Source organism: Apus apus, chromosome 23 (assembly GCF_020740795.1).
Source record: "Apus apus isolate bApuApu2 chromosome 23, bApuApu2.pri.cur, whole genome shotgun sequence".
In the NCBI taxonomy this organism is placed as follows: Eukaryota; Metazoa; Chordata; class Aves; order Apodiformes; family Apodidae; genus Apus; species Apus apus.
The window spans coordinates 10,936-80,062 of record NC_067304.1 but is presented as its reverse complement, the minus strand read 5'-3'; the positions used below and the strand labels follow the sequence as shown (position 1 = coordinate 80,062).

Sequence of the window (69,127 nt, the reverse complement as noted above, 5' to 3'; positions counted from 1 at the left end):
GGCACAGATGGTGGGAATGGCCAGGAATACAAAGCCCTGCACTGACCCGTGAGGTAACCTGCTGCTCTCTGTGTGCAGGATGGAGACCCTGGCAGAGATGTCAGCACTGGAAGAGAAGCACAGGAAAGAGCATGTCAGGCTGCTGAAGCGGCAGCGGGTCTTTGAAAGCATGAAGAGTCTGAGGAGCTTCATGGAGACCAAACGCAGAGACCGCTCACAACTGGAGAAAGAGGCGCAAAAGAGAAGAGGTATCAGACAAGTGAAAGCACCTGCAGCTGGGACCACAGAGCAGGAGTCTGCTGGGCTGGCAAGGGGGCTGCTTAGGGCACTGCACCCCAAAGGCCGGACATCTCCCCTGCCTGCAGGCTCCTTCACCCCAGCCTTTGCTCCAGAGGAGAAAAGGCTGAGCAGTGATAACCCAGTGAGGCCACCCAAAGCCCTGTGTCTTGGGGTGCCCTGCAGAGCGGGAGGGATGTGGAGGCAGGGAGTTGCCACCATGGTCAGCCAGGGCTCTTTTCATCATCCCGGGGAGGGATCCCACTGTGTTTGCCCCATCCCATGCAGACAGTGAGAGCTTTGCTTCATTTTGGAGCGAAATAAAGAGACTTCCAGCCTCCCCTACCCCCCAAGCACCCCACCAAACCCCACAGCACCCATGGGGGAAGGCTCTGCAAAGGGCAGCCTGTGGGGACATGCACAAGCCAGGCTCTCTGCTTCTTCCTCAGCCTTCAAGGCAGCCCAGCAGGAGAGACTAAGCCGGGGGGAGAGCTGGGAGAGCCGGGAGGCGGTTCACAGGTACCTGCTGGAGCTCTCGGAGAACGGGAACATAGAAGAAGAGCTGAATCGCTGCGTGGAAAAGCTGGAGAAGGAGTTTTCCTGCCTGAGCTATTCCACTGAGCTGAACGAGAACGTGGAGAAGTTGCAGCTGAGGATCGAGGCTCTCCAGGTCTGTTCCAGGCTCTCCACGTCTCCCCTTTCTCAGCTGGTGCTTTTGGGCTGGGCTGGGCTGGGATTTTCCTCTCCCATGTGTCCAGCATGACTGCCGACAGCAGAGCCCAGCTCTGGGCCTGCCACACGGGTGGGATGAGGGGAATGCAAAGGGGCAGCAAAGAACAGAACTCCAGGAGACAGAGAGCCGTGTTCTCGGAGCCAAAAGTGTCTCACTGCTGCCACCGTGTACCCAGCAGAAATACTGCCGTGTCCAAGAGGGCCCAGAGCTGCCTCGGCCGTCTGTGGGGCTGGCTGGAAGAAGAATGGCTGCCTGTTGTGGGGCCGTCACCTGCCCTCCTGGCCAGGGGATGGTGGTCCCCAGAGGGGTCAAGTGGGATGTCCCTGCTCCCAGGGCAGAGGAGGGATGGTCCCCAGCCTCTGTTGGGCATGCCTGGTGGGCATTCAGCCAGAACCCCCTCCACGTGCTTGTGTTTACACAGGAAGAAATTGCAGCTATCACAAGGGAGCAGGACACTGCAAAGAGCAGCAGCCTTCAAGTCCTGCAGGAGCTGGAGGTATGGTGGCCGGGGCTTCCCTCAGCAAGGGCAGCAGTGCCCTGTCCTTCCTGGCATGTGTCCTAGGGGAGTCTGGTCCAGTCAAGGCTGCTCTGGCCCAGGGCTGGAGAGGAGTGGGTCAGAAGCTTTGGCATCTGGTGACTGCAGGGCTCCTGCCAGCCCTGGTCCTGCAGCGCCTGGGGCCTCGTCTGTGCACGGGGAGCTTGGGAACCCCTTCTCTAGAGCCTTTCCCCTGCAGGGATGGGAGATTCCCACAGCCTCTGCTGGGATGTCTCCGGTGTCCAGACTGGAGCTGACCAGCACTGGGGGTGGCAGGGGGCTGGTGTGACAGCCGGCAAAATCTTTGTCGATAGGCAAGTCTAAAGGAAACGACCGAGGAAGCCAACATGTGTGAACAGCAATGCAACATGAGCAGCAAAGTCCTGGGCCAGCTCAAGTCTCGCTTGGAGGTTCTGCTCCAGGAGACCAGACGTGACTGCCCCATGATCCTGCTGGAGCTTGGAGGAACAGGGGAGGTCACAGACGAGAACCTGCTGCAGTGTTTCGGTGGGTCAGGGCTGCCCATCTTTCCCCCCATTACGGCCCCACCCTTGTACATCCACCACCCACTTGCGCTGCGTTTTGACAGAGCTGCCGTTTTCCCCAGCCCCGTCATGCGGGGGTGTCCCTCGTGAGACTTTGGGGTCCCAAATTTCCAGACAATTCAGACCTGGCCATATAAATGTGCCAGTGGAGCCCCAAGCCCTCACGTTGCCTCTGGGGGTGGGGACCATCAGCCCTGGGGAGACAGGCTGCCTGGGGGAGATCAGTGGATCCCTGTGGAGCAAAGAGCCCCAGGGGGTGGATTTGGGCAGGAGCCCTGAGTGACCCTGACACTCCCCGCTGCCCAGGTCTCCTGGAGAAGACAATCATCGAGCTCCTGCTGCAGGACTCCAGGGTGCTCTACGCATCAACTGTGGACACAGACTCGGAAGAGCCGGTGTCCATCCCGCTGCTGGCCGGCCTGGCGCTGCTGCAGAGGGTGGTTCCCGTCCGGCTCTGCCCGCCCGCCCTGGCCCTGGAAGGCCCCGACGACCTCCTGGAGGCCTGTGAGTGCGGGAGGGGAGGAGGGCGGGGCCGTGTCCCCGCCGCCAGCCAATCTGCAGCTCCCGCGGGGGGCCTGGCCAATCCCCTGCTGCCACCCCATCCTCCCCAGCCAATCCCGACCAGCCTGCCCCGCCCTAGCGGGTAGATAAGGCCCGGGTGCCGTGGGTGACGGGCGGCCGTTTTGTTGCGCAGTGGACGTGCCGCTGGACTACGAGGAGATGCGGCAGCTGGTCCTCCGGAGCCAGCAGGGGCAGGGCAGCGCCAAGCTGTGAGAGCCTGCTGGGATCGCGGCAGCTGGAGGCGGTTCATTCTTGAGGTCTTTCCTCCTCGGCACCCATCTCCCTTCTCCCCCCACCGGATATCAAAAAATAGTTTTGGTGTATTTATAACACCTTTGCTGTGTCCCTTTTCTAGCCAGGGAAGCTTGTGCGGGGGGAGGCTTGTGATTTCCGGGAGAGATGGCTGAGGGAAGTGGACTGTTGGAGCTGGGTTTTACGAGCAAGGACCTGCCTTTGGGGAAGAGTCTGTCTGCGTCCTCTTATCTCCTTCCTCCTGCCAGATCTCAGGTGTGCTGAGACCCCAAGTCCTTTTCTTTGCTGTCCTCCCCAACTCTGCTCTGGCCCCACCACGGCAAGAAGTTGTCCTGAATATTGTGTCCCTGTTGGCAGGAGGAATCCGGCACACCTGGTGGGAGCAGTTCAGACAAGGAAGAAAGGGGTGGGGGAAAGAGGTTGAGCAGCCATCCCTGCCAACTAGAGTAGAACTAAATAAAGCAATTAAGCAAAATTCAAGTCATTCCATCTCCCGTGTCTGGATGGAGCCTGACACCTTCTGCAGGCTTCAAATGGTCGCTGGGTGATACTTTGGCACAGCTTCACCCACTGCTGACATCTGCTGAGGTGGGAACAGTTGCTGTGCATCGTGGTGCTATCGCCATTGCAAACCCCAAGGCACCTCCTGCAGCCCGGGCACCACGTGGCTGCAAAGATGAGCTGGAGATCGTGTTCCCAACCCTGCACCGTGGCTGCTCCATGTTGGGGTCCTGGAGGGATGTGGGGAGGAGGGGGTACCTGTGCTTGCCTGCTGGTCCCTGCTAAGCTGGGGAACACAGACAGCTCTTTGCTGGTTCTGGCCTGGTGGGACCAGATGGCTTCTAGCCACAGCCCAGTGCAAAACGGGCTGTTTGTGGTTGGGAGCTGGGCTGGGCAACGGTGGGACAGAGGGGCTGGAGAGCACGCAAGGGTGACGTGCAGTCCCTGTCCGTGGAAAGGGGGATTCCACTAAACCATCTCTAAAGGAGCCTTCCAACCCAAACCCTTCTATGATTCCATGAAACATGTATGTTGTCAGAATGTACATACAACTCCTAGTCATGCAAGTCTAAAAAAACCTACAAGGATTCTTTACTCAAAAGGAGGGGCTATTAAATGTGCCTTTTGGTATAAAAGGAAAAGCTTTCAAAACTACCAGCTCAGTTATTCACAAAAATGACACTAATCAAGCTGAACTCTACCTCACACAGGAACCAAGGCAGGGAAAAATCTCGACCGTTTTGAAGCTTCAGCAACATAAACATGGAATCGCCATGTTTGATCCTAGAGGATTCCAGTTTCCCAAATATTAGCTAAGGAACTATTACTTACCACCATGAGAGCAGAATATTTTCTCATCCACAACAGCTGCAATTGGTGAACAGTGAAAACAGTCTGTGAAGGTTTTCCACAGCTTAATATTCTATCTCCTCTATTTGGAAAGGGTTGCAGGAAATGAGAGAGTTCCTGCTGAGCTCCAAGCAAAGAATGAGTGACAAATCCCAATACTTCCCTCAGTCTGAGCGTGGCTTCCTTCCCCTGTCATGTCAGATGGTATTTCACCTTGAGGCCCTTATCAGTTGCCTTCATCTAGTGTGTTGGCAGCTCTTCACAGATAAGCAGGGTCAGGTTTGAAAATTGAGCTCATCGTAACATACCTAGGAAACAAGACTGAAAATGTACTGGTCTTGGCAACGAAAAATTCACAGGGTAAGTAACACAACTTCAACCTACATAAGTGGACAACAGCCCAAGCTGAAATATGTTACTGAAAATCTTTCCTATGCTGCAGCCTCTGCAGAGGTTCTTAAGGAGCAAGTAAGTAGTGAGTGAAGGCTACTCTGGACAACACCATGTGAGGCTAGGATGGAGGTAGCTGTTCTGAAAGCTGACATCCTGGTTGGCACACTGAAAGCGGCAAAAAGACTAAATCCTCAAACTTTCCTATTTAGGCACCCACAGATTTCTATTCCCAGTAAAGCCTGTTGTATAGCTGTCAAAGAGATATTCTCTCTCACTTGCTTTAAATGGAGAAAGAGGATCATCCAGCTATTAAAAACAGTTGAGCCAAAGAGTATGGATAAAAGTGTGCTGACAACAGGGAGGACTGTGTCTGACAAATGCAGTTCTCTGATTTTTCCTTTTTTCTAAGTACACCTTTGATGGGGTCTGAGGGTTGCTTGCTGTTGGCCTCATACAGTGAGCAGAGTGTGTGATTCTCACAGATGTTAATCTGAAGTGTGGTCAGATTTCACTTCTGGATGAGTTGGGATTCTCTGACAAGGTTTCTGATAGACAAGAACACTTGTTAACCTCCAACCATATAATTTCCCGTAGTTTGTGTAGCAGTAGCTTAATGCTGGTTGTTTCCTGCTGTGTTGCAGCAGGTTCAAATACTGGGCAATAGAAGCTCTGCATTTGGAAGAGGAGGGTTAGATTCCTGTCCCTGCTGTGGATTCAAGTCAGTTTAATCCTGTGTGTGTTGCCCGGTCAGTGAAGTGGAGGAATTTCTTACCTGGGTATTTCTAATTAGTGTTAGTACCTGTTGCTTGGAAGCTCTCTCCAGTGTGGAAGTGTGTTAAAAGATAAAAAGTAGCCTAGCATAGGCACTTAGCAGTTTCTTTTCAATTCTGAGTTTGAAGTGATGTGATCAAGAGTTGGTAAGTGCCTGTAGTGAAGTAGAATTTTTTTTTACATCAGCCACTTTCAAGTTATTTATTCTCTTTGTGTCTGTAGTGCAAAACTGGATGTGAACCTGTCACCAGGAACTGCTAAATTGAGATTAAAAACAACCTGTAGTATTTTTGGAAGTGTCTCTAGGATTGCAGACATCTTAATGTAAAATATGGTAAAACTGAGAGACTTATTTAAAAAGCCAAAAAGTGAACTGACCTGCTGATAGACTGTTTTCTTGAAAACATCTTCTGCACAAGCACTTGGGTCTCTAGCAGATCAGTTGACAGTGATTCAACTGCTTTGCTTAATGTAATACTGAAGGAAAATGAGATGTTTGGGTCACTGAAATTTCTGAGGTTTTTAATATTCTCCTGTTTTTGAATACTTTCCCAACTATCCATCCATTTCATATTGACCTAGAATAAGGTAATATCCCTCAACTGTATAACAGCATTTGCCTTTGCTAAAGGATTGTGTGGCACCAAACTGGTTGGGAAAAGGTAGTGAAGGGATGTTGTGTAGCAGGCTGCTGCACTCGACCTGCTTCTGGTCGTCTGACTGTTGTATGAGATCCCACAGTTCTGGAGCCGTTTGTCCTTCACCTAGAAAGGTGTGGAAGTGACCCTGGAAGCCAAGGGGTGTTTTCACTCCTGGCAGCTGCAGCTGTGCTTAGTACTGTCTCGTTCTGCTTGCACCGAAATGACAGGGGTGCCGTTAAGTTCTTGCTCCCTTTTGCCGCCTTTCCCCCTCTGCTGGGTGGCTGTCGCACTGCACGCGCCCCTGCTTACCGTGCGCCTTCATTTTAGAGTTGGTGTCTGCTGGTGCTTCCCAGCAGTTTGCCTTCTTGTCTGGAAAGCAACGTTAATTATAATAGTTGGACCCTCTGTTCAAGTCTGTATCTCTGCAGACATCATCCAGGCTCCCGGGAGGAATCTTCTCCATTGTCTTTTGCATCTGGTGGGGAGCTTTTTTCCCCAGAACTTCTCGTACTTGCACAGTGGAGAAAATTGTACCTATTAGAAGACTGAACATTGAAATTCAAGATACTGAAAAATTATTCTTAAGAACAGGAGCATCTCAGCCAAAAAAAAACGGGTGGGAATAACATGACTCTGACAGTAGTGCAGCACTATGTTGAGACAAGATGTCAATAAAATACTGGTTTAAACGCACTGGCTTTTTCCTCAGCCAATTAATCTTTGGCTTGTTCTGCTGTCAGTTTCAGGCTGTCATTCCTGAGAGGTTATCTCGTGCATCCAAAGAACAAACGTGCATGCACTGTACTATCGAGCTGCTCTTTAGGCTTATGACCAAGCTGCCAATTAGCATCGTACTGTTTTATCTCTACAAGCTGCTTCATTTTGGTCCACAGCAGAGAAAAGAAGCTGTAAACACAGCACGTTTTTCATAGTATATTATTTTTTGCATTTCTTACTGGGACTAAGAAGCTTGAAGACTCAATTATAAACCTTTTAAGAAGTCATTCAGACTGAACATCCTTTGTTCCCTTGCCAGCTCTTTCATTGTGGATGAGAAAATCCTTGCACTAAAAATACACATTTCTCAAACCAACATGCCCTCCTGCATATTTGATTCTTCTAAAGCAAAAAATACTTTTCCCAGATTTTCAGGATATATAGGTCAATGTCAGAAGAAACTGAACACACTTGTTTTTCCTATGCTGATTCCATGTTGGATGAAAGTGGTCAAAATGTCACCGTCAGGCAGTGTGCATAGGAATTGAAGCAAACTGCCCTGTTCTTTTGTCCTTCTGGGGTCTGTGCAAGTGAGTTTGTGAACTGCAACAAAGCATCGGTTTGTCAAGGTTTTCTACAAGCAGATGTCTAAAACTTCATTAAGATTGTGCTGGTTCAATGAAAATGTCTTGGAGAAATGTAGGAAACTTGTCTCTGGCACCTTCAGCAAAAACAAATGCATATGCTTTATTCATGAGCTGTAGTGACTCAGTGGATTGCACACTCTGTATAATATTTTATAGTTTTTGATTTATGGATGTGGGGTACAGGGTTTGGTTTTAGCAATTTCTAACAAGACCGAATCATGGAAAGTTAGATTTTTTTGGCTTCTCTGAAAACTAAATACAAGTAAAGTAAATTTAAGATTTAAGAGTAAATGTAAACTTTATGACTAGGAAAAATGGGAACATATATAGCTCAGCCAGCTGATTATTCTGCAAATTTCTGTTTGTTATTGCTCCTGGATATTTGGCATTTTGAATAATTTGTTCATGGATGTTGCGATCTGCAACCTATTGTATCTCCTTGTCAGAGTGAATTTAACTTATCGGGATCTGCCGAGAGGTCTGTACGCAGCGCTCGCCTCTCACAGAGAAGCAGTGAACTTCGGCACTGACTTCTCGGGTGAGACACTTGTTCAATGCTCACTAGTGTTTCCAATAACAGCAGCCAATCCCCAATTTAGAATTTACGAATACACGGTTTATTGAGGGGGAAAAATAAAACAATTTGGGGCAGAAGACTCAAAGAGGGTAATTGAAAGACATAAATCTGTAAAATATCTTTAAAACACCAAATATCAAGAACTTACATATGCTCTAATACTTATAGGTGAATCATAAAATTAATTTGCTGATCAAATGTGAATGTATGTAATTGAGTGTTAAGCTGCAATGTTTGTTAAATGTTTGTAGTTATGTTCTGTTATATAATGGTTAATGTTGGAAGTTATACCTTGTTATGTAATGCTAAATACCGACAGCCATATCAGGTAGATAGAACTATACATTATATAACCTTGGTGCATAAAATCATAAGTTGTATAACATTCTGACTGACTGCGCAAGTCCCGGAGAGTAGCGGCAACAATGCAGAGGATGGAATTTTCCAAGAGAGGAGTGGACCCCCCCCCCAAAACGGCGGGAAAAGGATGGAAGTTTCCGAGAAAGGGGTGGACCTCCGGAACGGTGGGAAAAAGAACTGTATAAAAAGAACCCCGCACGGAGCCGCTTGTGCACCGTTGGCAGAGCACAGACTCCCCGGCCGCCCAGCGCTGTTTATCTCGGCCGCCCAGTGCTGTTTGCTCATTTATCTCAAATAAATAAATACATTTCTAAATTCATTTTCTGGCTGATTATTGCTGATTACAATTCGGTGCCGTGACTCGGATACAGGCACTTTGGCCAGAGTTCCTGCCCCCGGGAGGGCTCCCCCATCTTCGGATGGTCTCGGGGTCTGGAGCGGTCGAGCCAAATCCTGTATCCCGAACTGTGAGATAGGTTAGCAAAGAATTAAAGGATCAGTATACTGCAATGTCTCCATAATTTTTGTGCACGAAGATCGGGACGAGGATTCAGGGAAGAGTGGTAAGTGAATTCCGTTCAGTTGGGGAGACGTTCCCGGAAGTGCGAATGAGTGAGACGTCCTATTAGGACGAAGCGAGTGCGGACCTTCTAGTAGTGCGGTTCTCATAGCCCGCGAGGGTGTGAGCCACGAACGAGGGGAAACGATTGGTGTGTGAAAGAAGGCACTTCCCGAAGATCAGTCCTAGAAAGACTGATAAGAAGATACCCGATAGGAAGATCAGTCGGAGGATGGGACAGAAGTCAAGTAGAACTGATAGGAAGATCAGTTTCAAGGGAGGGTTGCCAGCTATCCCTCCAGATAGCCCTTCAGGGCTAATAATAAAACATTGGGAAGATTGGCCCTCTGGGAAAGGAAGGAGTAGAGAGAAAATGGTGCATTTTTGTATGGTAGTGTGGGGTGGAAGGCAGATTAGCAAATATCATCTGTATTGGCCAGTATTTGGATTCTTTGAGGATTGGATATGCCAGGCTTTGAATATTTATGTTAACAGCAAGGAACCTCATAGCCTGGAAGAAAGCGAGTATGCAAGTTTGTGGATTCCATCAGATACTAGAACTTTTTTGTATACCCTGCGGGGGGAAAGGGTACAAAGAAAAAGAGTAAGGAATTGGAGGAATCACTACTAATGTCACCCCCTCCTTATCTTCTTCCCCCTCCTGTACCGATCCCCAGTTGTCCTGTCTCAAAGGCTTCAGAAGTCACCCCCTCTTCTCCTCAGGAGCATGACTCCTTACCCTCGTCACCTCCCATTCACCATCTCAGTGGAGAAAATAGGAGGGTTACTAGGAGCCAAATCAGGGAGCAGGAAAGATCAGAAAATCACCTCTTTCCTTTGAGAGAAATTGCAATGGGAGGTCCGCAGCCAGGGGTAGGATTTGTGTCAATACCTCTAAATTCAGGGGATGTAAGAGAATTTAAAAAGGGAATGGGAAACCTATTAGAAGACCCTCTGGGAGTGTCTGAGAGAGCAGATCAATTCCTTGGCCCCAATACGTATACTTGGGATGAAATACATTTTGAGACTATTGTTTACAGCTGAGGAAAGGGAGATGATTAGGAGAGCAGGAATGAGAAATTGGGATCAAAGACAACAACAGGGACCCAGTGCAGATAATAAATGGCCTTTACAACGGCCCAATTGGGACAATCAAAATCCAGCACATCGAACTAACATGGAAGATTTAAAAGATATGATTATCCAGGGCATCCGGGAATCAGTTCCAAGAGGTCAGAATATCAATAAAGCCTTCAATGAACATCAGAAGAAAGACGAAACTCCCACAGAGTGGCTAGAAAGGCTAAGAAAAAGTTTGCAGCTTTACTCAGGATTAGATCCTGATACACCTGTGGGACAGGCTCTATTAAAAACACAATTTGTAGCCAAGTCTTGGGCAGACATTCAAAATAAATTGGAAAAAAATGAGGATTGGCAAGAAAAGGGTTTGGATGACTTATTGCGAGAAGCTCACAAAATGTATGTGAGGCGGGAGGAAGAAAGTCAAAGGAGACAGGGAAGAATATTGGTAGCAGCAGTAAGAGAAGGGCATAAGGAAGGGAACATGAAAGGCGAAAGAATTCACAGGGACTGGGAGAAAGATATCAAGAGACTCAACATGGACCTGAAATGTTGAGACATGTATTAAAGAATGTGGAATGCTTCTATTGCCATAGGAAGGGACACCTGAAAAGGAATTGTGGGAAACGTTTGCAGGATGAACAAGTTTTTAAAGAGGATTAGCGGGGTCAGGGGCTCTATTTGCTGGGGACCTCGCGAAGTTCAGAGCCCTTGATAAAATTGAAATTGGGTCCCCAGTGACAGGAATTTGAGTTCTCAGTGGACTCTGGAGCAGAAAAATCAACAGTACAACAAATACCTTGGGGGTGTTCTTCATCCCCAGAAACTACACAAGTTATTGGAGCTGAAGGAGAACCCTTTAAAGTGCCCGTCATAAAAGGAGTAGAGATAGAAACACCTACAAAATTTGCAGTAGGGACCTTCCTGCTAGTCCCTGAGGCAGAGTATAATTTATTGGGAAGGGATTTGATGGTAGATTTAGGAGTCAATTTGGAAATTAAGGAACAGCAGTTACAAGTAAAACTATGTGTTCTTACTGTTGAGGATAAAGCAAAAATAAACCCTGAAGTGTGGTATACTCCAGATTCTGTAGGAAAATTAGATATAAAACCTCTTGAGGTTTCAATGAGAGACCCTGAAGACCCAATAAGGGTGAAAAAATATCCCATCTCTCATGAGGGTTGAAGAGGATTACAGCCTGTAATTAGGCGATTATTAGCAGAAGGCATATTGGAACCGTGTATGTCCCAACATAATACCCCAATACTATCAGTAAAGAAATCAGATGGCTCATATTGGCTAGTACAGAACCTACGGGAAGTGAGCAGAAGAACGGTTACTTGATTCCCGGTTGTAGCAAATCCATGCACTCTCTTGAACAAGCTCTCTCCTGACTATAAATGGTATAGTGTAATAGACTTAAAGGATGCCTTTTGGGCTTGTCCATTGAAAGAAAATTGTAGGGATTATTTTGCTTTTGAGTGGGAAGATCCAGAAACAAACCGTAAACAACAATTAAGGAGGACCGTCCTACCTCAGGGATTTACTGCAGCCGGCAAGGGAGCTTAAAATTGTTTTCTTTGCTTGCTTCTGTTCAGGTTCAGGATGGCGTTAGTCCTGACCCGACCCGATCAGGAGCCACCAAACGGTGGGGCGCCCCTCCTAGATCAAGTCAGAATTCAGGAACTAAGACCCTCCCAGACGAGCCCCCAGTTGTGATAAATGACTCGTTCCCAAGTGGGACCTTTGTTCAAATTAGTAATTTATTAAGCGAACGGAAGCAAGCAAACAGCGCTGGGCGCGCCGGGAGTCTCCGCTCCACCAAGACGCTCCAAACAGTTCCAGCTCTCAGTTTTCATCTTTTTGACTAATACATATGCATTACTATTTCGAGAAAAGGGTCGGCTTACGTTAATTATTTCCAAGAATCTGCTTTATAACATTCTCATGGTTAACAACAAAGCCAGTTTATGCTAAAAAATAGCTTTAAGATGTTTGCCCAATTTCTGCTACGTAATACAAAAATCACATGCAATGCAAGCAGAAGATACAAATTTTTGTTACACTATACAAAAACAGGCAGCACAAGCAAAGATACTATACACAAAGAATTATTCTTCACCCTGTGACTCTAACATTGTTCCATTTTAACACGAATCAGGGGAACACATCTCACAGGAGAGGACGTGCAGTTCCCCGCAGGGCAGGGCAGGGCAGGGCCGTCTCCTCGTCCCCGCCGGGGCAGGGCAGGCAGGGCAGGACGCTCCTTCCCCCGCCAGAGGAAGGCGCCTGGTGCTGCGGGGGCGCTCGCGCCGCGGCCGTTGGGCCGGTTGGGCGGGATGGGGCGCGTGAGGCGGGCGGCGCGTGGGCCGCGCTGGGCAGGGGGCGAAGATGGCGGGGGGGCCGGGACCGCGCTGGTGCGGAGCCAGCCCTGGGCCTGTGCTCCCCGGGGCCCGGGTGGCTCCGGGAGCCGAGGGCACAAGGGCGCCATGGAGCGGGGCCGTCCCTGCGCGGGGATCTTCCCTCGCGTCCTTCCTCGGGGGTCAGGAGTGGCTGCGGGAACGGCCTCCGTCAGGCCCTGCTGCTGTGCTGGGGCTCTTCGTGCACTGAGGGGAGGAGCCCAGGCCCGAGCGTTCCCTGCTGAGGGCCAGTGCCCCTGGAGATGGGGTGGTCAGCAGTGACCCTCTTGAGACCCCTTCCCCGCGGCATCCAGGCCCCACTGCCTGCTCGCTCTGCAGAGCAGCACCACCAGCTTGGGGCCCTGCAGGGCACGTGGATCAGGCCAGCACAGACACAGTTCCCTGGGGAAAACCTGGGGAAAAAAAGAGGCATGGACGTCCTGGTAGGGGAGCAAGGGAGCAATTCTCTCGTTCCAAAGGGTAATGAATGACTCAGACTTCTTCCTGCCTACTGCAGCTTGGGACAGGCTGCCCTTTCACTGGGGCAGCAGAACAGCCAGAGGCGTCCCAGGGCCAGGAATCTCGTGCTGGGGAGAGGGGCTGGCAGAGCAGGGCTGCCAGCAGCTGGCAATAAGGATCTCTTGGAGACAAGGCCAGCAGGCGCAGGGTGGCTCTGTGTCCTCATACTAGGGCTGGTCCTCAGCTCTGGGGCTGATCTCTCAGCTCCCCAGGATCTGCTGTGGCTTTCAGAGGGGCCGGGGCCATGGTGCGAGTGCCCAGAGCTTTGCAGCACCCTGTGGTGGGCACTGCCATGGGGCCAGCCCAGACTGGGCGGCTCTGGATGGGGGAGAGGGCAGGAGAGGTGGAGAGGGCTGGGGAGAGCCTGGGCTGGGTAGAAAGTGTCTGGGAGAGGAGAAGAGCCGTGTAGAGCTCAGCTGTTGGAGCGTGCATGGTGAAGGCACCTAGCGGGGTGCTGACGGTGCAGAGCCAGGTGACACAGTGAAGGAAAGAAGGCACCAAAGGTGCAGAAGAGAGAGGCCCGGGGATCTGTGCCATGTTCCCCGGGGCAATTTTCCCTGAGCACCTCACACACCAGCCATTTCCACCTCTGGCCATGCACCCCAGCCCTGAGGAGGAACTTTTGCTGCGTGGGCCCCCTCATCCTCCTTTATACATATATACATTTATAGAGTCTGGTCTCCTGCCGAGGTGTGGAAACCTCATGCTGGTCTGGTACCCCTCCAAAACCAAAGGTTATGCAGAACAACCTGATGGGAGCACTAAATTCAATGGAGAAACGAAGGGAGGGTAACGCTGGGGGGTCTAGGACAGCTCTGGTCTAGGACAGCTGTGCGCCGGGACAGCGGCACAGCCCCATGTCACCTGCCAACCCGAGAGACGTCCTGGCAGAGAGATGTCCTAGGCCCGCTGGTTCCAGCCCTCAAATGCCGCGGGAGTTTAGTCCTCAGGTCAGTTCAGTCTGATCAGCTCAGAGCAGTTCAGCTCAGCTCAGAGCAGTGAGACTCAATTCAGACCAGTTAAACACAGCCCAGATGAGTTAATCTCATTTCAGAGGTGAGGGCACAGACGGACAGGCACATGGATCAGAATCTGCAAAAACCTTTTTGAAGCAGGATTTGTTCAGGGGAGGAGCGGGAAAGAGAAAACCTGCCTGGTGCTCCTTCCTCATAACATTTTGACAGCCAAAAGTTCTGATAATATTGTCACAAAGCCCACGCAGGAATTTCTCTCTCCAACAATTTGGATAGAGCTCCAATCCAAACCTCTGCAGAGAGCTGTCTATTTTTGAGGCCTGTGTCTCCCTCTTGACCACCCAACCTACCTCTTCTGCAGCCTGCTTGGAGCTCAGACCAGCTCTGTCCCTGTGTGCTGGCGGAGCCCGGGGCAGGCAAGCCAGCTGGTACTCGTAGTTCAGCAGCACCAGCGCCGAGTCTGCTGTGAAGCATCTGTAGTTCCCAGAAGTTGGGCTGCTGGAAGGAGAGCTGGAATCGGAACTTCCTGAAATGATTGATTCATTAAAGAGTCACATACAGACCAAGTGCCTTCAGCCGCTCCTTGTATGGCATCCCCCCTAAACCCTTCACCAAGGGTTCCTTACAACCCCAGGGCATTGTTGCCTCCTCACCCACCCCCACACAGCCTGGGAGGTATCCTGGTGCCTCCTGCACTCAACATTCCACACCCCCACCTCACACTACTCCCCGGAAGAGCCATCAGCATCCTGTGACCCAACAGATCATGCAGGGAATGACCAGTCTCCAGAGGCTGGTGAAGCATTAAGTCAGAGGCACTGCCTGCATGTGGGAAATCCAAGGTGGGATGTAGCTGTCAAAGCCCTTACTGTGTTTTGTCAAGGGGGATAGCCAGGCCCTGGCCCCATCCCTTGGGGTCCCATCAGGGATGAGTGACTGTGCATTTCTTTCCAGAATGGGTATTCCCATGATAATGACAGGGAGAGCACTCAGGTTCCCCAGGAGCACAGAACTGAGCAGACATAACTTCCATAGAATCATAGAAAGTTTAGGGTGGGAAGGGTGATGAGCTCTCTCCTCAGCTGCCTGTTCTTCCAACTGAACATCCGCAGTTCCCTCTGATGCTCCTCACATGACTTGTTCTCTAGACCCTTCAGCCGCTTGGTTGCTCTCCTCTGAACTTGCTCCAGCTCCTCAATGTCCTTCTTATAGTGAGAGGCCCAGGACTGTCAACCAGCTCCCCCAGGGCCTTTTCTGCTGGGCAGCTTTCCCAGGCCAGTAGAGTTGTGTGGGGTTTTGTGACCGAAATGCAGGACCCTGCACTTGGCCTTTTTGAACCTCATACAATTGGCTTTGGCCCATCAGCCCAGCTTGTCCAGGTCCCTCTGCAGTGCCTTCCTACTCTTGAGCAGATCTACACTCCCACCCAATACGGTGTTGTCTGCAAACTGACTGAGAGTGCACTCAATCCCCTCATCCAGATCATTGATAAAGATATTGAACAAGACTGGCCCCAAAACTGAGCCTGAGGGACACCACTGGTCACTGGCCCCAACTAGATTTAACTCCATTTACCACAACTCTCTGGCCATCCAGCCAGTTTTTTATCCGCTGAAGAGAACACTGCCATGATTTCCCTGCTTCTCCACGAGATGCTGTGGGAGACAGTGTCAAAGGCCTCACCAAACTCTAGGTAGACAACATGCACAGCCTTCCCCTCATCCGATAGGTAGGTCACATGGTCATAGAATGTGATCAACTTAGTAAAGCGAGACCGCCCTTTCCTAAGCCCATGCTGGCTGGCCCTGATCCCATGGCTGCCCTGCACTTGCCCTGTGAGCTCATTCCCCTTCTGAGTCTTCATTCATTCTATCCAAGGGCAGGTGACAAGTGCCCATTCTTTCCTGTTGCCTCCACAGATGTTTCCAGAGAGATGACTAGATGCCATCAGTCCCATCATACATGATGCAGCCAGAGGATGCAGTGTGGAGCTGATGCACCATCTCCACATCCAGTGGACACCAAGAAGAGAGCCTTGAGAGGAAAATGTTTGATGCAATAGAGCCCAATGGTACCATGACCATATCCTCAAATGCAGGGAGAATAAACAAAGAGAAAAGACCCCTTAAAGGACCAATTCCTTAAACATATTTTTACAAGGAACACTTTAGAAAGAGCCCATCCTCCAGACACTGTACCCAGGAGATTTTTTATTTTTTTTTTATTGGAGGGTCACTACTGGACTGTTCACATCTAAAACAGTGTTGTGCAAGAGTCAGACACAACAGAATCAAACCTCTAGAGAGGCAGAATCAACCCAGAAAAAAAATAAAATGTAAAAGCATGATTCTCACAAGTAAAGGTGCAGACTCCTGGCCCAAGATAAGCCCTGGGAAACTCGCAGAGGGGGTGAGACAGATTATTGTCAGTGAAACAGGGGCCACTAGGTCAGTTTCAAAAAGGTCACCTTGAGCTCCTTGTTCCTCAGGCTGTAGATGAGGGGGTTCACTGCTGGAGGCACCACTGAGTATGAAATTGCCAAAATGAGATCTAGGGATGGGGAAGAGATGGAGGAGGGCTTCAGGTGGGCAAACATGGCAGTGCTGACAAACAGGGAGATGGCGGCCAGGTGTGGGAGGCAGGTGGAAAAGGCTTTGTGCCTTCCCTGCTGAGAGGGGATCCTCAGCACGGCCCTGAAGATCTGCACATAGGACACCACAAGGAAAACAAAACACCCAAATGCTAAACAGGCACTAACCACAAGAAGCCAAACTTCCCTGAGGTAGGAGTGTGAGCAGGAGAGCTTGAGGATTGGGGGTGTTTCACAGAAGAACTGGTCCAGAGCATTGCCCTGGCAGAGGGGCAGTGAAAATGTATTGGCTGTGTGCAGCAGAGCATAGAGAAACCCAGTGGCCCAGGCAGCTGCTGCCATGTGGACACAAGCTCTGCTGCCCAGGAGGGGTCCGTAGTGCAGGGGTCTGCAGATGGCCACATACCGGTCATAGGACATGATGGTCAGAAGACAATACTCCCCGACAATGAAGAAGAGAAAGAAAAAGACCTGTGCAGCACATCCTGTGTAGGAGATGGCCCTGGTGTCCCAGAGGGAATTGGCCATGGCTTTGGGGAGAGTCATGGAGATGCAGCCCAGGTCGAGGAGGGAGAGGCTGAGGAGGAAGAAGTACATGGGGGTGTGGAGGTGGTGGTCACAGGCGATGGTGGTGATGATGAGGCCGTTGCCCAGGATGGCAGCCAGGTAGACGCCCAGGAAAAGCCAGAAGTACAGGAGCTGCAGCTCCCGCCTGTCTGCAAATGTCAGCAGGAGAAACTGCGTGATGGAGCTGCTGTTGGACATTTTCTTGCTGTAGGCATGGATTACTATCCAAGGAAGGAAAGAGAATGACAAATGACGTGAGACTAGATTGAGGAACATCAAAGCCATTTCCTATACACCCTCTTCTTTCTACACACCCTCTCTTTTCCTTTTTTTGGAGCCCTTTCTGGGTCCCTGGTCAGTGCTGGTCAAGTGAGCAGCAGTTTCTGGCTGCCAACAGGTCAGCCCTGCTCTGCAGTGGTGGATCCATGGAAACAGTGGGGGCAGGGGTCATTGCCGGTGTCCAGCTTTGTCAGAGGAAACTGCTCCTAATGGAGAATGTCTGGTCAGTGCTGAGGATCTGGGATGGCAGAAGCAGTTTGAGACTTGGGGTTTTACAGCTTCCCCCATTACACCTGGACAATGTTGCTGGATGTGAGAAACCCTCAGCACTGCTGCTGTGCTCAGGGAGAACAGAGAGAGTCCTGTTTGTGGCTCAGTGCAGGGTGAGGGGAGCTGCTCTGTCCTTTTGACTTGCTCCCAGCCACCCAGACTTGTGCCTCTCTGAAGTAGCAGTTGACCACACTCACATATTACCCTGAAAAGCCTCCAGGCACTGCTGAGGGCAGAGGGATTCAGCTCAGACATCTACAGATCTCACTTTTTCCTAAGGTCTCAGCACTCCTCACCCAGGACTCACGTAGCTCATTTCACCAACCAATCAGCATTTTCCCTATCATAGCACCTCTGTGCTTTTCCATGGGGCTTTCAGAGAACACAAAGCTGCTCTAGGACAGGTTTGTGTCCTGGAGCAAAGCTCACAGCTTGGAAAAAAACAAACAACAAAACAAAAGTCTACAAGAAAATGGCCAAGGGTCCTAATAATGACATTTGATTAAGGGGAATTCTGCTCAATCCCCAGCCCCACAGACTGCATTGCCCCCAGTCCCACAGGTGAAAGCTGGAACCTGCTCACATAGACACAGCAGCATGAATGGATCCACAAGCTCAGAGTGTGACATGTTGCTGAAACTTCCCCTCCCCAGAGAGCCTGACAGCAAGAATGAGATGACAATGACTATGACACAGATGGAGGAGAAACAAGCCAAAGGTCTGGCTGAGAAGGGCCAGGACAGAGGTAGCAGGCCCTCAGGACAGTTGAGCGGCTGAAGGCACTTGAGAAGGCTCCTATCAGACCTGCTGATCACTCAGAATTCTAGTTCAGGATTTCTTAAAATGCAGATGTCGCAAGCCGGTACCGGGGGGCTCCCGGCTGTCAGGATACTTTTGCGACTCCCCCTCCCGATGTGGAGGGGCTTGTGAATGAGCCCGAGGGTCACACGCGGCGCTGCCTCTCACGGAGGAACGGCCGCCGTGGGACCGTATTTCCGGGTGGTAGCTAGAGAGCACCCCCACCCCACCACGCTCAGAGATTGCCTCTAAAGCCAAGATTTACTCCACAAGCTAATAGGCTTATTAAGGGTTAACACAAACCGAGGGATGATGTTCGGGGACAATGCAGGTGTGAATGGCTACCAGGGATATCGATATGTGTGTAGTGAGAAAGTGTCCTTTAGGGAGGCAATGCAAAGGTGCTTTTAAGGGAGAGGATTAAGGACCAAAGGGAGGAGGGAGGAGGGAAGGAAACCCGACGCCGGTCCTCCTGAAGAGGTCGCGCTGTGTGTGCAAGTATGAGGAAAGGAATGTGCGTGTGTGTGAGGTGATGTTACCCTCCGGCGGCTTGTCCAGCGTCGGTCGGTGGCCGGAGGGCAGGACGGCAGGTCCGTGGTGTCGGAGGGGCAGCCTCTCGGCAGCGGGTGCAGCGCCCGTTGGTTTCCCCTCCAGGGCAGCAACACGGGGAGGGGGCTCCGGCCCCGACCCCAGGGCTCGGGACCCCGGCACGCTCAGCGCTGAGGCTCAGGCTGGACCCGGGGCAGGCAGGCAGGCAGGGTCCCAGCACCAGTGTCCGCAGCAGGGGGGTGTCCCAGGCAGAAAGCGTCCGAACGGGCCTCAGGGAGGAGGGAAGGGCCCACCTGCTGCCCTCGCCCCTTTGATACCCCCTGACCCACTGGTCCAGTCAGTGTCACTGCCCAGAGCCAATGAGCGTCCATGAGCCCCACGTTAGGGCGGTGACTGCCAGGGGCACAGGGTGGCTTGTTGTCCATCCTTTCTGTCCCGGGCCACATCTGTTGTTTTGGGTTCAGTTGTCCTTGAGAAGCAAGTCTGTTTTAGTTCGTTAGCTGGGGATAATCAGGAGAGGCCTTCGCTGGCTTAAAAGACATTTTGTTTAGACTTATGTGGGGAAGAAAAGAACAGTTTCCCACAGCAGACCTCCATTTCCTTTTATCCTTTTCTCTCCCCCCACTTCTTGATACAGGAAACTGAAAAGACAGACTTAGGAAAGCGCCTCATCTTTATAGAAATCCCTGCCAAGATCTTCTCCTTGAGAAATATTTTCAAGGGGATTTGGAGCTTTAAGCAGCCAGGACCTTGCTGGCAGTCACTCCTTCCACACACAGTTTCTCCACACAGCACCATGGTGAAATCCCAGGAAGCTGAGAGCTGACCCTGGTGGGCAGCAGAGACCCTGCCCCAGCACACTGCACCTGGAGTGCAGGGACCCTGCTCTGAAGGACAGTGCTTGGAACCCCTGCCCACACACTTGCCTGCACAGCTATTCAAAATTGCCCAATAAGAGCTGTGTGTCGGTGTCCCCACACTTTTCTTAAAGATCGCATAAGATGTGGTTGTGACAGCTTAGGGAGATGTCTCCAGGAACTGCACCCACATTGCCCTGCACTCAGAGACTCACCGTGTCAAGGGCTGCACAGATTTCTCCTCCACTGAACTCTCACTCACCCCCCAATTCTGGCCACCTTTAAGCTCTCTCTGCCTCATTCATCTCCCTCAGATCCCCTGGCAGTGTCCTTCTCCCTGCTGCGCTGGGCAGAGGAACTGCTCCTGGGCAGAGCTGTCTCTCTGCAGCACTGCCCACTTCCCAGCAGCTCCCTCCATCCCAGGAGCCCAGCTTAGCATCTTAACGAGCCCTCTGGTGGGTTTGGTGCTGAGTCCAAGAATCTCAGATAAAGAGAGGAAGCTGATGAAACCTCTCAACAAGTCCAAGTCTGAGTCCAACTCCAAAGTTTCTGGCAATGTTAATGGGTCCCACTGAGGGACGTGACTGAGGAAGTGTCCCCAGGGTGTGGGTAGAGCAGGAAAGGGGAGGCAGTGATGGCAGGTGGGGAAAAGGAAGGTGCTGAGTAACCCAGGGTGAGTTTCATGACTGTAAAGGTCCCAGCCCTGATCCCCTTCACAAAAGGTGCCAGCCCTGACCCCCAGCTCCTGGGAAGGGAGATCGTGTCCCTCCTTCATCTCTCAGGGCTCTCCCTGGGGCACTGGGATGTGGAGATGTATAATGCCAAGGGCAGGACTATGGCTCAACACCGCCCTGGCTCCTGCACATGGACAAGAAGTCTCTGAGACCCTCATGCTGGAAGGTTTAGTTGTCTCCCCAGGGGCACCAGTGGCAGAGACAGCAGCCATGAACAAAGTCATGTAGAGGTTGGCTATGTCAGGGGGGTTTCTGCTTTTCCACATTCCTCTCTCATCTCCACCACAGCCTTTCCTACAATGTCCCATCCTCTGTGCCTGTTGCCCTGAAGGCTGTAGGCCTCCACCCAGCCACCTCACCTTGCTGTCACCTCATTTTACTGATATCTTTGCCTCCCACGTTGAAGAAGTGTGGCCAGCAGGGCCAGGAAGGGGATTCTGCCCCTCTGCTCTGGTGAGGTCACACCTGGAATACTGTGTATAGTTCTGGAGCCCTCAGCACAAGAAAGATATAGACCTGTTGGAGAGGGTCCAGACAAGGGCCACCAAGATGATCAAAGGCCTGGAGCAGCTCTGCTATGAAGACAGGCTGTTCAGCCTAGAGAAGAGAAGGCTCCGGGGTTACTTTATAGTGGCCTTCCAGTACTTGAAGGGGGCCTACAGAAAAGCTGGGGAGGGGCTTTTCATCCAAGAAGATATTGTTAGGATAAGGGATAATGGTTTTAAACTGAGGGGAGATTTAGGTTAGATATTAGAATGAAGTTCTTCACTATAAGGATGGTGAGGAACTGGAATGGGTTGCCCAGGGAGGTTGTCGATGCCCCATCCCTGGAGGTTTTTAAGGCCAGGTTGGATGAGGTTTTGTGCAGCCGGGTCTAGTGGGAGGGTTCCCTGCTCATGGCAGGGGAGTTGGAACTGGATGATCTTTAAGGTCCCTTCCAACCTTAATGATTCTATGATTCTATGGTTATATGCTGTATGTGACCCAGAGATCAGAATGGTGGGAGCAGGATGGCTTTATATGGCACATAAAGCATGTGCATGTGTAAAACTAATAGACATAAATTAGCCCACTAGTTAGGTTCAAGGCTGAATGCCCAATCAAGCACTGCTCATCATGCACTCCTCTGCACAGCTCTGTCCAGGGAAGTTCAAACAAAGCACAACACAAGCTCTGTTTTCCCACTCCCAGTGAAGTGCACTCTTGTCATGGCCACGAGCAGCCAGTTTCTCCAGCAGAATGCTGTGGGAAATGGTATTGAAGGCTTTGTTAAGCTCCAGCTAAACAACATCCACAACCATTCTCTCATCCACTAAATGTCTCACTTTGTCATAGAAGGAGATCAGCTTGCTCAGGCGGGACCTCTCTTTCATGAACCCATGCATACTGGGCCTGATCCCCTTGTTGTCAAGCATGATGATTCTGTGATTCCATAATGATGGCAGTATCATAAACAATCCCACACAGCCTAATAAAATTCAGGACAGATCCTCAATTTCACTCCAGACACAGGCCTGTAGAGTTCCACGAGGTGCCACGGCTCTCACACACGACTACATGCATTTGCCCAGGACAGTGATGGTCCTGTCCCAGAAAGCCACCCCCATCCAGAATGAGTGTGGGACAGACACCCCAGGCAGCATCACAGACAGGTTTGCAGCCTTTGTGCAAGGTACTGGTGGCAACCTCTGCAGCGTGGCAAGGTCTGTCCCTTGTCAACCCAGGAGATGTGGGGCAGTCCATGAATAGGAAGCACAGCCTCACTATGATCTCAGTCATGGACCTACACTTTCCAAGCTTTCTTTTTATTCCCCACCGAACTTTGCTGACCCTCTGGAAAACACAGCCAAGCAACAGACCATCAGTTTTCACAGTGGGCCTCTGTAAGTCAAGATAGGTTCTCCTCCCCCTCTACTCTGCTCTGGTGAGGCCACATCTGGATTATTGTGTCCAGTTCTGAGCCTGCCAGCGGTGAGGGAAGCAAGCAGTCCAGAATCAATGTGATTGATAAAGCAAGCTTCGATTTATTGAATACACAGTGTTACTTTTATACCCTTTTCCAAACCTACATGTAGTGAATTCATTGGATAGTAACTACTTGTAGTGATTTCATTGGATAGTAACTACTTGTAGTGATTTCACTGGACGGCAACTACTTGCAGTGATTTTACTGGATAGTAACACACATCTGAGTTCCAGGGTTTTTCCTTGTTTTCTATTATTCTACTTCTCTACCTTGTCCTTGTGTTAGTTTAAGCTAACAGAGAGAATGTTTATACTTGTGTTAGGCTAAAAAAAGAGATTGCTTGTACAGCTGCTGTTTGCGTTACACTCTCAAGGCCTCTCGAGGAGATAGCAAGGGCCCATGGCCCTGCTGCTCAAGCCATTCTTCAACATGAGCCCTTCAATTCAAGGACAGGGAACTGCTGGAAAGAGTCCAGCATGGAGCTACCAAGATTATGAAGGGAGTGGAACATCTTCCTTATGAGGAAAGGCTGAGGGAGCTGGGTCTCTTTAGCTTGAAGAAGAGAAGACTGAGGGGCAACCTCAGTAATGTTTACAAATATGTAAAGGGCAAGTGTCAGGAGGATGGAGCCAGGCTCTTCTCGATGATGTCCAATGATAAGGCCAGGGCAACGGGTGCAAACTGGAACATAGGAGGTTCCACATAAACCAGGTCTGATGAGAGAAGAGTAGACAAAGACAAAGACAGCCCATGTAGTCTAGAACATACATGGTCTTAACTTCCCTACATATGAAGAGTCATAGGATCATGGAATCACAGAATCATCAAGGTTGAAAAGACCTTGTTATGGTTTGCAAGACCCTGGCACGGTGTAGGACACCGTGAGAGAGAGAGAGAGGGTCCTTAGGACCCTGAAAGACTGGAAGGGTCAGTATTCCTGCCCACTCCCTGTCACAATCTATAAAAGCCAGGAGAGCTGGAAGCTGGGCCTTTCTCCCTTCCTGCTCCTTTCTCCCTGCCAGGGCTGCTGCTGGTTCCTTTGTTTTCCCACATGCTCGCTCGTTTTACCCTTTTACGTTGTGTTATAGTAAATTTGATTCTAGTTTCAATTTCCAAACTTTATGTCTCTTTTCCTTATTCCCTTTCTATCTTCCCTTTGGAGGGTGGAGCGGGGGTAATAGAGAGCAATTCTGTCCTCTGGTTTTTGGGATTCAGCTTTAATATTTAAACCAGGACAGACCTGCAAGATCATAAAGTCCAACTGTCTGCCCTACAACCCCTAACCACTAAACCATCTCCCGAAACACCACGTCCATGCGTTTTTTTAGCACCTCCAGAGACGTTACCTCCACCACCTCCCTGGGCAGCCTGTTTCAATTCCTCACGACTCTTTCTGTGAATATTTTTTTCCTAATATCCAATCTGAACCTCCCCTAGTTCAACCTGACCCTGTTTCCTCTTGTCCTACCCCCGGTCACTAGGGAGAAGAGACCAACACCCACCTCACTACAGTTTTCTTTCAGGTAGAGAGCAGTGAGGTCTCCCCTCAACCTCCTCTTCTCCAGGCTGAGTCCCCAGGTTGTCCCCAGCTCCCTCAGCCTCTCTCCTCATAAGACTTGTTCTCCAGACTCCTAATCATTGCAGATGCTCAGGATCAAAACCAAGTAGAGATTCCTGGTATTTCTTAATGTGTAGGCAGAAAAAAAGTAAGAAGTGGAGAAACAAGACATTGTTTCTTACTGAAATTAGTATGGAAGACTTTCCACTTTGGCTACACTCCTCAAACCTCTCTAACCAGGAAAGAACCGAGGAATTTGCAAGTTATGCCCAGAGCCTCGGCTTGTTGTGCTGTTCTGTCGTGTTCGCGAGCCCCCTGGTGCCCAGTTCCTGAACTGCAGATCCTGAAGGAAGGTGGAACTGGCCTCTGGAGAAGGAAAAGTCAGTAGGAAGTATCCGGGTTTCTGAGGGTGTTAGCATTCCATACCAAAGGCCATCTGTCGCCAACCGACGGCGTCGTAGAGGCCGCCGGCAGGCAGGAGCTTCCGCGACTTCCCCTCTCCTGTAGAGGGTTTTTGACACGGAGCTGCGTGCAGGGTTAGCCTCGCACAGAGGAACGGCCTCTGCGGGACCATATCTGAGAGTAGAAACTGAAATACCACCCCCACCACGCTCACAAATTGTCACTGGCACCAATATTGAATTTACGAATTAACTAGTTTATTAAAGAACAGCCACACTAAGGGGCAAGGTTCAGGAGACGAAGGCTAAGGGGTATGTCAGGGAAATAACTCAAAAGTACTACGCCCTTATTAAAAGTACACTCCGAGGGAGGGATGCAAGGATCAACAGAGTTAAAGTCGAGCCCGGCGAAAATTCCTCTTTAAGAGGTCGCGGAGCGTGTGCAAGTATGGGGGCGGAATCGCCACAGGGTGCGCGATTGTATTACCCTGCCGTGAGGTCTCGGTGTGCAGCTCCCAGGTGACGGCTTTTCTACCGGCGAGCTGGCCTGGGGACGTGCAGCTCCCAGCGGTGGCTGGCTGCCCCGGCACAGTCCCTGGCGGTGGCCGCAACGGGTGACGGCGGCTCGGCAGCTCGGCGGCGGCTCCTCCTCGGCAGGGTCTCCGGCCTCAGTGGTCTCCCCGAGGACGGGCAGTTCCGGCGGCAGGCGGGGCGCTCCGGGCCGGGCGGCAGCGGGAAGGGTCCCGGCGCTCTCACCGTTGGGGTCCCAGTTCGATTCCCAGTCTGGCGGGCAGGGTCCTCGCGGGCAGCAGCGGTTTCCCCAACAACAGGCAGGTTTGGCAAGTTCTGGCCCCGACGGCAGCGGGAAGGGTCCGGCGCTCTCATCCCCACGCTCCAGGTTCGATTCCCGGGCAGGCAAGCGGAGTCTGGCTCCGCAGCAGGACAGGTCTCCGGCCAGCAGCAGGGAGGTTTCCCGTGGCAACCGTCCGAGCAGGCCGCTCACTGACCCGCAGATGTCGTCGGCTTTTATACTCCAGAGACCCCCTGTGCAGACAGCATGACTGCTGCAATGCATGCTGCTGCCTTCTCCTTAGGAACAGATTATTAATAAGGCCCAGAGCCAATTAGCATTCATGGCTCCAACTTCATGAGATTGAGATAGGGATTTCAGTGTAGGGCTCTAATACGTAGTTATGGGTCTGGTGTGATTTGACATAACAGTAAATTAAGATGGATTAATACTATTACAACAAAACACAAAATCAGATTATATTATTTTCTAATAACTTTATCATCAAAAATCACTTATAATCAATGCAGAGGTTCAATTAAAGATCTGACAAAAGATTATAAACTAGATTACATGCTCATACACACACGGATACAGAGGTGAACTTGTTAAGATGTTACGTTTTGGTGCATAATTTCACGGAGGATGTTGCAGTATAACCCGAATTACCTCCCGGAGTCAAATGATAACCACAAAAGAGAATTTGGTTCCCCCCCATATTTAAGAGAAGTTTCTGGCTCCTTACTCTTCCCAACCAGATGAGCCAACTGTCTCTTCATGAGACATGTGAGACTGCAGCTTGGTGTGGACCCTGGGAGCTCTGAAGTGCCTCCCTCTCAGGGCCAATATTTACAGGGTCTGAAGATGTCTGACTTTGGCCGGTACGTTCCATGGTGATTACAATTCAAATTAGGTCACCTTTGAAAACTTTCAGAGTAGGCCTGTGTTCTGAGCAGGAGGGGTCCCAGCTGTGTTTTGCAAACAACAGAGCTCCCGGTGCCTTCAGGGAGTGCTCAATCACCCCCAAAATCACTGTGTCTGCACTAGGACTGGAGTGTAACCAGTTGCCTCAACTCACTGCTCCAGCAGGCAAGGCCTGAAACTGCAGGACTGTCTGAGCTCAACGCACCTGCTATAGAAACAAGGGCAATGTTGGTCCCACCACCCTGGTAACTAAAGGAAGAACAAAGTTGTCTGGTGTTTATGTTGCACTGTGGCTCACAGAGGGAGGATCTGCACCACCACACCAGGCCAGCTGGTGGGATCTCAAGCAGTGGAGATTTTCAGCATTGGTCAAGACAAGGCCATAAGCACCTGATAGAGCAGGAGCTGTCTGAGAATGGGCTTGGATGAGAGACCAGAGCTTTAGTCTCCACTCCACACCCATTTCTAGAGAAACTAATACGTGCCATAGTCACTATGATACATGAAGCAGCCTAAAGAGGTAATAGGGAGCCCATGGACCAGCTCCACATCCATTGGACACCTAGAAGAGGGACTTTAAAAGAAAATGGTTTGTACAATAGAACACATTAGTATCACCAGCTTAACCCCAAACACAGGGAGAATACACAAGGAGAAAATACCCTTGAAAAGACATATTTGCAGAAGCATAATTGTAGGAAGAGCACACATACTCCAGACACTGTACCCAGGAGATGCTTTTTTATTGGACAGTTCACATCTAAAACAGTGTTGTGCAAGAGTCAGACACAACAGGATCAAACCTCTAGAGAAGCAGAGTCAACCCAGAAAAAAAACCAACTCAACAACTCGTAAAAGTATGATTCTCACAAGGAAAAAAAGCAGACTCCTGGCCCAAGATTAGCCCCAGGAAGCATGCAGAGGCGGTGAAGCAGGTTAGTGTCAGTGGAGCAGGTGCCACTGTGTCAGTTTCCATAGGGCGGCCTTGAGCTCCTGGTTCCTCATGCTGTAGATGAGGGGATTCACTGCTGGAGGCACCACTGAGTACGGAATTGCCAACATGGGGTCCAGGGACAGGGAGGAGATGGAGGGGAGCTTCAGGTGGGCAAACATGGCAGTGCTGACAAACAGGGAGATGGCGGCCAGGTGTGGGAGGCAGGTGGAAAAGGCTTTGTGCCTTCCCTGCTGAGAGGGGATCCTCAGCACAGCCCTGAAGATCTCCACGTAGGACACCACAATGAAGACAAAACAAACAGATACAGCAAGGAGACTAACTGCAAATAAGCTCAACCTCCCTGAGGTAGGCATCAGAAAAGGAAAGCTGGAGGATTTGGGGTATTTCACAGAAGAACTGTCCCAGGGTATTGCCCTGGCAGAGGGGCGGTGAAAATGTACTGGCCATGTGCAGCAGAGCATAGAGGAACCCAGTGGCCCAGGCAGCTGCTGCCATGTGGACACAAGCTCTGCTGCCCAGGAGGGGCCCGTAGTGCAGGAGTCTGCAGATGGCCACATACCGGTCATAGGACATGATGGTCAGAAGACAATACTCCCCGACAATGAAGAAGAGAAAGAAAAAGACCTGTGCAGCACATCCTGTGTAGGAGATGGCCATGGTGTCCCAGAGGGAATTTGGCCATGGCTTTGGGGAGAGTCATGGAGATGCAGCCCAGGTCGAGGAGGGAGAGGCTGAGGAGGAAGAAGTACATGGGGGTGTGGAGGTGGTGGTCAGAGGCGATGGTGGTGATGATGAGGCCGTTGCCCAGGATGACAGCCAGGTAGATGCCAGGAAGAGCCAGAAGTGCAAGAGCTGCAGCTCCCGAGTGTCAGCAAATGCCAGCAGGAGAAACTGCTGTTGGACATTTGGTCCCTCAGGTCATGGTGCACCTTCCAAGAATGAAATGGAGGAAAATTTAGAGGAGACATTTTTGAGACAAAACCCCCACAATTTTCCATAGAAATATCCAGCAGCAGTTGTGCATTTCCTTTCTCTGGTTTGTGCTGGCTGAGGGTGCTGTGAGGAGCAGGACCTCTGCCCAAGTGCTACCAAGGAGTCAGCTCTGCTCTGCTGCAGTAGGTCCTTGGAGCTGGTTTGTCACTGCTCCCGTGTTCACAAGGGGTTTCAGTTACAATCTGCCTGTTGCAGAATGGCTTGAGCAGCAGGGCCATGGGCCCCTGCTATCTCCTCGAGAGGCCTTGAGAGTGTGGCACAAACAGCAGCTGTACAAGCAATCTCTTTTTTTAGCCTAACACAAGTATAAACAATCTCTGTTAGCTTAAACTAACTCAAGGACAAGGTAGAGAAGTAGAATGATAGAAAACAAGGAAGAACCCTGGAACTCAGATGTGTGTTATTATCCAGTAAAATCACTGCAAGTAGTTGCCGTCCAGTGAAATCACTACAAGTAGTTACTATCCAATGAACTCACTATGCGTGGTTACTATCCAATGAATTCACTATGCGTGGTTACTATCCAATGAATTCACTACATGTAGGTTTGGAAAAGGGTATAAAAGTAACACTGTGTATTCAATAAATCGAAGCTTGCTTTATCAATCACATTGATTCTGGACTGCTTGCTTCCCTAGCCGCCGGCATCTGCCTTTGAAGGAAATGTTATAATAATTTTTTCTGTTTTATGTTCTCCACCATCTGGTGGCTGTTCTTCTGAAGGGTAGAAAACCCCACATTTTATTGCTTAAAATGTAAGGAGTCTTATGACAGGACAGGCAAAAAGGCTCAGCTCCCTGTGGCTCAGGGCAGAGTGCTGCCGTGTCCGTCAGTCTTGTTCCCACCTGCCCTGCGCTTTCACTTGAGCTGCCTTGGAGATGATGTCTCACACAAATTACTCCTTAAAAAGACCCCAAGCCCCTGAATTCATATGAGATCAGGAAAGCACTGTTTGAAAGGGCACATCTACAAACTCTTCTCTATCCCAGCCCAGAGGTGGAGTTGTGATGAAGAGAGCAGGACATGGCCCCTCTCAGAGAGAAGCAAATGGCTCTGAGAGCAGAGTGCTGAGCCCCAAGGAAAGGCTCAGCCCTCCCCAGGATCTTACAGCAGAGCTGGGCCATTCTGGGGGGAGCTCTCCAGCCCAGCAGGACAGCAGACAAGCTGGGGTCCTAGAGATGGAATGTCTTAAATGGAGAGTCAGGTCACTGCCCAGCAGACAGTGGTCTGTCACACCTACAGTGAAGGACGGAGAGAGAGAGCTTCCCCAGCACAGCTTCCCCAGTGCCTGTTTGGCTTTCCTTCCCACTCCCTACCTGTGTCTCTGTTGCCTGCAGCTGTTCCTGCTGGCAGATCTTTCACTGTCCCCATGTCTCCTCCCTGTCAGTGCTCACAGCACCCATTCCACCTGCTGTGTGCTTCTCTGCCCAGCAGAGACCTTCTGCTGCCTAGCACTGCCCAGAGACATCTCTGTCAAGTGCTAACGATACCTGGGGTCTCAGTGCCTTCCTCAGAGCAGAGAAAGAGCTTTCAATCTCCCACTGTCCATCCAGCCCACAATGAGGACAGACTCATTTTCTTTCAGGTAAACTATGTCTTCAAGTCCTTCCTCAAAAAGACCATCTGCAAATGTTCTGGGGTGGTCTGGAGCTGTGAGCAGCCCTGACCCATGCAGCACCAATTGACAGCAGAAAAACCCTGCCCTGCCCTGATGGGGGTCACTCCTCCCCACAGCTTCTCCCCACAGGGCCATGGGGAGCTCCTCAGGCAGGCTCAGAGCTGATCCTGGCAGACAGCAGAGTCCCTGCCCCAGTACACTGCCCCTGGAGAGCAGGGACCCTGCTCTGAAGGACAGCCCTGAGCATCCCTGCCTGCACACCCAACTTCACAGCTATTTGAAATTCCCCAAAAAGAGCCCCTTCATAAAGATCCCACAAGCTGCGACTGTGTCAGCTTCAGGAGATGCCTCCAGGCACTGCACCAGCATTGCCCTGCACCCAGAGACTCCCCATGTCATCGGCTGCACAGATTTCTCCTCCATTGAGCTCTCAGTCATCCCCCAAATCCCGACCACCTTTAAGCTCTCTCTGCCTTGCTCATCTCCCTCAGATCCCCTGGCAGTGTCCTTCTCCCTGCTGCCTGTGCAGAGGAGCTGCTCCTGGGCAGTGTTGTCTCTCTGCAGCACTGCCCACTTACCATCAGTTGCCTCCACCCCAGGAGCCCAGCCCAGCTCAGCAGTAGAGGATCAGCCCAAGGCAGCACTTGCTCTTCCCCCTCTGGGCTTCCTCCAGCTGTCCCTAGGGCTTCAGGGAAACCTGCTGTGACACAGAGTGAAGTCATCACTGATGTGTTCTCCCTCACCTTGGGAGAAATCCTTCTTTCCAACAATAATGTATTCTAAACACCTGGTCCTACTACTAAAGACTGAGGCAAAGAAGGCATTAAGGACCTCAGCCTTCTCCTCAATTCTCATCACTATGTTTCCTGTGGCATCCAGTAAAGTATGGAGATTCTCCTTCGTCCTCCTTTTGTTGCCGATATATTTGTGGAAGCACTTTTTGTTCTGACAGCTGCAGCAAGATTAATTTCAAGATGGGCTTTGGCTCTTCTGGTTTTCTCCCTTCAACCTTGTCACGAGGGACCCACAACAGCTCTCTTCTTTAGAGGCAGTGTCCCATAAAGGCATGACCGAAACTGGAACCCTTGCAAATGGCAGGAAATGTCACAGAATCCCAGAACTATCCTGATTGGAAAAGACCTTGAAGATCACAAAGTCCAACCATCACCTCAATCCACCAGCCATACCCTAAGCTACCTGTTCAGCACTTAAACCATGCCCTAAGCACCACATCTATATTTCTTTCAAACACTTCCAGGGTTGGTGACTCCACCAACTCCCTGGGCAGCCTGTTCCACTGTCCAACCACTCTTTCAGTAAATAAATTATTTCTAATATCCAGTCTAACCCTCCTCTGGCACAGCTTCAGGCCATTTCCTCTCATCCTGTCATTATTCACTTGAGAGAAGGGCCCAACACCCACCTCCCTTCAACCTCCTTTCAGGCAGTTGTAGAGAGCAATGAGGTCTCCCCTCAGCCTCCTCTTCTTAAAACTAAACAATCCCAATTCCCTCAACCTCTCTTCATAGGACTTGTTCTCCAAACCTTTCACAAGCTTGGTAGCTCCTCTGGACATGCTCCAGCAATGCTACATCCCTCTTGTAGTGAGGGGTCCAGAACCGCACAGAGCACTCGAGGTGCAGCCTCACCAGTGCTGAGCACAGGGGCACGATCACCTCTCTGCTCCTGCTGGCCACACTATTCCCCCAGGTCCCGCTCCACCACGGAGCTTTCCAACCACTCATCCCCAAGCCTGTAGGTTTGCATGGGGTTGTTGGGACCCAAGTGTGGAACCCAGCAGTTGGCCTTGTTAAACCTCATCCAATTGGCCCCGGCCCATCAATCCAGTCCGTCCAGGTCTCTCTGCAGAGCCTTCCAACCCTCAAGCAAATCAACACTTCCTCCCAGCTTAGTGTCCTCTGCAAACTTACTTAGGAAGCACTCCATCCCCTCATCTAGATCATTAGTAAAGATACTGAACAAGACTGGACCCAAAACTGAGCCCTGGGGGACACCACTGGTGACCGGCTGCCAGCTGGATCCAACCCCATTCACCACAACTCTCTGGGCTCGGCCAGTCAGCCAGTTTTCTACCCAGCAGAGAGTGCACCTGTCGATGCCATGTGCCATCAGTTTCTCTAGGAGAATGCTGTGAGAGATGGTGTCAAAGGCCTTTCCAAAGTCCAGATAGACAACATTCACAGCTCCTCCCTCATCCACCAGGCAGGTCACCTGATCATAGAAGGAGATCAGGTTAGTCAAGCAGGATCTGCCTTTCCCGAACCTGCCTGATCCCACGGCTGTCCTGCACTTGCCACGTGAGAGCACTCAAGATGAGACTCTCCATGATCTTCCCTGGTACTGAGGTCAGGCTGACAGGCCTGTAGTTCCCAGGATCCTTCTTTGGGCCCTTCTTGTAGATGTGCATCACATTGGCCAGCCTCCAGTCATCTGGGACCTCCCCTGTTATCCAGGACTGTTGGCAGATAGAGGGAGGATTGGCGAGCTGCTCTGCCAGCTCTCTCAGTACCCTCGGGTGAATCCCATCTGGCCCCATAGACTTTTGAGTGTCTAGGTGCTGCAGAAGTTCTCTGACTGCATCCTCATGGATTGTGGGGGAGGTTGTTCTGCTCTCTATCCTTATATTCCATCTCAGGACGTGCAGCTGGTCTGACTATTAAAGATGGAGGCAAAGATGACATTAAGTATCTCAGCCTCTCCTTCATCCCTGGTTGCCATGTTCCCCCCCCCTCATCCAATAAGGGATGAAGATTCTCCCTGGTTCTCTTTTTTTATTGTCCATTATGGTAGTGGCCAGATTGAGCTCCAGCTGGGCTTTTGCCTTTCTAATTTTCTCTCTGTGTGTCCTCACAAGCTTCCTGTACTTATCCTGAGTTGCCCACCCTTCCTTCCCAAGGTGGTAGACTCTCTTTTTCTCCCTGAGCCCCAGAAGAATCTCCCTGTTCAGCCAGGCTGGTTGTCTTCCCCAACAGTTTGTTTTACGACACACCGGGACAGCTGCTCCTGCACTTTGAAGACTTCCTTCTTGAAGAGCACCCAGCATTCCTGAAGCCCTTTGCTCCTCAGAACTGACTCCCAAGGGACTCTTTTAACCAGTGTGCTGAACAGGCTGAAGTCTCCCCTCTGAAAGTCCACAGCGGAGGTTTTGGAGACCCCTCTCCTTATTGCACTAGGTGTTGAGAATTTAACCATTTCGTGATCGCTAAGCCCAAGGCGGCCTCTGACCTCCACATCCCCATTCAGTCCTTCCCTGTTAGTGAACAGCAGGTCCAGTAAGGCACCTCCCCTGGTAGGCTCACTTACCAGCTATGGTAGGAAGTTGTCTTCCATACACTGGAGGAACCTCCTCTTGTGGCTGAGTTGTTTCAGCAGTAAAGTCCCCTACCAGAACTAGGGCTGGCAATTTTGAGACTTCTGCCAGCCGCCTGATAATGTTTCACCTGCTTCCTCATCCTAGTTGGATAGTCTGTAGCAGACTCCCAACAGGATATCTGCCTTATTTGCCTTCCCCCACCTCCCCCCCCCCTTTTTTTTTTTTTTTCTTTTTGTTTGTTTGTTTTTGCTTTTTGTGCAAGGGCAGCGGGTAAGGTGAGGGAGGCCTGGAGGACGTTCGTCTGTCCCCCAGAGCAGGGACCTGCTTCCACTCCCCCCATCTCCTTGCTCTTCTCCTGCTGCCAGCTTTTGACTGCGTGGTCATCATGATATAGATATATATATATATATGTATGTATATACACTGCCTGAGATATAGATAGCTGCCTGAAAACAAACTGCCTCAGCAACAGATATTCAACCAGCTAACTGTAGGTCCTAACTGCTAACTGCTTAATGATTCCTGCTGCCACAGCCCAGCTCTTCTCTCCCCTCCCAGCCGCAGCTCCTCAGCGCCCTGCCCGCGCCAGCCGCCCCGCGCCCCTGTTTGTCGCCGTGCTCTGCGTTGCTCTCGCTCCCCAGGGCCGTTTACATTTCCCGCGCAGCTTCTGTCCCCGCCTCTTCCGCGCCTGGTTGGCTGCCAAGGGCTTCCTGGTCCCGCAGGGGCTCGGGCTGTGAGTGGGGGATCCCTGAGCTCAGAACCCCGTTGCACAGCATGATCGAACCCGCTCCTTGGGCTACCTCAGGCATTGTTGCTTCTGCCGCTGCTGCCTCACCTTGTTCGGCCTGGTGAAGAGAAGGCTCAGGGGAGACCTTACTGTGTTTTTTCATTTCTTCAAGGGGCCCTACGAGAAAGATGGGGACAGGCTTTAGTAGGGCCTGCAGCATTAGGACACGTGGTGATGGATTTAAGCAAAAAGAGGGAAGATTTAGAGGGTGATGAAACAGTGGCCCAGGTTGCCCAGAGAAGTGGTAGATGTCCTGTCTGTGACAATGTTCATGGTTGGGTTGGACAGGGTTCTGAGCAAATTGTTCATGTTGAAGATGTTCCTGCTCACTGCAGGGGGGGGTGGTTGGACTAGATGATTTTTTGAAGGTCCCTTCCAACCTCAGCCAGTCTGTGATTCTATGAAAAGACCTTGGTGCAATAATCTTGTCAGAAGTCTTCATTAACTCAACTTCATAAATTTTCCTGTTTGTTTCACAGGCCATGGACATAGACCAGGAAGGTCATGGCACTTTCTCTCCCTCGATTCAAATACAGGTTTATACATTTTCCTCCCATGTCCAGGACCTGCAGTCTCCAGGTTCCCTTCCTCACCCTACTCAGGAGCTCAAACCTCCTATTTCAGGGCCACGACAGCCAAGACATACACTGACCTTCAGTTCCCTGGCCAGCTCTTCCTTGCTGCCAAGGATCAGATCCAGGTGTTCATGACCATCGCAGGCCCATTTGGCAGCTGTGTTGATAAGCTCTCCCAAGACACTCCAGAAACCCCCTTCACTGTTTTCCTCCTGCTGTGTTCCCCTTCCAGCAGAATATCAGGGTCATTAATGTCCCCAGTGAGGCCCAGGCTTCTCCTACCAGAGAAGACCTTGGTGTCCTTAGGAAAGACATGTCCACTTTCCCACCCTGGGTGTGGGTTCCTCATCTCCCACTACCATGTCACCTTTACTGGTCCCCAAGCAGTGATCATGTCCCCAACCCAGCAGCTCCCTGGTCTCCTCTCCCACAGAGAAGAGTCCCCCACTCCTTCACATCATTGGGACTTTATCCTGAGTTTCCATCCCAGCAGCACCTAGAACCACAGAGGATAAATGCTTGATTGTCTGTGTCTCCCTGTCCTGACGCTCCTGGCAGCAGAACTCTGGCATTTTTCCCTCCTGGCACTGCTGTCCTCCTTTTTTTTCTGGCTGGGGGTCAAGGTTTTGGGTGCAACTCAGACACTGGTGAGCATGTCCTGTCTTGCTGGTGTGTCCATGGAGGGAAAGCATTCAAATGGCCTGGTACCTGGGGCTGTGGGGACTGCAGGGTGTGTGGCTGGGGTGAGCTGACCCTCCCGTCAGGACACCCCATCTGTAGGATATTTGACTCCTTCCCTGCAAGGTCCTGCTGGGTCCTCCAGAAGGGCACAGCTCTCCCAAGGCACGCCTGTGTCTTCTAGGAGCCCCACGGAGAAGACAAGTCAGTGCCAAGGCCATGAGAAACCCTGCAGCAGGGCTGAATGTGGGTAGCTGCAGTGAGCGCTGTTTTGTCCCCTTTTCCGGGGGGAGCAGACCTACGATCCTGCTCAGGGACAATGAGAATGGGCTGAGTGGCTGGGAGAGCTGCACTGAGTATCTGACTCCTCTGCGCTCAGCAGTGTCCAGATTCTGCTCTGTGGTGACCATCTTCCAGCTCAAAGAGGTGCAGCGCAATGCCAGCACAGGGCAGCTGAGAGCAAGACAAATGGCCAGGCTGGCTGTCCTCACCCTGCACTAAGGGACAGTCCCTTTGCCTCTCAGCACCCCACAGGGTTTCACTTGAAATGGGGTTTCTGCCTTAAAACTCTCCTCAGGTGTGGAGGGAAACTAGAGGAGGAGAAACCACCAAAAATCCCCTCAGTCTTCTCTGCAGTTGGGTGACTTTGGAGTGTCAATGCTGGGAGTGATAATGCTGAAGGTGAAGGAGTGGATTTTAATCCGAGGTCACCCGTGTTCCACTTTTACATGCTGCTGTAGGGCCGGGCTAAGTCCTGCAGAGCTCACAGCTCCTAGGGGACCATCAGCCAGTCTAACCAGAGTGTCCCAAAAGCACCTGCAAGAGGCCTTTGTGAATAGAAAGAGGAAGTTTGTAGGTCCCTAAGACCTTCAGCAGATTTTTTTTGAGAGAAGACTGAGCTAACTTCTCCCTATCTTTTATTCTGTGGACAGAAGCCCAGAAGCAGCAGATGTCCAATGGCAGATCTATCACCCAGTTCCTCATCCTGGCATTTGCTGACAAGCAGGAGCTGCAGCGCTTGTACTTCTGGGTCTTCCTGGGCATCTACCTCACCGGCCTCCTGGGCAACGGCCTCATCATCCACTGCCATTGCCTGTGACCACCACCTCCACCCACCCCCAGGTACTTCTTCCTCCTCAGCCTCTCTCTTCTCGACACTGGGCTGCATCTCCACGACTCTCCCCAAAGCCATGGCCAATTCCCTCTGGGACACCACGGCCATCTCCTACACAGGATGTGCTGCACAGGTCTTTTTCTTTCTCTTCTTCATTGTAGGGGAGTATTGTCTTCTGACCATCATGTCCTATGACCGCTACGTGGCCATCTCAGACCCCTACACTACAGGATCCTCCTGGGCAGCAGAGCTTGTGTCCACATGGCAGCAGCTGCCTGGGCCACTGGGTTTCTTCATGCTCTGCTGCACACAGCCAGTACATTTTCACTGCCCCTCTGCCAGGGCAATGCCTTGGAACAGTTCTTCTGTGAAATACCCCCAATCCTCAAGCTGTCCTGCTAACACTCCTACCTCAGGGAAGTTTGGCTTTTTGTGTTTAGTGCCTGTTTAGCATTTGGGTGTTTTGTTTTCCTTGTGGTGTCCTGTGTGGAGATCTTCAGGGCCGTGCTGAGGATCCCCTCTGAGCAGGGACAGCACAAAGCCTTTTCCACCTGCCTCCCTCACCTGGCCATGGTCTCCCTGTTTATCAGCACTGCCATGTTTGCCCACCTGAAGCCCCCTTCCATCTCCTCCCCATCCCTGGACCTGGAGATGGCAGTTCTGTACTGGGTGGTGCCTCCAGCAGTGAACCCACTCATCTACAGCATGAGGAACCAGGAGCTCAAGGATGCCACTAGAAAGCATGATTCCATGGAGAAGTTCAAGTAATGAGAAATTTTCTACCACAAATCACTCCCACAGTCTTTGAGTCCATCTTTTTTTTTTTTTATTAATTAATTTTATTTGTAATTACTGCTGTTACTGTTGTTCTTTCTTGGTTATTATGTTCCTACAGAATTGTTTGTATTTGTATCACTGCACCTGAGTCATGGACTACCCTGTGTCACCTGGCTCCCTTTCAAAGTGTGTCCAACACTGGCTCAGAGCTGGTCTTGTTCATTGCACCGCTATAATCAAGAGGGATCTCCCCAGTGCAGGGCTTTCATGCTGGGCTCTGTCTCCAAAGAGGCCCCCAGGAACAGCACCCCTGAGTTCCTCTTCCTCCATGCATTCAGGACCAACAAGATAATGCGTTTTTTGTGAAATTTTTAGAGGTGTAGGATAGATTTAGGAGTCAGCAGTTGGTGCCAGTGACAGGTAAGTAGGTGAGTGTCATTGAGGGGTGTCCCCAGGGCTCAGTGTCCCACAGGGGACACTGAAGACAGCCATTCTCTGGTAGTACACATGGAAATTCCTGGAGAGCATGAGTCATCATGTTCCTGGCGTTGTGTTGGATAGAAGAGGTGGGCACAGGTGGGGTTCAGATCCTTGAGTGTACAGCCCTCCTTTGTGCACTCTGATGTTCATCCCCACCAATGTAGAGCAGGAATTCCCACTGAGGGACAGACTACTCCAGGTGTGGCCACACCAGGGCTCACTGGAAGGGAATGAAATCTCTAGATGTCTGTGCTGGCCATGCTCCTCCAAATACATGTCCCAGTGCAGCTGGCCCTTGTTCATGGTGAGCTTGAACCACCTGCTCATATGGTGTCCCTTCACAGTGCCCTGGTCCTTCTCCTCAGGGTCTCTGCTCAGCTGGTCAGGTTCCCTGATACATGGGGTATTCTTCCCCACCTTCCCCTAATGCAGAACTGGTCACTTCTTGTATAATGACAGAGGTTTCTGTTGGCTGAGTCCAAGAGTTTCTAAAGATCCTCCTAGATTGATGCTCCACTTGGTCAGCTCTTAATGCTTGCACAGAGAGGGCTCACTCAGGTTGTGGTGATCCATCAACACAAACTCACAGCATGAGGAGCTGCAGGAACTCGGGAGAGAAAAGGCATTACTAGTTTTGTGCTGTTCCAATCAGAATCAGCACAATAAGCACGTAAGAAACTCCTTGTGCCCCATACCAAACTGTGTGGTGAGGTTGACCATGTGGAGGGAAGGAATGCCGTCCAGGGGAGACTGGACAGACTTGAGATGTGGGCTTGTGTAAATTGCATGAAGTTCAACAAGGCTAAGTGCAAGGTCCTGCACTGGGTCAGAGCAATCCCAAGAACAAATAAAGGGTGTGTTGAAGTATCCTAGACAAGAAAAGATTGGGGGAGATGGTGGAGGAGAAGCTTACCATGAATCGGCAATGTGCACTTGCAGCCAGAAAGCCAACTCTCCTGGGTTTCTTCAAAAGTGGTGCAGCCAGTACGGTCACAGGGAGGTGAATCTCCCCTTTACTCAGCTCTCATGAGATCCCACCTGGAGAACTGTTTCCAATTCTGGAGCCCCCAACATAAGAAGGACATGGAGCTCCTGAAGAAAGTCCAGAGAAGGGTCACAAAGATGATCCAAGGGTTGGAGGACCTCTCCTACGAAGACAGGCTGGGAGAGTTGGGGTTGTTTGGCCTGGAGGGCTCTGGAGAGATATTATAGCATCTTCCAGTGCCTGAAGGGGCTTCAGAAAAGCTGAGGAGGGGCTTTTTACAAGGGCTTGCAGTGAGAGGACAAGGGGTAATGGATTAAAGTGGAAGAGGGGAGATTTAGGTGAGACATGAGGAGGAAATTCTTTAGTGTGAGGGTGGTGAGACACTCACCCAAGTTGCCATAGCAGCTGTGGCTGCTCCTTCCTGGAAGTGTTTGAAGGACAGGTCGGATGGGGCTCTGAGCACTGATCTACTGGGAGGTGTTCCTGCCCATGCAGGGGGGGTTGAAATTAGATGATCTTTAAGGTCTCTTCCAATCTCAAACCATTCCATGATGATGATGATGATATAGAGGGCACAAAGCAAAGCCAGGGACAGTGGAGAAAGAGCAGAGCTAGGGCAGTTTGTAGAGGAATGTGTGAAGTTCTCAGTGTTGGGACCATTTCTGTTTAACATCTTTATTGATGACCTTGTAAGGACATAGAGTGTATCATCCAGTGGAGTTTGCAGATGACACCACCGTTAGGCAGGGCGTGTTGATCTGCACGAGGATAGGGAGGCTCTACAGAGAAACTTGGATAGATCTGGATCATTGGGCTAAAGTTAATGGTATAGACTTCGACAAAGCAAGGGCAGGGTCCTGCATTTGCACACAACAACCCCAGCAACACTACAGGCTTGGAGAAAGTGTGGCTGGATAGCTGTCTGGCAGAAAAGGACCTGGAGGTTCTAATTGACAAGCGGTTGAATATGAGCAGCAGTGTGTCCAGGTGGCCAAGAACGCAATGGCATCCTGGCTTGTCTAGAAATAGTGTGACAGAGAAGTAGAGAGGTGATGTACCCCTGTACTCAGCACTGGTGAGGCCCATCTAGAGTACTGTGTTCAGTTTTGGCCACCTCAATTCAAGAGAGATCTCGAGGTGCTGGAGCAAGGACAGAGGAGGGCAACAAAGCTGGCAAAGGGCCTAGAGAATAAATCATATGAACGCTTGAAGGAGCTGGGAATGTTTAGTTTGAAGAAAGAAGAGGCTGAGGGGAGACCTCATCACACTACAAATACCTGAAAGGACATTGAAGAGAGGTTGGTGCTGCTCTCCTCATAGGTAATTAGTGATAGAACAAGAGGGAATGGCTTCAAGCTGCAATGTGGTAGATTTAGACTGGACATTAGGAAAAAAAAAATCACAGAAAGAGTGGTCAGACACTGGAATGGGCTTCCCAAGGAGGTGGCTGGGACACCATCCCTGGGTGTGTTTAAGGGTCTTTTGGATGTGGTGTTGGTGGATGTGGTTTAGGGCATCTTCTGTTGGACTCTGAGTATGCAGGGAAGTCAAGACCATGTGTGTCAGACCCTCCCTGCTCAGTCTTGGTCCCTGCTCCAACCCCACACTTCTCTTATCAACCCCCCCTGGGACTTTCAGCGCCTTTCTCAAACTGGGGCTTTCTCCACTGAAGTCCCAATTGACCACCAAGTCCCACCCTGCTTCCATGGCGAATGAGCTGCAGGGAGTTGTTCTCCTTTAATTTCCAAAAAAAGAAGACAAAGGAAGGCAAAGTCCAGTAAAGAATACACTGGAACAGGTTGCCCAGAGAAGTTGTGGAAGCCCCATCCCTGGAAGTGTTCAAGGCCTGTGCTATGATATGATTCTATGAACTCAGTTGTCTCAATGGAGATGCTTTGGCCACCCTGCTTGTCCACCAACTCCTGCTCAGAAAGGCTCCCTCAGCCTTGGGCACATTCCCTGTCCCACGTGGGACAATACCTACCTGGCGATCTTGAGGCAATGGCCACCTTCTCTGTGGGCAACTGTATCAACCCTGAAGGGAGATGTTAGGCAGAAGTTGCCACATATGCAGAAAATATGTTGGTGTAGTAAGTGTGCCAGGAGTCTTCATTTCCAGAACTTTGATGCTGGTCTGTAAGTAAGTTCTCATTATTGTTTCATAGGCCATGGATGTGGACCAGCAAGCTGATGACACTTTCCCTCCCTCTATGTAAATAAAGATGTATACATCTGGTCCCTTCTGACAAGTAGCACTTGAGTTTGCCCAAGTAGCCCCTGATTTGATTCCATCCACCACTGGCTGTTTTCCTCCAGAGTCCTGCCTGGAGGCACAAAGGCCTGTGAGACCTTGTTGGTGACGACAGACGCAAAGAGCAAACCACCTATCTCAGATCTCTCTATGCCAGCTGTCGCAAGCTGGTACCGGGGGCTCCCGGCTGTCAGGTGCTTTTGCGACTCCCCCTCCCCATGTGGAGGGGTTTTTGAATAAGACCGAGGGTCACATGCGGCGCTGCCTCTCTTGGAGGAACGGCCACTGAGGGACCGTATTTCAGGGGGGTGGTTAGAAAGCCCCCCCACCCCACCACGCTCAGAAATTGCCTCTGAAGCCAAGGTTTGCTCCACAAACTGATCGGTTTATTAAGGGTTAACAGAAACCGAGGGATGATGTTTAGGGACAATGCAAGTGTGAATGGCTACCAGGGATATCAATATGTATGTGGTGAGAAAGTGTCCTTTAGGGAGGCAATGCAAGAGGTCCTGAGCTTTTGAGGGAGGGGGTTAAAGACCAAGGGGAGGAGGGAAGGAAGCCCTATGTCAGTCCTCCTTAAGAGGTTGCGCTGTGTATGCGGGTATGAGGAAAGGAATGTGTGTGTGTGATGTTCCCCTCCGGCGGCTTGTCCCCAAGGGCTCTGTTCCCAGCGGCAGGGTTGGTCGGTGGCCCCTTCTCGGCAGGTCCGTGGTGTCGGAGGGGCAGCCTCTCGGCAGCGGGTGCAGCGGCCACTGGTTTCCCCTCCAGGGCAGCAACACGGGGAGGGGGCTCCGGCCCCGACCCCAGGGCTCGGGACCCCGGCACGCTCGGCGCTGAGGCTCAGGCTGGACCCGGGGCAGGCAGGCAGGCAGGGTCCCCAGCACCAGTGTCCGCAGCAGGGGGGTGTCCAGGCAGAAAGGTCCGAACGGGCCCTCAGGGACGGAGGGAAGGGCCCACTGCTGCCCTAACCCCTTTGATACCCCTGACCCACTTGTCAGTCCAGTGTCACTGTCCAGAGCCAACGAGCGTCCATGAGCCCCACTTTAAGGCAGTGACTGCAGGGGCACAGGGTGGCTTGTCGCCCATCCCTTTCTGTCCCTGGCCACAGCTGTTTGTTTTGGGTTCAGTTGTCCTTGTGAAGCAAGTCCCTGTTTTAGTTCGTTAGATGGGATAATCAGGAGAGGCCCTTCGCTGGCTTTAAAAGGCATTTTGTTTAGACTGAAGTGGGGGAAGAAAGTTTCCACCACCAGCTCTTTAGCAGTGATACCATCATGTCTGTGCTTCTTCGGTAACCCTCCTCGAAGCTAGTAAAGGCTATTATGGTTGCCCTTGAATTTACTTTCCAGTTTCAACAGAATTATGATACAAACCATTTCTGTGCTTGGAGGCTGCTATCCTGGAAGACCAAAAGTATCTGTCCATCATATTTGAAAAATCTTGGCAGTGTGAAGAAATCCCCAGTGACTGGACAAAGGGAAACAAGCCCTGTTTTCAAGAAGGGGAAAAAGGAAGACTTGGGGAACTACAGGCCAGTCAGTCTCACTTCTGTGCCAAACAGATCCTACTGAAGGCTCTACTAAGGCACTTGGAAAGCAAAGGGGTGATTGATGACAGCCAACATGGCTTCACCAAGGGCAAATCCTGCTTGACAAACTTGGTAGCCTTCTACAATGGGGTCATAAGCAACATTTCCTGGGGTGGGACAAGAAAGACAGAGATCATCTGATAAAACTTTCCAGCTGGCTTTACTTCTCACCAGGAACCTCAGTGATTTTTCACCTTTCAAGGCAAGATCCTTGGTGCATGGAAGCAAAGATCCATTCATGTAGGAAGGGACCTCAGGAGGTCTCTAGGCCATCTCTTGCTCAGAGCAAGTTCAGCTGTGGGATCAGAGAAAGTTCCTCATGGCTATATTCACTGGGGCTTGAAAAGTTCCAAAGGTGAAGATGGCTCAAGCCCTCTGGGAGATCCTCTCCAGTGGTTGACTGTCTTCATGGGAAGAAAGTTTTTCCTCCCCATTTCAGCTGATGCCCACTGGTCCATATCCTCCCATCATGCATGGCAGGGTAGAGCCTGGCTGCCTTTGGATGACAGAAGCTCTGGGAAGGCTATTATCAGGGCTCCCCAAAGCCTTGTCCTCTCCTGGCTTGGCACCTTTGCAGCAAGGAAGCTCAGTGGCATCCTGGGCTGCATTAGGAAGAGCACTGTCAGAGGGATGGGGAAGGTTATCCTCTTCTACTAGCCCTGCTACAACTTGTCTTGTTCTTTTCCTCAGGCTTGTGCACCCCAACACCCTTCACTTGCACTTCAGCAAAGCTGCCCTCCCCATCTTCCTTGTCTTCTTGTGAGGAACAAGTCAGGAGGAGCATCCCCCAATGGGTCAGGGATCACCTTCCACCTTGCTTTCAACCAGAGCCTTGTAGCAGAGGCTCATGGCCTTGAAAATCAGAGTTATTACCAGGACTAAAAACCTGTCCCCCTTCCTCCAGCTGTCTACAGCAGACCTTGTCCTCCTTCTGTCCTCCATCAGGTGGTTTGGTGATCCACTCTATATCATGGAGTGAGTGATCCACATAAACCGTAAACCTGAGTGGACCCAGGCCAGGGCCGTGCTGGGCTGGGCTGTGCCCCGTGGACCAGCTTGGCCTTCAGGCTGTGTTGAGTGCTGAGTGGATCCCTGGGTGGCAAGTGAAACTTGACTGTGTAAGAGAAGAGTGCAGGAAGCTCCATGCTGCTACTGGCCATGAGGCAATCTGCATGTCCTTACCTGTCTTCAAAACTGCAGCAACAAATTCCTATGTGAACATCACCTTTTTGTGGCAGCAGGAAAGACAACTGGAGTTGTTTTTTTCTTCGTAAGAAAAATTGAAAGGCTCAGAAGAGTAAAGTGGGAAAACATTTCAATGGTGAGATCTGCACAGCTTGGTGCTCATGATTCAAGGCACCTCCTGGTGCCAACCTTCATCCAGGTCTGCTGTGCCCCTTTCAGGAAATTCTGGCAGGTGTGACCCTCACAGTCACCTTCCAGCTGATGGACCTACAGATGGCCATGCGTTCCTGAGGCACAGCTGACATCATCATAGCACTTCACCCATCTCCTTCTGGTGCCTTGAAAGCTGGTCATCTCACATTCCTCTTCCTGTGCCTTGTGACTCCTCTGCAGCCACATGATCTGGCCTTGCCCCAGCCTGTGTGGGGAGGTAGAATGAGGAGGTTAGAGTGTGGGTACGAGGGCTTTGAGATTTAGATGTTAAGTGTTGGGTTTTGGGTTCAGAGCTTGCCTTTGGGGAAGGAACTTGAAACAAAGAAAGTTCACTCAACAGTCCCAAGTTGCTGTTCATGTCGGTATCTTTATTCACGGCGCCGGACGAAGGGCATAGGTCCTCCAAAAATGTGGCACCCTTACAGGGTGAAGGTGAGAGATACATATACAGATGATACTTAATTATGTGTAACTATTTTACGAAAAAGTTTGCATATTCATTAGTTTCCCAAGAAATCATTTACATAAGTGTCCACCCATTATCGCATGAGTTTTAAGTCCATTAGGGTCTCCTCAGGGTTGTTTACTTCATCCTTGAGTCTTCCTCACAGGAACCTTTGGCCGAGTTCTGTCTCTTCTGTTTATTTCTGCTTACTCCACAGTAGAATTGGTTCCAGAAGGCATTCTTAGTTGCACTTAGTTGCAGTTCAATGGCTTCTTTCTTCTTCAAGGACCCTTGTATTTCTTCCCTAAAACTATAGATAAGCTCACACAAAAGGCTTTTACAAGTCAGTAGCAGTAGGCCCAGATGAGAGATTTACACCCTACAAACAGTTAACTATTTGAAGTCAGAGTTTGGTTAATGCTCTGTTCTAGGATTAGGCAGTTTTAGAGAGAGGTTTGCTGTCTGCTCAGAGTGCCTAGCTGATGGAGCTATTGAACAACCCTGGTCTAGGGGAAGGTGTCTGCAGCCATGGCAGGGGTTAGAGTTTTATCTGGGACTTGGGGCGAGAGCTCCCATAGCACAGAGCTGATTGGGGTAAGTAGTTAAGGAAGGAAAAGTTCATAGCTTTGGGTCGGGGCTGTCTGTGGCAGGTGGATTCTGCAGAGAGATGTTTAATGGTCAAGGATCACCTCTTCATGATCCAGTGCACCCTTCAGGAAGTCACATCAAGGACACAGGAGGCTGGGATGGGTGAGAAAGGAGCTTCTGACTAAGGTGAAGCATGAAGAGGAAGCACAGAGCAGGAGGAAGCTGGCTGCCTTCCACCCTCAAGGGTTCTGTGATTATAGGCTGGAGAGAGACATTAGTGTGTGTGTGTTCATCTGTGCACGGAAGATCTGGAAGGATGTTGGAATTCCAGTGCCAGCTCCTACATAAATGGAGGGACTAAGACCATCTCCAGGAGGTCATCCGACTGTCTGCACAGGTTGTACATCTCGACACTCGACCAGCCTGGCGTGCAAACAGCCCAACCCTCATTTCCCTTTCTCCATGGACTGAGGTTTGCTTTGGCCTAGAGATCTCCCAAGGTCCCCTCCAGGATGAGTGACTGTGCATTTCCTTCTAGAATGGGTATTCCCATGCTAATGATAGGTGGAGCACTCAGGTTCCCCAGGACCAGAGAAATGAGCACACATTAACTTGGGTTGACTCCGCTGTGGCTTTTTTGTCCCACTCAAGTTATGGCTCAAGGCTGCCAGGCAGGATCCCCAACCTGGTCTCATCACAACTGAGCTGACCTTTTGGTTTTCTTTTTTCCTCAAGGCTCTTCTCTTTGATCATCCTCACCCATTCCTCTACAAACAGCCCAGCACTGCTCTCAAAGCACTGGCCTTGGCTTTGCTTGATGCCCTCTATATGGGGCACAAAGATGTTTCTAGTGTGCTTGTTGTGATGATTCCAACGTGGGACAGTTCAAATCTAGTAACATCTTTTACTTCCAGAGTGTTCTGCAATCTCCTCATGCTGTTACCTTGTGTTGATGGCTCACCACGACCAGAATGAGCCATCTGCATGGCAGCATTAAGGACTGACAAAGTGGAGCTTAAATCCAGGAGGATTCTGAAGTTCTGGGATTCAGCAAAGATAAACCTCCAAAGTTTTACCTCCAAAGAAGAAGCAAAAGTTCTGCATCAGTGGTGGGGATGAAGAGTAACCCCATGTCTCAGGGAACCTGACCAGATGAGCAATGGCCCTCAGGAGCATGGCACTCTAAAGGACAACTTATGAGCCAGTGGTTCAAGCTCACCATAAACAAGGCCAGCTGCACAAGGGATGTATTCAGAGGAACATGGCCACCCCAGACTGCAGTTCCCTTGGTGGAAATTCCTACTCTAGTCCAGTGGAGAGGAAGCACAGAGTGCCCAGAGGAGGCCTGCACATGTCCTGGGCTTAAGGCCCCAAACCACATCTTTGCCCACCTCTTCCATCCAACACAACCCCAGGAACATGCTGACCCTGCAGAACCACTGTGCTCTCCAGAAATCCATATGATGGGTGTCTTCTGTGTTCCCCTCTGGGAAAACCCTGGGTGCAGCATTCAGTGATACTCACCATCTCACCTGTCACCAGCCACCAACTGGTGACTGTTAAATCCACTCCTATATCTCTAAAAAGTTAGAAAGAAGATCGAAATTTTCTGATCTTGAATGTGGGGAGGAAGAGGAATTCCAGTGGTGCAGTTTCTGAAACCACTTTGGAGAAAGAGCCCAGCATGAAAGCTCTGGAGCAGGGAGATCCCATTTTATTACAGCGATGCCAGTATTGGACACGCTTTTATAAAGGAACCAGGTGACAAAAGGTACAACTCTCAGATGTAGTGACGCAAAAGTAAACACTTGTGGAGGAACATAACTGGGGCAACAGCAATAATTATAAATATAAGGATTACAAATATATATTTTTTAAAAAAAAGATAGCAAAAGGGTGGATGTGTGCGAGTCATTTCTGGAAAGAGGGGGTAAATTTCTCACTCTTGAAAAATGTCCATAGAATCAGTTTCCTAACAGCATCCTTGATCTCATGTTCACTGCTGGAGGCACCACCCAGTACAGAACTGCCATCTCCAGGTCCAGGGATGGGGAGGAAATGGAGGGGGGCTTCAGGTAGGCAAACATGGCAGTGCTGATAAACAGGGAGACCATGGCCAGGTGAGGGAGGCAGGTGGAAAAGGCTTTGTGCTGTCCCTGCTGAGAGGGGATCCTCAGCATGGCTCTGAAGATCTCCACACAGGACACCACAAGGAAAACAAAACACCCAAATGCTAAACAGGCACTAAACACAAAAAGCCAAACTTCCCTGAGGCAGGAGTGTGAGCAGGACAGCTTGAGGATTTGGGGTATTTCACAGAAGAACTAGCGCAGAGCATTGCCCTGGCAGAGGGGCAGTGAAAATGTACTGGCTGTGTGCAGCAGAGCATGGAGAAACCCAGAGGCCCAGGCAGCTGCTGCCATGTGGACACAAGCTCTGCTGCCCAGGAGGGGTCCGTAGTGCAGGGGTCTGCAGATGGCCACGTAGCGGTCATAGGACATGATGGTCAGAAGACAATACTCCCCTACAATGAAGAAGAGAAAGAAAAAGACCTGTGCAGCACATCCTGTGTAGGAGATGGCCGTGGTGTCCCAGAGGGAATGGGCCATGGCTTTGGGGAGAGTCGTGGAGATGCAGCCCAGGTCGAGAAGGGAGAGGTTGAGGAGGAAGAAGTACATGGGGGTGTGGAGGTGGTGGTCAGAGGCGATGGTGGTGATGATGAGGCCATTGCCCAGGAGGGCAGTAAGGCAGATGTCCAGGAAGATCCAGGAGTGCAAGAGCTGCAGCTCCTGCTTGTCTGCAAATGCCAGGAGGAGGAATTGGGTGATAGAGCTGCTGTTGGACATTTCCTTCCTATGGGTTGGGAAGGAAAAGGCAGTACCGCGTGAGGCCAGACATCTCTGAGCAAAACATATTGCATGTCTCACAGCAACCCCACATTCAGATTTTCTCTTTTCAGGGCCACCTCTTTGCAAACTCCCTCACTTCAGTTTCAGGTTTTGTAAGCTGAGGGTACCATTGGCAGCAGAGAATCTGTGATGGGCTTTTGGGGAGTCCTTGCTGTTCTGTGAAAGGAATCTAAGAACACAACATGATCTCATACTAAATGTACCCGTGAGAGAGAGTCAAGAGCTTCTTGGCATTGTTCCCAATTTGCCCAGATGCAGAACTGAGCCGAGAGGGTTTTGGTTTGCTTCTTTTGTTCTAGTTTCTGCTGCCATTTTGGGAGTGGTTTGGGGTGGTTTCAATCCCTGACATTTCTACTGTATCCCAAGAGAAACCTTGTGGGTGGTGAGGGGCAAAGGGCCTGTCCCTTAGTGCAGAGAGAGGAGAGCTGTTCTGCCCATCGTCCTGGTCTCAGCTGCCCTGTGCCGGCAGCTTGGAGCTGGGGGGACGATCACAAGTTTCCCTAGAGAGAAACACGGACTCTGCTGAGAACAGAGGAACCCAGGCTGAAAGAACAGATTACAAGAGTCCTCACTTTTTCTTAGGGCACCTGAGCAGGATCTCATCTGTCCTCCCCTAGACTGGGACACAGAGGGATCACTGCAGCTGCCCACATAGGACTGTACAGCAGCATTACCAAGGCCTTGGAACCCAGGTTGTCTTCTCCACAGGGATCCTTGATAGCAAAGAGATACTCTGGCAAAGCTGTGCCTTTCTGGAGGGCACCCTGCAGCCCAGCAGAAACCCAGGGAAATGGCGCTGAATGTCCTGAATTTCCCACAGGAGACTTGGGCACTTTGCTGCCACAATGACATCTGCAGAGCAGGACCCAAGAGAGTCAACATCTGGACAGGAGCTGAACTTGTCCCTCCAACCCCCTATCCCAGGCACTGACTAGGCAATCCAGGGGGGATACAAGGGCAGTGCAGGCAGGGGGGGAAGCAGTGAGTGACATGGCAAAATGCTCCTGCCAAGGGAGGAGGGGACAGGCAAATCCAGCTGGAGAACAGGGGCTGGTGCTTGCTTTCTGGCCCCTGGCTGCTGCAGAGGTAATGCCTGCCAGACACACCCTGGGTTTGAGGGCAGAGGCTCTGCTTGGGCTGGGGAAGAACAGGGAAGAGCTTGCTACAGGGAAGGTGTCTGCACTGCAGGGACAGCAGGGAGGTGCCAATCACCTCCCCGGTGTTTCTGGCAGCAGCTCCCACTCCCTCCCTGCCTGTGTCTCTGCTGCTGGAGATGTTCCTGCCAGAAGCCATTATCCTATTCCCAGCTCAGCTCGCTGCCCATGCTTGCATCCCACCACTGTGTGCTTCAGCATCTGCCTGCAAACCCCCCAGCCAGGGGAAGGACCTCAGCCAGGGGCAGGACCCCTGCCAGGGGCATCTCTGTGTGTGCAGGGGCTAAATTCCAAATCACAGAAACCTGAGGTGGCTGTTGGTGACCTAATGTGCTTCTTGAAAAGTCCCTGTAGAAATGTCATGAGCTAGGGGTGAAGCTGTGACCAGCCCTGACCTATGCAGCACTCTGCTAACAGCAGAAGGCCCCTGCCCCTGCTGGAGGGTCACTCCTTCTGTCCAACCCACAGCTTCTCCCTACAGTGCCGAGGGAAAGCTCCACATGCAGGCTGAGAGCTGACCCTGGCAGGCAGCAGTCCCTGCCTCAGCACACTCCCCCTGGGCTGCAGGACCCTGCTGTTTCATCTCTCCCTCCCACTCCATTGCTGCCTTTATTCTCCCTCTGCCTCCCAACTCCTGTCCCCTGGTGCCTGCAGGCAGTGCCCTCCACCCTACTGCCTGTGCAGAGGAGCTGCTCCTGGGCAGAGCCGTCTCTCTGCAGAGCTGCCCACTTGCCATCAGCTCCCTCCATCCCAGAAGCCCAGCCAGCTCAGCAGCAGAGGACCAGCCCAAGGCACCATCTCCCCCCTCTGGGCTTCCTCCAGCTGTTTCTGGGGCTGCAGGGGAACTTTCTGGGAAAACAGGGTGAAGTGATCACTGATTTGTTCTCCCTCAGCTGGCAACAGACACCTCTTTTCCTCCACTGTCATTTCTCCTATCAGGAAAAGATTTAGCTCCAAGAATCACTGTACCATCTCTAGACAGGAAACAGGGACATGGAATGATGTCAGGTACCCTTGCTGAGGGACAGGATACAGCCCTCATTCCATGTCTGTGGTCTATCGGCTGCACCACGCACACAATACAAAACCCAAGGAGCTGGGATCCCTCTGACCTCAGGTTCAGGTGGGCATACAGTGGAGCAATGGGCATACTAGTGGAGCAAATGCTAGAGACAGGGCACCATCTGGGGGAAATTTCTTGGAGGCTGTTGGGGAGTCACTTTGTGGCAGAGTGAAATGACATCAAATGTCCACTTTGATGTCTACAAAATGTGTCTGTGCTTGTTACGTTGTGGGCAGCCTATGCAGGGATTCATCTGAGGACATGGAGTCATGTCCCACAGGGAGGGCAAAGTCTCCCTGTTTCTGCTCCGTCAGCTGGGCTGACAAGATCTCCACTGACGGCAGTGATGGTGGAACCATGAACAACCCCAGATGTCCTAATAAAATTCAGGCCAGTAACTCGAATTCCAGACACAGGCCTGTAGAGTTACATGAGTTGCCAAGGCTCTCACAAAACACCTACCTGCATTTGGCCAGGACAGAGATGGTCCTTACCTGGAAAGCCATCCCCACCCAAGTGAGTGTGGAACAGACACTGCAGGCAGCACCACAGACAGGTTTGAGGACTTTGTGCAAGGAACTCATGGCACCTCTGCAGCGTGGCAAGGTCTGTCCCTTCTCAACCCAGTAGGTGTAGGGCAGTCTATGAAGAGGCAGCACTTCACAGTGGGGTCTCAGTCATGGGCCAACACTTTCCAACCTCTGTTTTTCCTCCCCACCAACCTTTGCTGAGCCTGTGGAAAAAACAGTTAAGGAACAGACCATCAGTTTTCACAGTGGGCCTGTCAGCAGCACCTTGTCATTCCAGGAGATCAGCTTCATCTCTGCCAAAAGGCCCTCAGGGCAGCAGAGCCACCACTGACAAGAAATCCATTTCCTACCAGGGTGCTCTTCCCAGCCCTGTTTTTCTCTGCCTTGAGAACAGCAGGGTTTTGCCTCACGCTTTTGGCATCACCAGTTCCAGCATCATGTTTCCACCTGCAGTCCACTCTGGCATGTCTCTGCTCTGAGGCCAAGCCTTTGTACCCTGAGGGTCTTGGTCCCTTGGTGCCAAGTTGTCCTACTAGATAAGTCAGAGCTTGTCCCTGGTGGCTGCACTTGAGCTGCCTAAAGCCCAAATGTGCACTGTAGCCCTGAGGCAGGGGCACAGCCAGACCAAGCTGGAGCCTATGTTTCATAGAATCATGGGAATATGCCTGAGTTGGATGGGGACCCATCAGGATCACTGAGTCCCACTCCTGTGCCTATGTAGGACACCCGAAGAATCACACCATGAGCCTGAGAGCATCATTCAAATGCAGCTTGAACTCAGGCAGTCTTGGTGCTGGGACCACTTCCCTGGGGAGCTTGTTCAAGTGTTTGACTGCCCTCTGGGCTGTAATGGTTTTGGAGACACCAACACGGTTGTAGGACACCTAGAGAGAGAGAGAGGAGAGAGTCCTTAGGACCCTGAAGACTGGAAGGGTCAGAATTTCCCGCCCACTCCCTGTCACAATCTATGAAAGCCAGGAGAGCTGGAAGCTGGGCCCTTCTCCCTTCCTGCTCCTTTCTCCCTTCCGGGGCTGCTGCTGGTTCCTTCAGCTTCCCAGGTGCTCGCTCCCAGAATCCAACTGCATCAGGTGCGTGAGGAGCCGTGGACCTCTCCCCTGGAGCCCCCTGCGTGTCCCATATCCCTGCCATCATCAAGATCGGTTTTGTATATAAATATCTAATTCCCCCTTCTCTCCCCCCGCCCCCCTTACCCTTTTTCCTTGTGTTACAGAAAATTTGTTTCCAGTTTCAGTTTCCAAAGATTAAGTCTCTCTTCCTTATTCCCCTTCTATCTTCCCTTGGGAGGGCGGAGGGGGGGTGTGTCGTGAGCTGATGCCAACACAGAAAATGGTATCCCTCTGTGACAGCATCAGCTCACAACAGGGTAATAGAGAGCAATTCTGTCCTCTGGTTTTTTGGGGTTCACCTTTAATATTTAAACCAGAACATGGGTGAAAAACCTTTTCCTGATATCCAACCTAAACCTCCCCTTATTCACCTTCCTGCCATTTCCCCGAGTCCTGTCATTGGTCACAGGAGTGAAGAAATGTGTACCTGCCCATTTCTTCCCATTGTGAGGAAACCAGACTGCAGTGAGGTGACCCCTCAGCCTCCTCTTCTCCAAGCTGAATAATACAAGTGACCTCAGCTGCTCCTCATATGTGATGCCTTCCAGACCCTTCACCATCTTGCCTTCCAGGCAATCCTGCTTTAGCAGAGGGGGTTGGAGGAGATGTTCTTTAGAGGTCCCTTCCAACTCTCATGATTCTGTGATTCTGTGAAGTGATGCACAATGGAATCACTCCCCACCCACTGACTAATGCCCAGCCAGTCCCTGAGCAGTGATTGCTCCTCCCAGCCAACTCCCCTTGGTTTATATAAAACTGAGCGTGACATCATATGATTTGGATCAGCTGTCCTGGCTGTGTCTCCTCCAGCTTCTTGTAGAGCAGCAGCTTGTTGGACAGGAGCAGTGTGAGAAACTGAACAAGTCCTTGGCTTCATGTCAGCATTGCTTGGCAACAACTCAGCCACCCCTGTGTTACCAACATGACTCTCAGCTCAATCCCAAACACAGCCTCACACCAGTTACTGTGCAGAAATGTAGCTCTATCCAAGCCAAAACCAGCACAGAGGGTGAGGGCCAATGGGCATCAGCTGAACCAAGGCAGGAAAAACTTTCTCCCCATCAAGACAGTCAGGCAGTAGAGCAGATCTCCCAGAAAGCTTGTGTCATCTCCATCCTCGCAGCATTTCAAGCCCAAAATGCATAAGCCCCTGAGGAGCTACTCTGACCCCATAATTGACCCCACTAAGAGCAGCAGGTTGACTAGAGATCTCTTGAGGTCCCTTCAAGCATGAACATTTCTGTGCTTCCATCACAACAAATCTTCACTTTATGATGGGAAGCAATGCTCTCAGGTTCCCAGTGACCACTGTATCCAGACAGAAAGGAGTTTGGTCAGATGTCTGTGACTTCTTGCTGCGTGGCAGGTACCCCCCAAACAGCCCTGATCATTTCCCCACTTCAGTGTTGTTTGTTTTTTTTTTTTGTTTTCCCCCTTTTTCACCCACAATTACTTCCCCTTGACATCCATTTCAGTTACAGAGCTGAGGTAGGGTCGTGATCAATGGTGCAGGGTTGAGTTGGAGACCTGTAGCAGCAGTGTTCCCCAGGAGCAGTGCTGGGTTTGATCTTGTTTAACATATCAATCAATGACGTAGATGAGGGAACAGAGAGTATCCTGAGCAATTTCTCTGTTGATACCAAAAACTGGGAAGGGTGGCTGACACGCCAGAGGTCTGTGCTGCCATCCAGCGTGACCTGAACAGGTCTGGAGATTTGGGCAGTGAGGAAAATAATGAGATTCATCAAGGGAAACATAAGCTCCTGCAACTGGGGAGGAACAACTCCTTGCATCAGTAGAGGTGAGGGGTTGAGCTGCTGGAAAGCAGCCCTGTGGAGAAAGATCTTGGAGTCCTGGTGGACAATAAGTTAACCATGCCAGTGGCGTCCTGGGATGCATTAAGAAGAGTGTGGATTTCAGATCATCAGGTTCCAACCTCCCTACTGTGAGCAGGGACACTTCACACTAGACCAAGCTGCACAAAGCCTCATCCAACCTAGCCTTGAACACTTCCAGGGATGGGGCTTCCACAACCTCCCTGGGCAACCAATTCCAGCACCTTACTACCCTCATGGTGAAGAATTTCTTCCTGATGTCTAATCTAAATCTCCCCTCTCTCCGTTTAAAACCATTACCCCTTGTCCTATCACTGCACTCTCTGGTGAAAAAAAAACCTCACAGTCTCTCCTGTAGATACCCTTCAGGTACTGGAATGTGTTCCAAGGTCTCCCCAGAGCCTTCTCTTCTCCAGGCTGAACAGCCCCAAAACTCTCAGGGACTGTCTTTATAGCAGAGGTGCTCAGCCCTCGGGCATCTGCTGGCTCTTCTCTGGTCCCTCTCCAACAGTTCTGTCACTATCCTGTGCTGGGGGCTCCAGAGCTATATGCAATACTTCTGGGGGGTCCTCACCAGACCAGAGCAGGGGGGCAGAATCACCTCCCTGGCCCTGCTGGCCCACACTTCTTGTGATGCAGAACAGACACAATTGGCCCTCTGGGCTCCAGCATCACATGGTGGGACTCATGTCAAGTTTCTCATCACTCACACCTCCCAAATCAGGGCTTGTCAGCCTGGGGGTTGCGCCGACAACAGGTGCAGGGACCCTGCACTTGGCCTTGTTGAAATCATGGGGTTGGCACTGGCCCAGCTCTCCAGCATGTCAAGGTCCATCTGGATGGCATCCCTTCCTTATGGGGTTTAAAATGATCACACAGCTTGGTATGGTCAGCAAATTTGATGTGGATACACTCAATCCGACGTATCCATATCTCCAACAAAGATGTTAAACAGCACTGGTCCAAATACTAACCCGTGAGAGACAACACGCAATCACTGCATATTTTGAAAATTAGCTATTGACCACAACTCTCTGGGTGCAGCATCCAGCAATTTCTTATCCACTGAGTGGTCCATCTGTCACATCCCATGCCTTGCCAGTCTTGGACAGACCAGGATGGCCATGCGGGACAGTGTCAAACGCCTTGCACCAATCCAGGTAGATGACATCAGTTGCTCTGCCTCACATCCACCATCTGTAGCCTTGTTGTGGAAGGCCACCAGATTTGGTCAGGCATGCTTAGTGAAGCGTGTTGGCTGTCACAAATCACCTCTTTAATTTTCCATGTGCCTTAGCAGACTTTCAGGAGGATCTGCTGTATTATCTTGCCGGGCACAGAGGCGAGGACCTGGCCGGCTGGAGTTCCCTGTGGCTCTTTTGATACCGTCCTCTCACAGTTTTCTTCTTAAACACAACGTCCAGCATCCAGCTGGACAAGCACATAATGCATTGGGTGAGAAACTGGGTGATGGGTCAAGCTCAAAGGGTGATAGTAAATGAGGTACACGTCAGGCTGGCGCGACTGGTCCGTAGTGGGGTTCCCAGGGGATCCATCTTAGGGCCAGTACTCTTTGATATACATGACTTAGATGCAGGACTCTGAAGGCCTACTAGTTAAGTTCGTGGATGACACCAAACTGGGAGGAGCAGCTGACACTCTCGAGGGCAGAGAGGCCCTGCAGAGGGCTCTGGACAAATTAGAGAGCTGGGCACTCACCAATGGCATGAAGCTGACAAGGAGAAATGCTGGATTTTGCACCTGGGACACGGTAACCGGGATATACAGACAGTCTGGGGAGCAAGAGGCTGGAGAGCAGCCCTGCGGAGAGGCATCTGGGGCTTCTGGTCGATGGCCAGTTGAACATGAGCCAACAGTGTGTTCCTGGCAGCCAGGAGGGCAACAAGTCCCGGGGCGCATCAAGCACGGGCCATCTCAGGGGTCAGGGAGGGGAACTGGTCACTTTACTCGGCACTGGTGCGGCCCATCTTGAAGTCCTGGGTGCAGGTTGGGGTTGCACAGCACAAAAAAGGATATAAAAGCTACTGGAGGGTGTCAGAGGATGGCCACGAGGTTGGGGAAGGGTTTTAGAGGGGATGCCCGTACGAGGAGCGGTGAAGGCACTTGGTTGTTCAGTCTGGAGAAGAGGAGACTGAGGGGAGGACCTCTCATGGCAGCTATTGCTTCCTCATTAGGGAAGGAGGAGGGAGGTGAGCTGACTCTTCTCTCTGGTGACAATGATAGGACCCAAGGGGAATGGTGGGAAGATGTGCAGGGGGAGGTTTAGGTTGGACATTAGGAAGAGATTCTTCACCCAGAGGGTGGTGGAGCACTGGAATGCTCCCCGGGGAAGCAGTAATGGCTCCAAGCCTGAAAGTTTTCAAGAAACATTTGGACAACACCCTGCAGGGACATGGTGTGAACTTTGGGGTTGTCCTGTTCTGGGGCGGGGGTTGGACTTGGTGATCCAGGCTGTCCAAGGAGGTGCTTGAGCCACCATCCCTGGAGACATCTAAAAAGACAGATGTGGTGCCGGGGACAGGGTTTAGTGGTGGATGCGGCAGAGTTAGGGTAGTGGTTGGACTCGATGATCTTGAAGGTCTTTTCCAAACAGAATGATAAGGATACTGTAAAGATACCTGACATCTCCATCCAGGAGTTGATTCGGTTGCCCAGACCAAGGTGGGCACGGCTTCCAAGTCAGCCTGAAGCAGCTGAAGACCCCATGTGGGACTGGGAAATGTGACCGAGGACCTCCAGGAGCGCTTCTGGAGGAGGAGCCGGTGCCCAAGGTTAGAGGAGAACTCTCATCCCTGCCTGCAGCAGGGCTTGGGGGGGATCTTGGGGTCTGGGCCCATCACAGAAGGTGTTTCCATTGGTCTAAGGTTATCTGCTGTGGGAAGTGGACTTCAGGGGAGGCAATGTGGACAGCAAAGGAATGCATTTTATTTTTCATTGAGGTGCACCTTGCTCTGTTTTGGTTTGTTGGTCATTAAGAAACCTCCTCCTGTGTCTGCAGGCAGCTCTTTCCCCAAGTGACACAGGTGGGAGTTGGTGCCAAGGGGCTGGAACTTGCAGCCACAGCCTTCAGTGGAGGCAGCTCCAATTTGAACAAGGTGCTTTGTGTCCCTGGTTCTGGGAGGGAAATGGTGGGGGTGGAGGTGGGGACAAAGACCAGCAGATTGTGGGACAGAAAGGGCCTTGATTTCCATGTGCATTCAGACTGCATCATCAGGGGATGCTCAGGATCAAGAACAGCTGGAGTTTGCTGACATCACAGAAGGTGTAAACAGGAAAAAAAAAAAGAAAAAAAAAAAAGGAAAAAAAGAAAAAGGGGGAAACCTTGAATATTTTCGATTGCTGTTCTGATGGTGAAAATAAACCATTTCACTGTCTGCACTCCTGAAAGCTCTCCACTTAACCACGTAAGGTTTGAAGACTGAAATTATTCCCAGAGGCTTGGCTTGTTAAGGCGTTGTGAATGTTCATGAGCTCGCTGGTACTGAATTCTTGGACAGAAGATGATGATGACAGGTCAAAAAGCCTCTAGAGAAGTAAAATTCAGCAGCAAACCTCCAAGTTTCTGAGGGTGTTAGAAAGCCCCACTGAGGAGCATCACTGAAAGAGACCATGCAGGAAATGACCAGGCACGGAGACCGTCTCCGGGGGCTGGTGAAGCAGGAAGTCAGAGGCACTGCCTGCAGGTGGGAAATCCAAGGTGGGATGTGGCTGTGAAAGCCACCCAGGTGACTTGGTGGGAACAAACTAAAATAATTTCAGTATCTCTTGAGACAAGGCCAAGAGCACCTGAGCATGCTGGAGCTGCCTAAGAATGTGCTTGGATGAGAGTCCAGCTGTGGGACTTGGTGTGTAACGAGTATCAGGAGGAAACTAGTGTCCTATTCATTAACAATGGCAGTGGAGTTGGGTATCACGAAGCCCCAGAGGAGGATGAGGGGGCCCACGCAGCAAAAGTTCCTCCTCAGGGCTGGGTGCATGGCCAGAGGTGGAAATGGCTGGTGTGTGAGGTGCTCAGGGAAAATTGCCCCGGGGAACATGGCACAGATCCCCGGGCTTCTCTCTTCTGCAGCTTTGGTGCCTTCTTTCCTTCACTGTGTCACCTGGCTCTGCACCGTCAGCACCCCGCTAGGTGCCTTCACCATGCACGCTCCAACAGCTGAGCTCTACACGGCTCTTCTCCTCTCCCAGACACTTTCTACCCAGCCCAGGCTCTCCCCAGCTCTCTCCACCTCTCCTGCCCTCTCCCCCATCCAGAGCAGCCCAGTCTGGGCTGGCCCCATGGCAGTGCCCACCACAGGGTGCTGCAAAGCTCTGGGCACTCGCACCATGGCCCCGCCCCTCTGAAAGCCACAGCAGATCCTGGGGAGCTGAGAGATCAGCCCCAGAGCTGAGGACCAGCCCTAGTATGAGGACACAGAGCCACCCTGCGCCTGCTGGCCTTGTCTCCAAGAGATCCTTATTGCCAGCTGCTGGCAGCCCTGCTCTGCCAGCCCCTCTCCCCAGCACAAGATTCCTGGCCCTGGGACGCCTCTGGCTGTTCTGCTGCCCCAGTGAAAGGGCAGCCTGTCCCAAGCTGCAGTAGGCAGAAGAAGTCTGAGTCATTCATTACCCTTTGGAACGAGACAATTGCTCCCTTGCTCCCCTACCAGGACGTCCATGCCTCTTTTTTCCCCAGGTTTTCCCCAGGGAACTGTGTCTGTGCTGGCCTGATCCACGTGCCCTGCGGGGCCCCAAGCTGGTGGTGCTGCTCTGCAGAGCGAGCAGGCTGTGGGGCCTGGATGCCGCGGGGAAAGGGTCTCAAGAGGGTCACTGCTGACCACCCCATCTCCAGGGGCACTGGCCCTCAGCAGGGAACGCTCGGGCCTGGGCTCCTCCCCTAACCCACGGCCCCAGTCCCTCCTCCCCTCAGTGCACGAAGAGCCCCAGCACAGCAGCAGGGCCTGACGGAGGCCGTTCCCGCAGCCACTCCTGACCCCCGAGGAAGGATGCGAGGGAAGATCCCCGCGCAGGGACGGCCCCGCTCCATGGCGCCCTTGTGCCCTCGGCTCCCGGAGCCACCCGGGCCCCGGGGAGCACAGGCCCAGGGCTGGCTCCGCACCAGCGCGGTCCCGGCCCCCCCGCCATCTTCGCCCCCTGCCCAGCGCGGCCCACGCGCCGCCGCGCCTCACGCGCCCCATCCCGCCCAACCGGCCCAACGGCCGCGGCGCGAGCGCCCCCGCAGCACCAGGCGCCTTCCTCTGGCGGGGGAAGGAGCGTCCTGCCCTGCCTGCCCTGCCCCGGCGGGGACGAGGAGACGGCCCTGCCCTGCCCTGGGGGGAACTGCGTGTCCTCTCCCCTCTCCTGGCCCTCAGCCCTGCGGCAGGTACCGTGGTCCGCCCGGCTCCTCGGGCCTGCGCTGGGGGCAGTTGTCTGAGGGGGGCTGTCTAGAGGCGGGCAGGGGGCAGATGTCGGGCCTCTGCTGTGGGACAGGGGTGCGGGCAGTGCGAGCTGTGGGGCTGCTGGTGTGTAACGGGGAGGTCTGGGCGGAGGAGCGGGGAGGCAGCTTCTTGAGAGTGGGGTCTGGGCGGGGGAAGCTGTCGAGACCCCCCCAGGGTGGCACGGGGGTGCCTGCGGCTGACGGTGGGGCCTGGGCAGGGGGAGCTCGGAGGGTCCCTGTGTGCGTGGCAGGGGAAGCTGTGGGGGGTTCATGTGTGACAGCGAGATCTGGGTGGAGGGCGCTGGGGGGTCTGGGGCAAGGGGAGGAGGTGTGGGGGACCTCCGTGTGTGGCCCTGGGGTCAGGGCCTCAGGGGTTGACAGGGTGAGGCCTGCCTTCCTGACTGTGCCTTAGGAGATGAGGGCAGGGGGATGGGAGGACACCTTTCAGTCTGCAGGTGAAAACCCCGCCCCAGCCCTCCTACATGCGTAGAATGGGACCAGATCTCTCGCTTATTTCAGCACCCTGCAGAAGTACCACTTGCGCTTCTGCAGGAGGATGTGGCTCAGAGACAAAGGTTGGGAGTGTCAGGAGCCGGGAGAGGATCTCTGCTTAGGGCTGCTGCATTTCTCAGTGTACGAAGGGCAGTCTTTGGGCTCAAACTGAATGAAAAACCTGTCCAAAAAAGTACCAGGCAACGTATTCTTGTGTGAGCCTTGCAGTAATCCTGATGGGAACTGTTTTACCATGGAATCATTGTACTAGTAAGAAGCAGGTCATGTGATTTAGGTTTTGTGTTTCTTTATTATCATTATTTTTCCAGGTAGTAATGTACAGTTGAAGTATTTGTCACAAAAAGCAAATTGTTTCTGTTCCCATCTAGTGAAGAATTGTGTGATAAGTCACCAGGGTTGTTTCTTTCACCTAGGACGATGTTGGGTGTAAACGTAGCTACCTTTCAGAGGCACGGAACCCACAGGAGGTGGCTGTACAGTCTGAAAATACTCAGTTACCAGCAGAAACGAGTGGGGATTTTCAGTAAAAACCTGTGCAAGGCCTTTCCTCCATCTGATTTCCTTTCCCTGGAGAAGGCAAGAAGAGCTTTGCCTCTCGCTTCCGAAGGATGTTTTTGCTCAACAGTGAGGCTAGAATCTGTCCTCTCATCTGCCCCGCACGGGAGAAGATGGGCGCTGTTCCTCAGTAATGAGGTGACAGGACTGACGGTGAAGTGAATCGAAGAAAGATGCACTATTTTTACTGGTCAAAAGAATCTGCTGTTTGATTGTTTGTTTGTTTGTTTGTTTGAATACACTAAACATGGCTCTGGCTAAAGAGCAAGTCCTTTTACGTAGTTTGTTCAGGATTGCTGCATTTTCTTCTTTACTCTTGTGCTGACTGAGAATCTTACCATCTAAAAGTTGCCAGATTTCATCATTTCTCTGTGTTTGTTGTTACAGAGCGTGACGCCAGGACAGAGTCCAGCGACTTCCCTCATGGACAGGACCATCAAGATGAGGCAAGAGGCTGAAGCCCGGAGAGTGGCCTTGGCCTGGGGACTCCTTAATATGTCTATGGCAGGCATGATATATACTGCAATGTACGTGAATTGTTACCTCTGGTTCTAACAAGCAAAGCATCCTGCTTTGTATGTCCCTAAATATTTCCTAGGACTGAATAGCTGCAAAATGGCAACTTTGTGTGCTTCTTTTCAGGAGTGGAAGACTCATCAGCTGCCATTGCAACATCCCATACGGGCCACTCTCTTGTATTGGTGAGTCACTGAGTTGTTTGTGTGTTGGTTTTGTGGTTGTTGTTTTTAATTAAAAACGTTGGTTTGCTTTCTGTTACCTCCTTTAAAACTGTTGGGATCTCAACATTTTTAGCGTTGGAGGTGAGGAGTGTTAACAGCGTTCTCGGGTGGATCATGAACGGACACGTTTGCTGCGTTCAAGATGTTGAACGTGTGGAGAACACTGCAGATTTTACTGCTGCGTTGTGCTGTGGGTGGGGATGGCATTTCACAGGAATTACTGTTGGTTTTGGGTAACTAACTGTATCAATTCGTATTAGAGGATGAAGCAAGAGGGGGAGAAAAATCGTGAGTGACACATGATTTGATGGAAGGTGATTTTTGAGAAATACTGTGAAACTTGGTTGCAGTAGTTGATATCCCTTTTGGAAAATGACCATCCGCTTTTAAGAAGTCCATTTTATCAATATAAATTAATCTTGATGTAGAAAGGAACATTATCTCCAATGGTTCTTGCATAAGAAGGGGAAGAAAGACATCCTAGATGCTTGCCAGAATTTGTACTTTATTATGGCAGTCACAATGACCTGTTTTTGATGGGCATACGCCTGTTTTTTGCCAATAGTCTCCTCGTGTTGTTCCCGTGCTCAAACTGAGGCAAAAAAGTCTGTTTCCTCTAGGACTTGCACTTGCATCTGTGTTCAGCGTGAACGCCCTGTTGGATTTCTGGAGGTACTGCAAGTACACAGGGACACCGAGGAGCTGGGCCCCGAGTCCCGGCCAGCAGCCCCTGCTGGGCTGGCAGAGTGCAGGTGGGTGTCACGAACATTTCTGGAAATATTTTGCTGAGTTCTCTAGGGGCCAGATTTTCCTAGTGTCCTTTCTAGCATCTTTCCCAAACTGCTTTAAGGTAGCGTCGTGAGTGCGTTTTGTTCTGCATTTGAAAGGGGAGGAGGGTCTGGGGCTGTTCATTCTGTTTTCTCCTTGTTGCAGCCGTACAAACAGCTCCACCCACTGTGCTGGCAGCAAAGACAGTCCCGTCTGCGACGCCTTCTGCTCCCATCCAGGGTCAGACGGTGCTGAGTTACAGCCCGTCCCGCTCCCCCAGAGCCAGCCCAAGGTTTCCCCCTGCTTATCTCTCGGGGTACAGGCCTCAGCTACAGGCTGCCTCAAGCAGCAGCCCCTCCTTCGGCAGAGCTGTAACTCGCTCACCCAGCAGCAGCTACAAGGTGAGGACCAAGGCAGCTCCCAAGGGTACAAAAAAGAAGACCAAAAACCCAACAGCAAACACCGCACCCCCACAATCACCCAGCCCGTGAAACCAACAACACACAACCCCCACAGAACTCACAGTGCCCGCTCGATCAGACCCCCAAGTGCCACATGTACGTGATTCTTGGATCCGACCAAGGATGCTGGCTGCACCACCTCCCTGGGCAGCCCACTCCAGCTCCTGACTGCGCTTTCAGGAAAGACATTCTTCCTCATGCCCAGCCTGAACCTCCCCTGGTGCAGCTTTAGGCCATTTGCTCTGGTCCTGTTGTTATTCTCTTGGGAGAAGAGGCCAACGCCCCCTCACTCCGTCTCCTTTCAAGCAGTTGCAGAGGCCAGTGAGGTTTCCCTCCAGCCTCCTCTTCTCCAAATGAAACAACTCCAGTTCCCTCAAGCCTCTCCTCACAGGACTTGTTCTCTAGACCCTTCACCACCTTGGTTGCCCTTCTCTGGACATGCTCCAGCCCCTCAATGTCCTTCTTATATTGAGGCTCCCAGAACTGATCTCCGTGCTCCAGGTGCAGCCTCACCAATGCTGAGCACAGGGGCACGATCGCTTCCCTACTCCTGCTGGCCACGCTGTTCCTGCTGCAGGCCAGGATGCTATTGGTCTTCTTGGCCACCTGGGCACACGCTGGCTCGTGTTCAGCCAGCTGTCCACCAACAGGCCCTCAGGCCCTTTTCTGCTGGGCAGCCCTCCAGCCGCTCTGCCCCAAGCCTGGAGCGTTGCCTGGGGCTGGTGTGACCCGAGGGCAGAAGCCGGCACTTTTTCCCTTGTGTTGCTTCACTTGTTTTAGAGTGGCTACTGTGTTTCAGAGCAAAACAAAATTACAAAATCAAAATACAAAGGAAGAAAGACTCCAGCCTGAACCCCAAGCAAGGGCCTTTTGTATTCATATTGTTTCAAGGTGGAATTCGGTCTTCCTCCCATGACACAAGCGCTTGTTTTTATTCACCTAAGGTTTACGGCTTCAGCCCCTCTTCCAGTGGATCCCTGTACACCAACAGTATTGGAAGAGTGCAAAGGATCAGGCTGAAGCCTTGTCACCACGCTTCACCCTTTCTCTATCATGCTCCTACTGCCAAGGAAGACTACATGACAGACCTCAAGTCACTGCAGACCTTCCTTCAAAATGAAGAGAAGAAACAACGCAGAGTTCAGCTGGGTACGTAAGCGTGATCGGAGAAGCTTGGTGTGGAGAAGATGTTGGTCTTATTTGCGATTGGCTTTGGTGGGTGAAGGAAGTTGCAGAGGATTCCAGTACTAGTAATGAGACCTTGAGGAGAGGGGTGTCCTTCGTGGAGAAGACATTTCAGATCACGGGGGTGACTCACTCGCAGGCAGCTTTTGTCTTGGGTAGGGACAATCAAGAGAAATGTGAAATCAGTGTTTATGCAGCCTGGCTTCAGCCTGTGTGTTCACGGCAGTTGGTGTTTGTGCCTCTTGCCAAGGACTGACCTGTTCCCTGTACTGTTGCTCCCAGAATCCCTTGGCAACAATTGTACGTGACTGTTTAATGAATCAATCGTTTCAGGAAGTTCCGATTCCAGCTCTCCTTCCAGCAGCCCAACTTCTGGGAACCACAGATGCTTCACAGCAGACTCGGCGCTGGTGCTGCTGAACTACGAGTACCAGCTGGCTTGCCTGCCCCGGGCTCCGCCAGCACACAGGGACAGAGCTGGTCTGAGCTCCAGGCAGGCTGCAGAAGAGGTAAGTTGGGTGGTCATGAGGGAGACACAGGCCTCGAAAATAGACAGCCCTGTACAGAGGTTTGGATTGGAGCTGTATCCAAGGGCTGGAACAAGCGGGCCTAGGACATCTCTCCGCCGGGACGTCTCTCGGGTTGGCAGGTGACGCGGGGCTGTGCCGCTGTCCCGGCGCACAGCTGTCGTAGACCAGAGCTGTCCTAGACCCCCCAGCGTTACCCTCCCTTCGTTGCTCCATTGAATTTACTGCTCCCATCAGGTTGCTCTGCATAACCTTCGGTTTTGGAGGGGTACCAGACCAGCACGAGGTTTCCACACCTCGGCAGGAGACCAGACTCTATAAACGTGCGACAACACCGCGTGTTTTCTTACCAAAATGTATTTTTGTACCAGATTCGTAGTGCCAAATGGCTCGTTTGGTTCCTGTATTAGACGAGTCCATTTTCTCCAAGGTGAACTTGGGGATTTTCCTGTGCTTCAGCGTCGCTGAATCCAGCGAGGTCCCAAGGAGGGACTGAAGATGCAGGTTCTTTCTGGGCTTTACCCTCTCACCCCATGAGCAAAGTTACTCTCACATGCTGAAGGCTCCTTAAAAGCAGAAATTTTCATCTTTCGCCCCAAAAACGGGGTTTCTGCAGAGGAGCCCGTCCCGCAGGGCACCCTTGGGGGCACCCAGGAGCCTGCGTGACCTCCTCCCCGCCTGGCCCAGGTCCCTGAGCAGCCCCATAAACTGTGCACCCCGATTAATGCTGCACCCCAGTCCTCGTGCACCCCGGTCCCTCTGCACCCTGATGTGCCGTGCACCCCGGTTCCTGTGCACTGCAGTCCCTGCGCACCCCGATTTACTGTGCCCAAGCCCTGCGCACCCCCAGACTGGGCACACCCCTCTTCCTGTGCACCCCAGATCCCTGGAAACCCCTAAACGCTGCGCCTTGGTCCCTGTGCACCCTGATATACCATCCATCTGTTCCCACAGCCCCCATAGCCCCACGTACCCCAACGGACCATGCACCCCGCTCCCCACACACCCCTATAAACCGCACACCCTGCTCCCCATGCACCCCGATATGCTATGGCCCCCCATACCCATGCACCCCACATCCCTGTGCACCCCGATACAATACCCACCTCATCCTCCTCATTGCCATCCCATGGTCTCCCCCTGCCTCCACCTCCGCCCCCTTCTTTCTCCTTGCCATTCTGTGCTTTCCTGCTGCCTCTTCCTCCTCATGCTGTTTGTCTGACACTGCCTCCTTCTCCTGGTTGTCCTGCTCCTCCTGGTCCTACTCCTCTACCTCCTCCTTCTCTTCCTTGTCATGCCGTTGTATCCTCCTGCAACCTCTTCCTCCTTCTCCTCCTCGTGCTGTTGTCTTACGCGACCTCCTCCTCTTTCTCGTCATCCCGTTGACTCCTGCTCCCTCCTCCTCCTCATCATACTCCTCATCGTGCTCCTTTTGATGTTTCCTCCTCTCCCTCCTCCTCATGCTGAAGGGGGGTGCAGGGTGCTCCAAAATAGGAGCCTTGCTTTTTCTCTTTTAATGAAACCTGCTGTTCTAACCGCAAATAACAGACAATCTGCCACGGGAGTAGATCCAACAGTACCTCGTTCTCTGTTGCAGCATCATGAAGATCTTTGTGCTGCCCGTGCCGCGACGTCTGCAGAAAGGGCTGCTGCTGAGCTGCTGGTGAGTCACCTTCCTTTCTCTCCAGGACAGGCAGTGCACATGAGAAAACAAGCGTGCCAAGAGTGAGGTGGTTAATGAAAAACAAGGCCAAGTATCATAGCACCAGAGAATGGCTAGGGTTGTTTTCTTTGGAATTGAACCTTCTGTTTTAACTGAACATAAGAGATGCTCTTTCAAGCTCTTGTCTCTGAAGCGATTATAAGAAAGTACAGAGTGATCTTTGGGGTTATTTCTTGGTTTGTTTGTTTCTTCTAAGGAGAATACCAGTGTTCTGTGTGCATCAGTGACAGAAGAGAGACCTGAGCCCACCAACACTTCAGCAGGAGGGAGAGGGCCATCAGAAGCAGCCACGTGCAGGAAGGGAAGACCCAGCTCACATGATGGCCAGTCCCCTGGTAAGGAGAGATTCTGCATTTCTGTAGAGATGGCCGAGGCAGCTGCTCTGACCACCCTGTTACAGAAAGGGGAGATGAGAATCGTTTTGTTACTGCCTGCAGTGGAAGTGCCTCCTTGCGCTTCCCGCCACAGGCTTCTCCTTGGACCCTGCCTTGGTCTGCTGGCCAGCATGCAGCTGGGGATGTGCTGGCACTGACATTGGGCAGTTGGTCTCCATGGCAGCGAGTGCACGGACAAATACCAGGTTTGGAGGAACGGGAGCACTTTGCTTACAGTGGGTTTTGTTGTTGTTGTTTTCTCAGTCAAGTGTTGCACAATGAGCATAATTGCTATTCGTGAGACAGCAGGCCTCCACTTCTCCAGTTGTAGTCTGCCTTGCAGGCTGCACTGGAGAGTAGCTGGTGGCAATGCAGTTGCTGCGTCCGCTGCCAGGTGAAACACACACAAGGACCGATGTTTTCTCAGCATTCCCTTTTCTCCTTGATTTCCATCTGCAGTTGGATGTAGCCTGCGAGCGGGGCTGCTTTCGGGAGGAAGGAAGAGGAGAGTGAGAAGAGAGTGACCGTGGATGGGCAGATGTGCGGCAGCTGCCAGCTGGACCATCTCACCTATGTTGTTTGTTGTTTTTCAAAGAAACACCCACCTCCGTTTGTTTGCCTTCATCTTCATTTTGTAGGGTATTGGCCATGCCCTTTCTTTCACCTTTTCAATGGCACTTTCTACCCGCTCAGTTACTTGTTGGTTTAGTGCTTTTAAATACTTTTAAGTACATCTTCAGAGTAGGTTTTTACCTTTTAAAATATGATTGTATTTATCCTCCTAGTAGATGCTAAGTTTTTAATAGCTGTACCTTAGTAGTTCTGTTAGGTACTGTTGCATGTTTATTCCTATTTATTTTAGACAGTATTTGAAGGGTAAGGGTGTATACAGTCTGTATTTGTATTTAAATATTTTAATATGTTAATTGTACGAGGTTCTGGAGCCGGATCTCCGGCAGTGACAAGATGGGTTTAACTCTGGCTTTGTTCATGGGAACTTGTTTCACCTCGAGGATGTTCTTTTATACTCCTGCTTAGCATAAACTTTTATTCCGACAGGAGTGTTGCCTTTGTCTTTTCTCTGGGGTTTGAATTCCAAACGCTCGAAAAGCTTCACGTTACAACAGTTCTTGCCGGCGCCTTGATCAACAAGTCCCTCTAGTCTGCCTGCAGTGCCAGTGAGCAGCAGGGCCCGGGGCAGAGCTGAAGGGGGCAAACATGTTCTAGCATGTCTCGGGTGTGCACTCTGAGCTTCCACCGGGGCAGAGCTGGAAGACTAGCATGGACACAGGTGCCACCAAGTTTAAGTGCTCTGGTCTTTGGAATAGAGCTCCTTTATCTTTTTTCCTAGATTTTTTTTCCCCAGCCAGGTCCCATTTTGGTAGGCAACAGATCCCACGGCAATTAGTTCCCCAGTTTCCCTGCCTTTAAGTACCTGGTTTGATTTCTTCTGCTTGCCCTCCTCCATCAGGCATGCTCACCTCCTTTAGACTGACTACAGTTGGACCGCCTGGCTTTTCATCTCATCAAACCCACTCTGCAGATTTCTTCTTCAGGAAACACTTCCTGCAGTGGAAGCCAGGTCGCTCTTGGTGCTCATTTTCTCTGTTCCATTTTACCTCAACCCAGTCTGTGGGTCCACAACTCTCTGGGTGCAGCCATCCAGCCAATTTCTTATCCACCGAGTGGTCCATCTGTCAAATCCATGCCTTGCCAGTTTGGAGACCAGGATGCCATGCGGGACAGTGTCAAACGCCTTGCACCAATCCAGGTAGATGACATCAGTTGCTCTGCCACCATCCACCATCTCTGTAGCCTTGTTGTGGAAGGCCACCAGATTGGTCAGGCATGGCTTGCACTTAGTGAAGCCGTGTTGGCTGTCACAAATCACCTCTTTATTTTCCATGTGCCTTAGCAGACTTTCCAGGAGGATCTGCTCTATTATCTTGCCGGGCACAGAGGTGAGACTGGCCGGCCTGGAGTTCCCTGTGGCTCCTTTGATACTGTCTCTCACAGTTTCCTTCTAAACACAACGTCCAGCATCCAGCTGGACAAGCACATAATGCATTGGGTGAGAAACTGGCTGATGGGTCAAGCTCAAAGGGTCATAGTAAATGGGGTCACGTCAGGCTGGCGACTGGTCACTAGTGGGGTTCCACGGGGATCCATCTTAGGGCCAGTACTCTTTGATATACATGACTTAGATGCAGGACTTGAAGGCCTACTAGTTAAGTTCGTGGATGACACCAAACTGGGAGGAGCAGCTGACACTCTCGAGGGCAGAGAGGCCCTGCAGAGGGCTCTGGACAAATTAGAGAGCTGGGCACTCACCAATGGCATGAAGCTGAACAAGGAGAAATGCTGGATTTTGCACCTGGGACACGGTAACCCGGGATATACAGACAGTCTGGGGAGCAAGAGGCTGGAGAGCAGCCCTGCGGAGAGGCATCTGGGGCTTCTGGTCGATGGCCAGTTGAACATGAGCCAACAGTGTGTCCTGGCAGCCAGGAGGGCCAACCAAGTCCCGGGGCGCATCAAGCACGGCATCTCCAGCCGGTCCAGGGAGGGGACTGTCCCACTTTACTCGGCACTGGTGCGGCCCCATCTTGAGTCCTGGGTGCAGGTTCGGGTGCCACAGCACAAAAAGGATATAAAGCTACTGGAGGGTGTCCAGAGGAGGCCACGAGGTTGGGGAAGGGTTTAGAGGGGATGCCGTACGAGGAGCGGCTGAAGGCACTTGGTCTGTTCAGTCTGGAGAAGAGGAGACTGAGGGGAGACCTCATGGCAGCTATTGCTTCCTCATTAGGGAAGGAGGAGGAGGAGGAGCCGACCTCTTCTCTCTGGTGACCAATGATAGGACCCAAGGGAATGGTGGGAAGATGTGCAGGGGGAGGTTTAGGTTGGACATTAGGAAGAGATTCTTCACCCAGAGGGTGGTGGAGCACTGGAATGCGCTCCCCGGGGAAGCAGTAATGGCTCCAAGCCTGAAAGTTTTCAAGAAACATTTGGACAACACCCTGCAGGGACATGGTGTGAACTTTGGGGTTGTCCTGTTCTGGGGCGGGAGTTGGACTTGGTGATCCAGGCTGTCCAAGGAGGTGCTTGAGCCACCATCCCTGGAGACATCTAAAAAGACAGATGTGGTGTCAGGGGACAGGGTTTAGTGGTGGATGCGGCAGAGTTAGGGTAGTGGTTGGACTCGATGATCTTGAAGGTCTTTTCCAAACAGAATGATAAGGGTACTGTAAAGATACCTGACATCTCCATCCAGGAGTTGATTCGGTTGCCCAGACCAAGGTGGGCACGGCTTCCAAGTCAGACTGAAGCAGCTGAAGACCCCATGTGGGACTGGGAAATGTGACCCAGGACCTCCAGGAGCGCTTCTGGAGGAGGAGCCGGTGCCCAAGGTTAGAGGAGAACTCTCATCCCTGCCTGCAGCAGGGCTTGGGGGGGATCTTGGGGTCTGGGCCCATCACAGAAGGTGTTTCCAT

The 69,127-nt window shown here is 51.5% G+C and overlaps 3 protein-coding genes and 3 pseudogenes across 3 annotated transcripts in view; 3 read left to right on the top strand and 3 right to left on the bottom strand.

Moving 5' to 3' along the window:
- LOC127393827 (coiled-coil domain-containing protein 63-like) overlaps positions 1–2,863 on the top strand; it is a 9,802-nt gene extending 6,939 nt beyond the window's left edge. The window contains exons 7-12 of the mRNA XM_051639315.1: positions 79–248; positions 726–946; positions 1,431–1,505; positions 1,859–2,051; positions 2,396–2,593; positions 2,784–2,863. Of these exons, the coding sequence (XP_051495275.1) occupies positions 79–248; positions 726–946; positions 1,431–1,505; positions 1,859–2,051; positions 2,396–2,593; positions 2,784–2,863 (937 nt within the window). The remainder of the gene's footprint in view (positions 1–78; positions 249–725; positions 947–1,430; positions 1,506–1,858; positions 2,052–2,395; positions 2,594–2,783) is intronic.
- A 12,867-nt stretch (positions 2,864–15,730) lies between these two features.
- On the bottom strand, positions 15,731–17,256 carry LOC127393826 (olfactory receptor 14I1-like). The gene is made up of 2 exons (XM_051639314.1): positions 16,357–17,256; positions 15,731–15,826 (listed from the first exon to the last, which is right to left on the bottom strand). The coding sequence occupies exons 1-2, from the start codon at positions 17,242–17,244 to the stop codon at positions 15,731–15,733; spliced, it is 984 nt and encodes a 327-aa protein (XP_051495274.1). The 5' UTR covers positions 17,245–17,256.
- Positions 17,257–27,114: 9,858 nt separating this feature from the next.
- Positions 27,115–33,848, bottom strand: LOC127393825 (olfactory receptor 14J1-like; annotated as a pseudogene).
- A 2,213-nt stretch (positions 33,849–36,061) lies between these two features.
- Positions 36,062–36,994, top strand: LOC127393824 (olfactory receptor 14J1-like; annotated as a pseudogene).
- A 2,361-nt stretch (positions 36,995–39,355) lies between these two features.
- Positions 39,356–47,587, bottom strand: LOC127393640 (olfactory receptor 14A16-like; annotated as a pseudogene).
- A 12,661-nt stretch (positions 47,588–60,248) lies between these two features.
- Positions 60,249–66,692, top strand: LOC127393720 (transmembrane protein 209-like). Its single transcript, XM_051639072.1, has 9 exons — positions 60,249–60,385; positions 60,501–60,559; positions 61,219–61,350; positions 61,532–61,767; positions 62,772–62,976; positions 63,346–65,202; positions 65,459–65,597; positions 65,731–65,842; positions 66,096–66,692. Exons 1-6 carry the CDS (start codon positions 60,282–60,284, stop codon positions 63,663–63,665), a joined length of 1,056 nt encoding a protein of 351 aa, XP_051495032.1. The 5' UTR covers positions 60,249–60,281; the 3' UTR covers positions 63,666–65,202; positions 65,459–65,597; positions 65,731–65,842; positions 66,096–66,692.
- The last annotated feature ends 2,435 nt before the right edge of the window (positions 66,693–69,127 follow it).

Bases quoted from the DNA above. Each gene is read 5' to 3' on its own strand.
- LOC127393826 (XM_051639314.1), bottom strand. From the start codon at position 17,244: ATGTCCAACAGCAGCTCCATCACGCAGTTTCTCCTGCTGACATTTGCA. The intron at 15,827-16,356 runs GTGACCTTTTTG...GATGGCATCTAG, and splicing joins TGAGGAACAAGGAGCTCAAG to TCATCTCTCTGGAAACATCT.
- LOC127393720 (XM_051639072.1), top strand. From the start codon at position 60,282: ATGGACAGGACCATCAAGATGAGGCAAGAGGCTGAAGCCCGGAGAGTG. The intron at 60,560-61,218 runs GTGAGTCACTGA...TGTTTCCTCTAG, and splicing joins CGGGCCACTCTCTTGTATTG to GACTTGCACTTGCATCTGTG. The intron at 62,977-63,345 runs GTACGTAAGCGT...CAATCGTTTCAG, and splicing joins ACAACGCAGAGTTCAGCTGG to GAAGTTCCGATTCCAGCTCT.